This window comes from Nicotiana tomentosiformis, chromosome 6, assembly GCF_000390325.3.
Source record: "Nicotiana tomentosiformis chromosome 6, ASM39032v3, whole genome shotgun sequence".
NCBI classification, from domain to species: domain Eukaryota; kingdom Viridiplantae; phylum Streptophyta; class Magnoliopsida; order Solanales; family Solanaceae; genus Nicotiana; species Nicotiana tomentosiformis.
In genome coordinates, this window is record NC_090817.1 from 112,948,641 (window position 1) to 113,020,729 (window position 72,089).

General features: G+C 40.7%; 5 protein-coding genes across 10 annotated transcripts; all 5 read left to right on the forward strand.

Annotated features, from left to right (window-relative positions):
- Window positions 1-8,593: 8,593 nt before the first annotated feature.
- Window positions 8,594-11,302, forward strand: LOC104119274 (outer envelope pore protein 24, chloroplastic-like). The gene is made up of 3 exons (XM_009630726.4): window positions 8,594-8,924; window positions 9,428-9,787; window positions 11,069-11,302. Exons 1-3 carry the CDS (start codon window positions 8,724-8,726, stop codon window positions 11,162-11,164), a joined length of 657 nt encoding a protein of 218 aa, XP_009629021.1. The 5' UTR covers window positions 8,594-8,723; the 3' UTR covers window positions 11,165-11,302.
- Window positions 11,303-22,013: 10,711 nt separating this feature from the next.
- Window positions 22,014-31,937, forward strand: LOC104113194 (uncharacterized). 6 transcript variants are annotated; one of them, XR_011408800.1, is made up of 15 exons: window positions 22,018-22,497; window positions 22,591-22,659; window positions 22,786-22,893; window positions 23,445-23,519; window positions 24,019-24,183; window positions 24,627-24,662; window positions 24,929-25,035; window positions 25,189-25,260; window positions 25,720-25,768; window positions 25,903-26,495; window positions 27,339-27,545; window positions 27,626-27,746; window positions 30,595-30,710; window positions 30,791-30,923; window positions 31,519-31,937. XR_011408800.1 is itself a non-coding variant. In XM_009623300.4 (14 exons), the coding sequence occupies exons 1-13, from the start codon at window positions 22,123-22,125 to the stop codon at window positions 30,664-30,666; spliced, it is 2,049 nt and encodes a 682-aa protein (XP_009621595.2). In that variant the 5' UTR covers window positions 22,018-22,122; the 3' UTR covers window positions 30,667-30,710; window positions 31,519-31,937. The 6 variants fall into 6 exon arrangements, 2 of the variants coding, with proteins under 2 accessions (XP_033516417.2, XP_009621595.2); XR_690178.4 differs by having other exon boundaries at window positions 30,814-30,923; XR_690179.4 differs by having other exon boundaries at window positions 30,857-30,923.
- Window positions 31,938-32,431: 494 nt separating this feature from the next.
- Window positions 32,432-35,776, forward strand: LOC108948055 (uncharacterized). Its single transcript, XM_070179302.1, has 2 exons — window positions 32,432-32,717; window positions 35,109-35,776. Exons 1-2 carry the CDS (start codon window positions 32,432-32,434, stop codon window positions 35,774-35,776), a joined length of 954 nt encoding a protein of 317 aa, XP_070035403.1.
- A 30-nt stretch (window positions 35,777-35,806) lies between these two features.
- On the forward strand, window positions 35,807-36,418 carry LOC138894596 (uncharacterized). Its single transcript, XM_070179303.1, has one exon. It carries the CDS (start codon window positions 35,807-35,809, stop codon window positions 36,416-36,418), a length of 612 nt encoding a protein of 203 aa, XP_070035404.1.
- A 288-nt stretch (window positions 36,419-36,706) lies between these two features.
- Window positions 36,707-37,111, forward strand: LOC138894597 (secreted RxLR effector protein 78-like). The gene has a single exon (XM_070179304.1). The coding sequence runs from the start codon at window positions 36,707-36,709 to the stop codon at window positions 37,109-37,111; it is 405 nt and encodes a 134-aa protein (XP_070035405.1).
- Window positions 37,112-72,089: the final 34,978 nt, after the last annotated feature.

Below are 72,089 nucleotides of genomic sequence, written 5' to 3' on the forward strand. Positions count from 1 at the left end.
TTTTATGATTAAAATATATTTATTATTTTTATCTAGTTTAGATTATTTATTTGCTTAAAGACTAGTTTCCTTTTAATGTAGTAAAATGTAGAGCCTTTTAGCGTAGAATCCATGTAGTTTAAGTATCTTTTATATTGATAGATCAAGAACAAACTCTGTCCAATTTACAAAAATTAATTATTTAATTTACAAAACAAACATACAAAATTATGAAAATATTAAAATTGACACACATAAGAATTCAGGATAGCTTGGTGCTAGTAGTCCTCAAATATCGAGCCTGGAACCCATAGGTATATACTCTGTCCAATTAAATATGATAAAAATTAATTATTTAATTTACAAATCAAACATACAAAATTACGAAAATAATAAAATTGACACACATAAGAATTCAGGATAGCTTGGTGCTACTGGGTCTCAAATATGGAGCCTGAAACCCATAGGTATATACTCTGTCCAATTAAATATTATATAATTATAAAAAATAATTATTTAATTTACAGATCAAACATAAAATTAATATTGTTTAATTTACAGTAGACGACATGGACGTGCTGCCTATGCATCCCGGACCTGTCTCCGATGAGCTATTAGTGTTACAGGGCGATCATAGATCTGCCTACGCATGGGAGGGAGAGTTACTGGCCCAGACTCTCCGCGCCAGGAGAGTGGACGACATGTGGGATTTATGAAGGACAGAGATCTCCATCCCCGTGTAGTCCAGCGCCTGCGGGATACGGGCTTCTACAGGATTTTGGAGATCGGGCGGCTACATCTCGACTGGTCTTTGATCACGGCCCTGATAGAGCGGTGGTAACCGGAGACGCACACTTTCCACCTGCCCATTGGCGAGGCCACCATCACGCTGTAGGACGCGGAGGTTTTATATGGGATGCCTGTTGATGGACTGTCCGTTGCACTGTCTCAGGCCATGAGAGAGATGACGCGTGGGCAGTATTTGGACATGCTGTAGCAGCTCACTGGTTTCAGGCCACAGGATGAGACTGCACACTCAGGGGACAGTCGCATGAGTTTGACAGCTATTCGACAACATTTGGAGATATTGCACCCCGACATCACCGGCGAGAGAGATGATCTGCATATTCACCAGTATACGAGGTTGTTGTTCCTCCTTCTGATTGGGGGGGTCTTATTCCCCAACACTTCGGGGAACCTAGTCAGCTTGTGATTTCTTCATTATCTTCAGCTGCTAGGTGATTTACCCCAGTACAGCTGGGGTGCTGCTGTTCTCGCCTACTTGTACATGCATCTGTGCCGGGCGAGCATGGGCACCCAACATGACGTATGTGGATTTTTGTCGCTTCTACAAGTGACAACATATTCGAATACTCTGTTCATTCCTTCCAATTATATCTAGTCAAAATTTATCTTAAACTTTACGTCAACTTTGTATGTTAGGTTTGGGCCTGGGAGCGATTCCTGCAGTTGCAGCCACCTCTACCACCATTACCTCCGGATGTACCACCTCCATTTCTCCATCTAGCTAGGAGGTGGGTTCTTCGGCGTGGATATGTACGAGATTACGAGGCTCGGCATAATCTCCCCCTTTGCAGGGATGTGTTGGATATGCTGGAGGGCGCATAGGTAAATATGTACCTAAACTTACTTGGTATAGGTTCACATGTGTTGCGCATACTCACGTTTTCTGTTGTTATTTGATAGTTCATCTGGATGCCATACAATGACGACTTGATAGGTGGCATGCCCGATTATTGCTCGGCCGACCGACTGATTTGGAGCACTTCCGTCCTGCTGATGTGCCTCGATATTGTGGAGCATCATGCCACGGAGCGGGTACTTCGCCAGTTTGGTCGTCCGCAGTATATACCGAGGGGGCCTACATGGGAGGCCACACATTATCAGCGGGATGATCGTTCCAGGGCGGACGACGCATATGTAGCATGGCTAGAGGCGCATGTCCATACTTGGGACCGGCGAGCTGACCTGATTCCCCCCTCCCCTTCACATATCCAGACGGAGACTATTCAGCTCTATATGCCCTGGTACTGTCGCGTTACCCGACTTTTTGTCGGGAATCCCATTCATCAAGCTGGCGGTCGGTACGTTCCATACGCCGGGCGGCACGAGGCCCTGGTATGTTTTCTGTTATTATTAATTATATAACTGTAACTTAGTGTTCTGTAGTTTATATTTTATCCGTTGTGCAGGCTATTGGCCTACATATAGTCTACCAGATGGGACTACATATGCAGCAGTATACCAGCGAGGGAGCGGCCGTTTTGCACGATTACGGCCGGTAGGTTACAGAGGTGGCTGCCCGGACACTGCAGCGAGCTTGAGAGGATCAGCGCTTGGGACACGACCCTGCTTATGTGGCGCCAGAACAGTACCAGCGAGGTAGGGGTGTCACACGAGGTAGGGTTGTCCCTTGAGGTGGGGGTGCCCTACGAGGCAGGGCTGCCCCTCGAGGTAGGGGTGCCCCACGAGGCAGGGTTGCCGCACAGGGTCGTGGTGAGCGGAGAGGAGGTGGTCCCCGGCAAGGGGGCGTTGTGGCCCCTGTTGATGATGTTGATGTTGATCTGCTGGGTGACCTACATGAGCCGGACGAGCATCCCACCAGCATGTCGTCATACAACCTTGGGATGCAGCTCACTCCAGGGACTTCGCAGGTGACCCCGTCAGGTCCATTATTGATCACGGGCACGGACCTTACCGGAGAGGATGGGGAAGCATACTTCCCAGGCTCATCGACCGCTGCTGAGGATCAACCGACCCGAGATTTGGATAGTGGGCGTCGGCTGAGTTATAGCTCATCATCACAAGCGCATGTATGTTTTTATTCGTATTAAATTTAAATTTGTTTTTTCTTTTCTCATTTATTTTCCATAACTTTATTAATTTTCTTATTAAGGCTTCATCCCCGCCCGTCACGGAGGCCCATTTGTGCGATGCTGACATGGCTACGACGGATGATTATATTCAGGAGCCCGACGAGACCATGATAAGACAATTTAAATTGTTGTGACTTAATATATACTTTCCTATACTGAGCTGACTTATTCTTCTGTAGGTTTCTACTAGACCGAGGGCCCCTTCTACCGATCCTACCAGCACCACTGATGATCATGCTGCAACACATCCTGCTATAAAGAGGCATCGTGATGAGGATGATCCTGATAGCATAGCTGGGCGGGATGGGATGCGCCTCAGGCCAGCGACTGCATTGAAGCACACAGGTTGTGGGACACATTGATTTTTTTTTCGGAGTATTTTATGTAAGTATTATTTTATGTAAATAATAACAACAATTTTTTATGTTTACATAATATGCGCAATATGTTTTTATTTTCCCGTTCCTTCTTTATTTTAATACTACAACACAAACACAAAACATAACAACTTAACATAATTTAAATTCAGTACAACTAATGAAAATATATAAAACGGGAAACATAAAGATAAAGTAGTACACTCAACACATACATGTCATTATTTAGTCACTGCCGCCCATTATTCTCTGCTCTAACCACTTAAATTTCTCTTCCATCTTATTTTTTTCTAATTCTGCCTCTTTCAATTTCTCCTTCAACTACGCATTTTCTCGTTTATATTCTTTTTCATATTCACACTGTTTTAAGGTCAAATCATAAAGATACTGCAAAGATTTTTTGTAGCATTCGTGCTTACAGGGTTCATCAATCCATACCTCAATATTACAAAAAAGTTCGTCGGGAACCCTATAAAACTTGTTCACACACATCCAGTATCGGCGACCAACTTCACCATCATCCCAACAGTCATTCATCATATATTTTTTGCCGCACTGTCACCTTGGTACATAAAGACATTCAGACATTTGTAAAAACGTAAAAAACCTTGCTTTTATGGAAAGTTCTGCTATTGGTTATTGTTAAGCGCAGAAAATAACTAGAATGCACTCGTTATTTATTGACAAGGCAACACACATAACGTAGTATTTAACCGCTATATATATATATATATATATATATATATATATATATATATATATATATATATATATATATATATATATATATTCACATAACGTAGTAGTTAACCGAGCTATACTTTGCGTGTTAAAGATTCTTTCGGATACAAAATAACTTTTTCTCAGACGGACAACTTTTCAGTTCGACAAGACAATACACATAACGTAGTATTTAACCGCGCTATATTAACGTAGTATTTAACCGCGCTACATATATTCACATAACGTAGTATTTAACCGCGCTATGTGTATTCACATATTTATCAAAAATCTACCTTTAACTCAACTATTTTTTAACTATATTTATCAACTATATTTATCAAATATATTCACATATTTTTCTACTTTTTAATCCAATACTATTTTGATTATATGAACGGGAGGGAGAAATACATTAATTCACTTAATTGGAAAATGTTAATTATCAATAAGATTTAACAATAATGGAACATAATTTTATTTGATACATCTTGCAACATAAACAAAACAACTACTTATTAAAACATAAACTCATTGATAGTTGGGCACATTAGAAGAACACCCACCACGAGCTTGATTACCACCGCCAACCAAACCAGTCGAAGGACATTTTTGACGGTCGTATCCTGTTTGCGAGCATATACTACATTTGCGTGCATAAACGGTATAGCTAACATCCATTTGGTTCCGTATACGCGTTCTCTTCTGTACCTGTATTCGACGCAAATAGTCCTTGTTACACACTGTTTTAAATAGTTACGGCGGCCAATAATGCTCAGCACCCACTAGCTGCAACTGCCCACTATAGGTGTTTAAGTAAGCAACAACACTATATTATTTATCAACGTAGTTGGTTGGCCCTAAACCTGTATGTTGAAAGCACCTGATGGCATGTGAGCATGACATGTGGTAGATGGACCATTTCCCACAAGAGCATAACCTTCTAGATTTATTTATGGTATGTACATTATTCCCCCGGTTTTGATGGATAGTGGTGCAAACTTCAAAAATATTTCTGTCGTGATCATACTACAAAAATGAATTCCAATGTGCTCGCCACATGCATTTCTCAAATCTCTTCATCGGCAGTGGCATAAATTTAACACCCATTTCCATCAATGACGTTGCAGCTGCAGCCCTTTCAACAAACCTCTCCGCCATGTGCTTGAACGACATCTGCACCATGGCAGTGACATGCAATCCTCTTGCCGACTTCAACAACCCGTTGAAAGACTCTGACACATTTGTAGTCAGAATTCCCCATCTTCTTCCACCATTTGCATGCAAAGTCCATTTGTGAAGCTCATGTCGCATCAACCAATGATAGGCTCTCTCGTCTTCCTGCCTGATAGATTCCATGTGCCTTCGGAATTTATGCTCTTGGTGGTCTGTTGCTGCCATCCACATCAAATCATGCAGATCCTTGTTAGGATGTGCCTTTTGGAAATTGGTCTTAAAGTGCCTCACACAGTAACGGTGGTAGGCATAAGGTTCTTGCCATGCAGGCAAGTTCTCTACAAAATTTAAGATACCACCATACCGATTAGATATTAGACAAATGTCGGAATGCTGTTTGACAACGTGCTCTTTCAAATAGTTCAAAAACAGTATCTACGTCTTTTGGCTTTCATTGGCACAAATAGCAAAAGCTAGAGGGAATATTTGTCTATTAGCATCTACTACAACGGCTATCAACAGCTTGATATCATACTTTCCATAGACATGAGTGACGTCTATGGATATTACCGTCCGGCAATGCGGAAAATCATCAATTACTGGTTTAAATGCCCAGAACACATAATTGAATATATATTCTGGTTTTCCCAGACTCCGCTCAAGCTTTCATTCAACAACCGTCCTGGGGTTAAAGTGTTGCAGTGCGGCCATGTACTTGGGTAGAGCTGCAAACGACTTATCCCATTTACCATAAACAATTTCAAACGTACGTTTGTGCCCGAGAAATGCCTTTCTTTTGGTAATGGTATGGCCATATTCCTGATGGACTAATGTAATGTACTCTTTGATTTTATACCTTATGGATACTTCAAGGTGTGGAATAAGAACAAGAGAAATCAAGTCAATATCCAAGTTGTAGTGATTCCCATTGAATGTGTCCATTTCACATATGTGGGTGGGAATGTATTTACCCACTTTCCACAAACCTATTTTCTTCTTGCTCGCACGCAGCATCCAATGACAACCCGTAAACCATCTGCGGCAAACAACCTTGTATACCTCCGTAGTTGACTCCCATACCCTCATCTCACAACACTCTTTTACGTTGTGCATTTTTGCCGCCCTGCTTAGGCACACTTTATCAGGAAAAAGCATGCCCTTTGCCAGCACCATTGGTCTAGAATCATCCTACATTGCTGTCCGAATTTCATCAAAATCCCTTATGAGAGCATCCACATCCGGCATACTTGGCAAGTTATCAAGGTAGGGAATCTTCCTTGAATGAAACGGCACTTGGGACTCGTACACTCTTGGTCTAACGGGGGGGTGGAGCATACTCCTTCATCAAATCAGGTCCTTCATTCTCTTCCTCCTCATCACCATCCTCACGAGGGAAGGTTGTGTCGTCTCCGGAATCATCGGCATTGTTGTCATAATCACTGTTCTCTTCCTCACTTTGTGCATCTGCCAGATACCGATTTAATATGTCGTCTTCGGGCAATTGAGTGAGGACAGGTGGTTCAACTTGCTCGTTTTTACTGCACAAACAACAAAATAATAAGCTACTGAAATTAATAAATACTTTCCATATAGCTGTATCACTTCACTTACAAGTCTAACGTGTTGACATTCCTTGATGGACATTATCCTGTTGGTGATGACTCCCGGATGGACCACCATGATCCAACACACCAGAACTACGCATATTCCAACTGGGCGTGGGTTCATAACTTGTAAAAGTCATATCTGGCCGGTACCCCATGTAAAATATATGAGTGTTAATACAAATTCAATACAACAAAAATATACATCGTAACACTAAGGAAAGTTGAAGTTTACCACTCGTCTTGTAGATTATGTAAAGCAGGAGAGAAATTATTTTCTCGCTCCTCATTCGCCCGTGGTGATAAGTTTAAATCACGGCAAACTCTTTCATTCGGAACCTGTCCGGCAAAAACTGTTCCAGAATAACCACTCGATGACTGAGGATTATCCCTACTATGCGCAACCTCATTATTGCGAACGTCTTCGACCTTGGCGTACATTTCCAACATTTTTATCACAAGAAATTCCAGGTATTCATCCGGAGTCCTCAAAAAATCCCTCAAAGTTTCATCATCGTCGATGTTAAACTCAGCATAACAAGCAACCCCTTGCGGAGTGACGGAATACGGATATCTTCCGGTTACTTTAAGGTTCACCGAACATTTCCTCACACTCATTTTATTACATAACAACGATACCAATCTACCGTACTCCATTGTAAGTGGCAACTTAACATGACACTGTGGAGATAAACTATAGCTCACAGAGTTATTCGCCACCACAACCTCACCTCCCCCTCCCCCAATATAATGAAACCCTTACTTTTCGCTCTCCAGACATTATGAAAAAATGCTTGAGAATTTAACAAGAAGAAAAATTTGAACAAGAGTTAGGAATATTTTTGAATGGATTTTTGTAAAATCCTAACGCCTTTAAATAAGGCAATGCCTCGGGGGGCTGATTTTTTTTAGGTATAGCGCTCTTTTAAAGAGCGCTATACCCATTTGAATTATTGTTATGTCAGTTAAACGTATGTGACTTATTTGTGGGCTCACAAAACGGGTATAGCGCGGTTATATACCGCGCTATGCATAGCTGTCTTATCAGTCTTGTATAGCGCGGTTTACAGTGGCGTTATATATATATATATATAGCGCTCTTTTAAAGAGCGCTACACTTTAACGGCCAAAACTCCGTTAAAATATTGCGCTCTTTAAAAGAACACTATATATAGAAATGTTACTCTTTTTTTTAAACACACATTTCCGTCACACTTGTCCAAAAGAACCACAAATGGGTTATGGAATCTAGATTTGTGTCATATCAAAGAGGAATCTTGACAGACTTACCTTGATCAGTCTGAGTTTTGATTGGTTAAGTTCAACATTAACCATGAAATGAATGAACTTCACGTGTTCAGATTTTTTAAGAACAAAATATCTCTTTTATTATTAAAAATAATATTAATAATATAATTTTTGCTAAAGGCGACTTCTACTATGTCATGTCAAATCTGCGTGAAATAAAGAAATTTATCCTCTCTTATAAGGAAATTTAAAAAATAATCGTGAAATCTCATCTAATACTAATATTTAATCACTAACTAATCTAAAATCTAAAAATAAGTTATAAATTATGGTTCTATCTCAATGCAGAACAAAGGGAACATTTAAAAGATTAGTAGAACTATAAAGTACCAGATAAGAATATACAAGTCCCAAGGATTAATAGGATTAAATCACTTCTCAAATTATCTATAGTTTAAATACTCTAAGGTTGGAGCTTTATAATATTATCTAAAAGATTAATAAATCATAGTATTCAATTTCAAACGGAGTAATTTAGAATGTCGAGGCACAAAATCTATTTAATGAATAGAGTTTTTGGCCTTTCCCTCATTACTTCCACTAAAAATCCACTCAAAACCCTCGGCCTCAACGCTTCCCTGGCTCTCAGCCTTTTCCGCCGAGCTTCTGCCTTCCATTCTAGGCTATTTTAGGCTATTCTAGAATTCGTCGTCGGACGGAGGATGATTAGCGCTTCTCTTAGAGGACGTTATGACAGTGACGTCAGCGGCGCCATTGGCACTGTCACCGTTGACGGCGGCGCTGTCAAGCTTAAAGCTAACATGACCGATGCCACCTTCGTCAATGGTCCTTCCTTAGAAGGTCTTTCTCTCTCCCTTGAAAAACCTGGCTCTTTCCTTATCGACTATGACGTCCCCAAAAAGGTATAGCATTTCTCACCTACTTTCTCAGTTTCAATTTGTTTGCCAATTTTAGTGTATCCAAAGTCAATCAAACTAATTTTCTCCAAGTTTGCAGATTTGAAGTTTAGATAATTGGAAACTAAATATTAAATGATTAGAAACTATATGAAAAGTAGGGTAAGATGCAATTCTCCTCGTGTCAAAATAGTAAAAAGATACATATTAAGATGTTAATCGAATTTCACTTATTAGTCTGAAATCTCGAGAAATGAAAAGTACTACAGTCAAAGTTTTGGGCTTTTAACACATCTGCCTAGCCAAAAATATTTAAAGTCGCTAGCCAATATACATATATTATATACTAATTATATATAATATATACATTCTGTCGGCAATCTTTTTGAGCGCGCAGCTATGTAAGTTAATTTCTCAACAAAAAAAAGTAGGACAGAGAGTGTGCATAGCAAAATTAGTATCCAAATTTCCTACTAGAAAGTGATGAGATTTATTTTCTTTTTGTATAGGATGTGCATTTTCAATTTATGAATACTGTGAGGGTTTTAGAAAAACCATTGAACTTTACGTATAAACATTGGAGGGGAGATAACAGAACTGCATTGGATGGGACGCTGATGATTGACTCAGCTAACAAGTTATCGGCTAATTATGTATTTGATTCTGGTAACTGCAAGTTAAAGTATAGTTACGTGCATAGGGGATTGACTACTTTCGAGCCAAGCTATGATTTTGCCAAAAATTCGTGGGACGTCTCTGTGTCACAGCGGGTTTATGAGGACGATGTGGTCAAGGCTTCGTATCAAAGTTCAAGCAAGATTTTGGGGCTGGAATGGTCTAGGAATTCCAGTTTAAGTAGAGGGTTTAAGGTACTGTACTATTCCAGTTTTGACTTGCGCATTGTAGTGGTAATGAATGCGGTTCTGTCCTCTCATCGAACTAATGGAATTTTTTCTATTAAGATCCCTTTCGAGTTTAATTCTTAAGGCATGAGAATTGCTAACACCAAATGAAGATGAATAGTTTCTTGAAGTGGATTATTTCCCAGTATATCTTTTGGTTATGTTTTCGACTTGTTATGTGAATTCACATTTCTAGCTAACATCTTCTGTTTCTGAAATTGAAAGTCATTCAAGCTTAGCAGCTCAATTTTCATGTTGTGACTTGATCCTTTAATTAGTTTTGAAAATCTAATTGAATGTGGAACTAGATTTAAACTTAATAACTACCCTACAATTGGACTAGAATAAAAGCGTCCTTTAGCTCAATTCATTCCATCCTTCTCTATTGTTAAGTAGACTGATACACAATATTTCAACATTCCGTTAATGTTTTTTGTTTCCTGATTTATTGTGGCTAAATTCAAAGACCTAACTGACCATCACCTCCATAACGACCTGGCAGCTCAATGCAATTGGCTCCATGTGTTGTGTTTAACAATTTAGTATTATCTTATAATTGTAATTATTATGATAGAATTGTTGTGGGAGTTATAAATGAAAAATATGGTTGTTACAAAATTAATTTTGTGGTTACCACACCACACTTGAATAATTCCTACTGTATAACTAGGCTTCAGTGGTAGCGATTCTACAATAAGTCATATTGTTAGTTTCTTTTCTGTTTATTATTATTAAAATTTAATACTAGTTCCATACACAACACCATGCATGTACTTGAAACACGAGACATTTAGTTCTTTGTGTGATTTGGTCCATGATATTGTGCGCCTTCCCCCTCTCTTGTCAAACATGTAGCGTCTTTTGGTTTGGCTTATTTATCAAGTAGGGAAAGCAAAAGGCAAACAGGCCTCATGTTTTGCATGATACTACTTTTTTGCACCTTCTGGTTTTGACACTAAAAGTGATCTCCGAAATTATACCACCATTTGGTCTTGAGAAGTCAACTTTTTATAGTATTGATATTGCCTTATATCTTTCTCTTAGCTATATAATAATGTGGTTAACCTGCCTTATTATGTTGTGATATGCTGATGTTCTATTCACTATCTAATTGTGTGTGTGTGTATATGAAGTAGAATTTGCATACACTAGGACTCTTCTGCTTTAAAATATAGCTCTGTTCATTGCATGTTAAATTTCATTTTGGAAATCCGTTACTAATGTGTGGTTTCTCTTTTTGTTTACTAGATCTCTGCGTCTGTGAATCTGGCAGAAAACTCAAAGTTTCCAACATTAAGTGCTGAGAGTAGGTTGAATTTTGATATGCAGCTTGTAAACCTCTGAGAGATTATACTTCAGGTGCCACATTTGGGCCAGCTTGGTCACGCATACTGTTTTTGAAATGAATCGAAAAAGAAAGTAGTTGTCCTCTCATTTGAATATTTCTCCATTAACGAATAACAACCCTCATTTTTGCGTCTACATAGCTGAAATTACATGACTTAGCAGCATTCAAATTCCGCATATTGATACATTTCAATGAACTGGCGGGAGAGGGATATACTTTTATTAGTGCAACTAGATCACCTCCTTTCTTATTTGTTGGTACGACATCTTACTTGCCAGAGATATAGTTTCTTTAGAGCAGACAATCAATCTGAAGCATTGGTAACGCACCATACTTTTGCTTAACGCTGGACACGATCCTTTCACCGGCAGAATATCTGTGACTAGTTTATGAGGTCGAATGGCATGAGTATGAGCTTTTACCGGATCGTGTATCTGTTATATATATAGCTACCCCTTCTTGCTTTGATCGCCCTGTATCTGTTTAAAATGAGCGGGTACTCTTAGCAAGGCAGGAGGTTAAGCCATTAAGGTTATGCCAACTTGTGAGTATATCATTAGAATTCTTTGGACGGCTGATCTATAAACTCAAGTTGACTTGGAAGGTCTTTGGAATCAGCTTATAATTAGAACTCGCGAGCATCAGCTCATGCTCATCCGTACTGTTAGGACCCGATTCTTTGTCAATCGGACGTGGCGCGGCTATGGCAAGGATTGGGGCGTGATGGCCTTGCTGTTGGCCTATGCGGGAGCAAAACGATCATGCGGGACAATGGACGAGAAACATTGTCATGTGAACAAGTATTGGCCAAGGTCTTGAGACAGGCAAGATGGGCTTGGCAAAGGCTTGATGAGGCAGTGCGGGCAAGTTTGGGCGGCATGAAGCGGCATGCGCGCCAAAGGCAAAGGTACGGGCAGTTCAAGTTGTGGGAGCGCCAAGTACAAGCTAAGATAAATCGCGGAGGCACGGAATGATGGCAAAGGGTTTCAATAGCTAAGGCAAAGCTATGTGAGACAAAAGACAAGCAATGACACGGATGAAACAAGTGTTGACAAAGACAAGGCAGAAATGCGGCTAAGGCAATGTGCGGCCGACAGGCGTCGGGCGTGTGCGGTAAAATCATGGACAGCAGATTGCAGACGAGACATTGGCGCAGAGCAATGTCAGAATCAGCCAAGGCTGGGCGCAATGCCAGACTTGGGGCGTGCAATAGCTGACCAAGAAAAAGGGCACATGTAGTGCACATGCCAAAGCAGTGGGCCGTTGTATTTTTGTAATGACTTGTATCCATGTCTATTTAGTGCTTGTAGCTAATGTCATTTCGTGTAAGATAATGGCCTATGTAGTTGGGGGATGTGAACTACAAGATAGGATTAGATTTAGTAATGCTGTGTGTAAAGGCTTGGTTCAGTGGGAAGTGGGACCAGTGCTCCACCAGTGGGCTAAGTGCTCCACCAGAAGAGCTGAGTGTTCCACCATGAAGGCTGAGTGCTCCACAAACAGAAATAAGTGCTGGGGAGGGCCATTTCGTGGGTAAGTGCCCCATTAAATGGTTAAGTGCTTATCAGTGCTTTGACTTGGCAAAGCACAATGACGGAATTGCCCCTTTGTATGCTGTCCCTTAATATCTGCCAGTGGAAGCCCCTATATCTATATATATGGGGGCATTTCGTTGAAGAAAAGGCATCAAGACCATGAGGGTCTTACATCAGAGATGAAGACCATGAGGGTCTTGCATCAGAGATCTAGACCATGAGGGTCTTGCATCAAAGACGAAAATCAAGACTGTAAGAGTCTTGTGCAGAAGGAGAGGGTCTTCAACTGAAGAAGAGGGTCTCCAAGACGAAAATCAAGACTGTAAGAGTCTTGTGCAGAAGGAGAGGGTCTTCAAATGAAGAAGAGGGTCTCCGAGACGAAGACGAAGACGAAGTGGTGCTAAGGCTGGGCACGGGCAGGTCTTAGTGTGTCATGATCGGCTTGTGATCTTGACTAAGTGGGCTATGAACGACTTGTATTCATAGCAAAGAAACAGAAACATATTAGGAAGGTGATTCTTTCTAAGTGTTTCAAAATGGGGGCTAAGGCTAGGCTTTGGGCAGGTCTTAGTGTACAAAGATCGGCTTGTGATCTTTGCAAAGTGGGAAAATCAGAGAGAAACGTGAGGGTTTCTAAGTGTTTTCAAAAGTGGGCTAGGGCTTGGCATGGGCAGGTCTTAGTAGCTATGAACGACTTGTGTTCATAGCAAAATGGGAACCAAGAGGGAAACGTGAGGGTTTCTAAGTGTTTCCGAAAGTGGGCTAAGGCTGGAGCGTTGGCAGGTCTTAGTGACAAGATCTACTTGTGATCTTGGCCGGACGAAGTGGGCTGTGAACGGTTTATGTTCATGGCAAAGAGAGGTCCTTTGTATGTTTTGTTATTAATACAAAGGTTGGGTTTTTTCCGTAAGTGTTGGTGTTCTCTTTATGTTGCTGCCGAAGTTTGTGGGAAGCCAAACTTGATAAAAAGTTGGCTAAGTGTTGGAAAAGGCTGAGTAACTTGAGTGTCAGGTTGCTGCCGCGCGGTGTCAAGTTGGGCGCGAAAAATTGGCCCAAAATGGCCCCGTGACAATTGGTATCAGAGCAGAAACGGAATTATTCTGATACAACTGGTATCAGAGCTGAGACGGAATTACTTTGATACAACTAGTATTAAAGTGAAGCAGCGTGCTTAGCGGAACTGCTTTGATAGACGAGTATCGGAGCAGGGCAAGATTCATGGCAGTGGTAAGACGATCAGTAGCAGACGGAATGTTGCTGTTTTGAGAACATGGCTTGTGGCAAAAATGCTGAACTGCGCCAAGGGTGGAACAGTTCGTGAGGGCAAGAAGTGTCAAAGCGCGGGAAACTCTCTTGTGAAATGGAGCAACAAGGGCATTATCTGTCAACAACTCCTTGGGGCAGATCCATTAAGTCGGCTCGACGAGGACGTCGATTTCAAAGGGTGCGGGTGATTTGTTAGGACCCGATTCTTTGTCAATCGGACGTGGCGCGGCTATGGCAAGGATTGGGGCGTGATGGCCTTGCTGTTGGCCTATGCGGGAGCAAAACGATCATGCGGGACAATGGACGAGAAACATTGTCATGTGAACAAGTATTGGCCAAGGTCTTGAGACAGGCAAGATGGGCTTGGCAAAGGCTTGATGAGGCAGTGCGGGCAAGTTTGGGCGACATGAAGCGGCATGCGCGCCAAAGGCAAAGGTACGGGCAGTTCAAGTTGTGGGAGCGCCAAGTACAAGCTAAGCTAAATCGCGGAGGCACGGAATGATGGCAAAGGGTTTCAATAGCTAAGGCAAAGCTATGTGAGACAAAAGACAAGCAATGGCACGGATGAAACAAGTGTTGACAAAGACAAGGCAGAAATGCGGCTAAGGCAATATGCGGCCGACAGGCGTCGGGCGTGTGCGATAAAATCATGGACAACAGATTGCGGACGAGACATTGGCGCGGAGCAATGTCAGAATCAGCCAAGGCTGGGCGCAATGCCAGACTTGGGGCGTGCAATAGCTGACCAAGAAAAAGGGCACATGTAGTGCACATGCCAAAGCAGTGGGCCGTTGTATTTTTGTAATGACTTGTATCCATGTCTGTTTAGTGCTTGTAGCTAATGTCATTTCGTATAAGATAATGGCCTATGTAGTTGGGGGATGTCAACTACAAGATAGGATCATATTTAGTAATGCCGTGTGTAAAGGCTTGGTTCAGTGGGAAGTGGGACTAGTGCTCCACCAGTGGGCTAAGTGCTTCACCAGAAGAGCTGAGTGTTCCACCATGAAGGCTGAGTGCTCCACAAACAGAAATAAGTGCTGGGGAGGGCCATTTCGTGGGTAAGTGCCCCATTAAATGGTTAAGTGCTTATCAGTGCTTTGACTTGGCAAAGCACAATGACGGAATTGCCCCTTTGTATGCTGTCCCTTAATATCTGCCAGTGGAAGCCCCTATATCTATATATATGGGGGCATTTCGTTGAAGAAAAGGCATCAAGACCATGAGGGTCTTGCATCAGAGATGAAGACCATGAGGGTCTTGCATCAGAGATCTAGACCATGAGGGTCTTAGATCAAAGACTGTAAGAGTCTTGTGCAGAAGGAGAGGGTCTTCAACTGAAGAAGAGGGTCTCCAAGACGAAAATCAAGACTGTAAGAGTCTTGTGCAGAAGGAGAGGGTCTTCAACTGAAGAAGAGGGTCTCCAAGACGAAAATCAAGACTGTAAGAGTCTTGTGCAGAAGGAGAGGGTCTTCAAATGAAGAAGAGGGTCTCCGAGACGAAGACGAAGTGGTGCTAAGGCTGGGCACGGGCAGGTCTTAGTGTGTTATGATCGGCTTGTGATCTTGACTAAGTGGGCTATGAACGACTTGTATTCATAGCAAAGAAACAGAAACATATTAGGAAGGTGATTCTTTCTAAGTGTTTCAAAATGGGGGCTAAGGCTAGGCTTTGGGCAGGTCTTAGTGTACAAAGATCGGCTTGTGATCTTTGCAAAGTGGGAAAATCAGAGAGAAACGTGAGGGTTTCTAAGTATTTTCAAAAGTGGGCTAGGGCTTGGCATGGGCAGGTCTTAGTAGCTATGAACGACTTGTGTTCATAGCAAAATGGGAACCAAGAGGGAAACGTGAGGGTTTCTAAGTGTTTCCGAAAGTGGGCTAAGGCTGGAGCGTTGGCAGGTCTTAGTGACAAGATCTACTTGTGATCTTGGCCGGACGAAGTGGGTTGTGAACGGTTTATGTTCATGGCAAAGAGAGGTCATTTGTATGTTTTGTTATTAATACAAAGGTTGGGTTTTTCCCGTAAGTGTTGGTGTTCTCTTTATGTTGCTGCCGAAGTTTGTGGGAAGCCAAACTTGATGAAAAGTTGGCTAAGTATTGGAAAAGGCTGAGTAACTTGAGTGTCAGGTTGCTACCGCGCGGTGTCAAGTTGGGCGCGAAAAATTGGCCCAAAATGGCCCCGTGACACGTACCATCATTGAGCAATCTATAGCTCAAAGGAAAATGCCTAAAATGGTTAATGCACTGACTTCTCAAATTCATGAATATGTATATATTTTGGTTTAGGAGTCCCCTATTTGATTCAATCTATATTATGGATACAGGGGCGGATTTAGTGTTATGATCCCGGATTCATCTGAACCCATTACTTTTATGCGGAACATAAATCTATATGTAAAATTTCGAACAAATAGATATGAACCTATAACTTTAAAAATATAATAGGTTTAATCGTAAGAAACTTAAAAGTTGAACATATAGAATTTAAATTTTGGATCCGTCTATGTATGGATAACAATAACAAAATATCCGGTATATTCCAACATGTGGGAGGAAGCATGTCGCACAAAGCATTTTGCGTTCAAGCAGGGTACATGGATGAGTTGCACCTCAAGTGGTTTGATCTAGACCATCTACCCTAATGGAAGCATTAGTGGCTTCTTCCACGGCTTGAACTCGTGACCTATAGGTCACACAGAGTTTGTTGTTGCTCCAAGACTCCCTTCAAATGACTAATTTGAGTAGTTTTCAAAGTTTAATTAGACTTACAATTTTAGTTATTGTTTAAAAAGTATATAAAAACGTAGAAATTACACTAAAAGTTCGGATTGAAACTTTTCTTATTTCAGCATAGTGAAAACATATATTCCTTCCTCCCCCAACCACCCCGCCCCCACCCCCAAAAAAGAAAAAGAAAAGAAAAAGAAATATACTATCTCGTTTGCTTACTGTGCAAGTGATGAACTAGAGACCACTCATTCGTATTTTGAAATAATCCCCTCTAAATTAGACATGCATCCTTAAATTTGTGCGTTGAGAGCCCAAAGCTTTATAGGCATCAAATTAGACATGCATCATGTCATTGTTTTTATTAACAAAAAAATAAAAAAAATTCTTATGATATATGTGAGGCAGCTCCAGCATCCGATAACCGCTTTGTAATATGGCCATTATTTTGTCAAATGGAGTCCATCTCACGTAAGCATAAGCATCTTTGCAAAGTGTAGAGTTTGTTGGCAATATTCTTTGGGACCCAAAAATATTGCATTGTATGTGGACATCATTTGCACAAGTTGTATCTCTTCTTTTACACCTAAGAGGTCAAGACTTTTTTGGCCTATAAAAGGGAAGGCCATTAGTTCATTTTAGACACACCAACAAGACTTGAGTCTTCATTTCCTGTTTCTTTTTTTCTTCCTTTATTAAGAGTGTTTTGTATGAGAGTTAGTGTTGGGAACCACTTGTGTGAACCCTTTCTTTGGAGTGATCTTGTGAGGTTATTCTCTTAGGGTATTTGGGATTAATTAGAGTGTTTACTCTAATTTTGTACTCTCTTGTGTACTCTTATTGTTATAGTAAATTGCTTCTCTCCGCTTGTGTATGTAGGTCACTTTGACCGAACCACGTTAAATTTGTGTCTTCTTTATCTACTTTAATTGTCGTTGTTATCAACTTCCATTGTCTTTGTTATTGTCATTATACCGTTGTTTGGCTATATTCTGTACTACCCGGGTTCCCGATCCTAATAAATTGGTATCAAAGCCGGATCTAACCGGGTTAGTTTCAATATCCAAAATGATTCTAACAAAGACTTATGTTGAGAAATTTGACCGAAGTGTAAATTTCGGAATGTGGCAATTAAAGATGGAAGCTATCCTAATTCAGGATAGCTTAGACTTGGCGTTGCAAGGAAAGGAAAAGAAGCCGGATAAAATGACGGATGAGGAATTTGCCATCATAGACAAAAAGGCAAAAGCAGGTATCATTTTAAATCTCTCAAATGAGGTTTTACGTGAAGTTTCTGTAGAAACCACAGCTAAAGGTATGTGGGAAAAATTGAAAACATTATATATGAAGAGAACGATAGAAAATAGACTCTACCTAAAGCAGAAGTTTTATACAATTCGTATGAGTGAAGGTACCTCTATTCTCTCTCATCTTGACACCTTTGATTCCATTCTTATGGATTTGAGTAATATAGATGCTGAAATTAAAGATGAGGATCAAGCTGTGTTACTGCTTTGTTCTCTACCCCCATCTTTTAAGCATATAACAGATACTATGCTTTATGCAAACTGAAACTAGTTTCAGATTAGACAATGAGTGAATTTTAGATTCCGGTTGTTCATATCATATGTGTCCTAGCAGGGACTTGTTTTCTACATATGATTCAGTTGCAGGTGGAGTTGTCCAATTGGGTAACAATGTTACTTGTAACGTTATTGACAAAGGTACAATTCGGGTCAGAATGCACGATGATGTGGTGAGAACTCTCACCGATGTTAGATATGTTCCTGAGTTGAAGAAAAATCTCATCTCTCTAGGCACTTTAGAATCCCTTGGGTGCAAATTCACTGGTGAAGGTGTAGTTCTGAAAATTTTTCAAGGTGCTCGTTTGATCATGAAAGCACACAGATCTGGTTCGTTGTATACTTTATTGGGATCCACTGTTATAGGCCCTACTACAGTTTCGGTATCAGACAATTTGTCTGATTTTGATGGCATTAAATTTTGACATATGCCCATTAGGGCTTTTGGTGAGAAGGTGGAGCAAATTTACTATATCATCCAAAATTAGGCCAAGGTGGAGATTTGTAATATGGCCATTATTTTATCAAATGGAGTCCATCTCACATAAGTATAAGCATCTTTGCAAAGTGTAGAGTTTGTTGGCAATATTCTTTGGGACCCAAAAATATTGCATTGTGTGTTGGACATCATTTGCATAAGTTGTATCTCTTCTTTTACACCTAAGAGGTCAAGAATTTTTTGCTTATAAAAGGGAAGGCCATTAGTTCATTTTAGACACACCAACAAGACTTGAGTTTTCATTTCTTGTTTCTTCCTTTCTTCCTTTATTAAAAGTGTTTTGTATGAAAGTTAGTATTGGGAAGCACTTGTGTGAACCCTTTCTTTGGAGTGATCTTGTGAGGTTATTCTCTTGGGGTATTTGGGATTAATTAGAATATTTACTCTAATTTTGTACTCTCTTTTGTACTCTTGTTGGTATAGTGAAATTGTTTCTCTCCGCTTGTGGACGTAGGTCACCTTGACCGAACGACATTAAATTTGTGTCTTCTTTATCTTCTTTAATTGCCGTTATTATCAACTTTCATTGTCTTTGTTATTGTCATTATACTGTTGTTTGGCTAAATTTCGCACTACCGGGTTCCCGATCCTAACAGACACCATGCCGGTAGGATTAACAAGATAATTATTTCATAAAATAAGAAGTTTAAATCTGTTATGTGAAATGTATGTGAGATGTGTATGTTGTATGTGTGAGGAAGTCATGCTTCTATTAAGGGCAATACGATTTGGATTGCTACTTGTTTCCTTCTTTTGCTTAGTTTTAGTTATGGACAATGCAAACCACTAAAGATCCTGCCTTTAGGAACTAACAATGAAGGTTGATAATTTATTTTTTGATAAGGATTATTCAGTTGTACGTATAACGTGTTCTTGCATGATTAATTACCAAATAGATATAGTATTAAGAAGTGATAGATTTTCATGTAAATTTGCCCTCCAAATAGGACATATGTGTTCTTTATGCATTCTGGTTGTGTTTGAGATTACAAGAGTTTTTTTAATTCGAGTGTTAGGCCAATATCAGAGTCGCACGGGATTGGAAAGGTTCAAGGATACATGACTACCCCTTTAGTGTCTGAAATTCTTTTTAATTAGTCTATTTCTATTTCTGGCTTTGTAATAACTTTATAAAGATTTTGTAATAATAAAAGGAAGTACTGCGGGAGAGGGGAAACTGTTTGCTCTAGCTAACTACTATCTCATTTTGGTTGTTTATTTCCTGTCTTCTTCTTTATTCTAATAGCAATAGGCTTTAGCTTTAGTTTTTAATCTCAACCGTTAGATATCATGCCTATAGAGAGTTACTTAATTAAAAAAAAAAACAGGCTCCTATGTGTTATTTATATGGTAAGAGAATTGGCTAACATTTACAAGTATTATTTGGGCTCTATTCTGGTGTTGAAACTATTTTGCAAATACTTGAATCTTTTTAAATTATTTGGAAGGATTGGAACATAATTCTAGTTCTGAAATTATTTTTTTCCCTACAAGCATTTTAGCACGGATGTGCTATATTTTAAATCTGAAATTTCTTACAAATGCCTTGGTTCAAATATACCAATGACAAATCGAGATGAATTTTGCAAATATTTTGACCTGTTTGACTTTGTCGCTGGACTTAAGTTTCCTTTACAAATATACTTCTCTCATTTGGTATTATCGAATTATTGACCATTAGAAATCTAGTTATACTTAAATATTCTGGAGTGCGTACTTTTTAAACATGCCTTTTACCATACTGGTTCTCAAATTATATTTGCTTTAACTTATTTTATATTTTGAGTATTATATCAAATACTTAATATGTTGGAAGAGCCCAATTCACTGCTATTAGTTACTACTTGCTTAATTAATTTTGAGGCCAACATGAACCCTTACTTGTCTTATGTGTTATTTGTTTAAGTCTTAATGTGCTTCCTTTTATATGACGTTATTAAGAATAGAAATAGAAACCTGAGATTTTACTTAAGTCTAAAACTATCCCTTTAGAATAGTGTCCAAAGCCTCCTGGACTATAGGAAGGGGCGGGTAGTCTTAATTTTAGACACGGTTTAGAATTAATTAGTGCGCTCTTAGGTTAAAAACTTAAAGATAGTAATGAGGGTAGTTGGAGATGAAATATAAATTGCCTGAATAGTCATTGTACTTTAGCTATAAAAATCTTAACTGACTTTGCACGACAGTTGATCCTAAAAATTTAGGTTCTCTTTAACTATTTAACTGATCGTCCTTATATGTTTCACTTGTGTGGGGATAGCTAGATTTAATTTATTTTGTACGTTTCCGATGGTAATTTATGTAATAGTCGTTATATAATAGGAACAGTTTTAGTTTCAAATTCAATTAGTAAATTTGTTTCTCTGTTCCTTTGACGTCTTATTTATACGTTTGTTGTCTAAAGTTGCTTTTAAACAATCTACTGAATTACTATCATTCAATTTTCTTTCTTTTACGTTGTCACTTAGTACAGTTGATAATTAGTTGCACGTTAATCATTTAGCTATTAATAATAATTAATCATTTGGCATGCTTAAACCACTTAGTTTACTTAGTAACTCATATAATTCCACTTAGTTTAAAATTCGGCCAGGAACCACAGTTGTGGACCTCGAAGTGTGCCTAACACCTCCTATTCAAGGTAATTTGAACCCTTACCCGATTTTTGGTGACGTAGAGTAGTCAAATTGAGTTATTCACAAATAGATGCCTTAACGCACCTTAAAATCGTCAGGTGACGACTCTTCTCTTTTAATACCCGTTTTAAAAAGTTGTCACGTGTTGAAACCCTCCTTCGCGAGAAAATGGGAGGCGACACTATATATAATAAATTAAGATATCTTATATTAATGCAACAATAAATAAACTTATGAAATAAATATTTAACATATATATACACTAATTATTGTAAAAACTTTTACATTACTAATGTATGTTAATATGTTATCTATGTAATTGCCCTATATTTTATTTTACTAATCCACCAATTTATTAATAATTATAAGTACTTTTATACTATCAATATATGTTATTCTTAACCGGTTATAGTATGCACTTTGCCTTATATTTTAATTTACTAAATTCACTGATTTATGAATAGTCACATGTAATTATTGTTTAAGTAGTTTGATAATGTAAAAATTTTGGTATATATAATTTAAATTCATAAAATAAATATTTGACATTCCAAAATATTTTACAATGGCAAAAAACCAGGGAAAGAAGATTCTGATCAAACAATAAAAAGCGGTCCCCGCGCAGCTTCAATTAATAAAACCTAAACCCTTCCCTCACCTTTGATTACTTGCCGTACTTGCGTTGAAGTTCACTTTTCCGGCAGAGAACATGGCGGAGATGGATTTGGACTTCGACGGCCCAAGTAAAGCTCCGACTAGGCCATCCCGTTTTGCTCCCAAAAGCTCTAAATTGAAGCCCCAACCCCAACCAGTAACCAAACCCAAACCTGGAACACCGTCATCATCATCTGATCCTCCTATTCCGACTAAAAAGGAAGAATTAGTTTCAAAACCCTCAGTAAAAGACCATCCAGCCGAAAATGGAGCCGCAATGGGTAAAGATGACGTTCCATTGGATGAAAACACTACGGGAGACGACATGGCAGAAGAAGAACAAATCGCCATGGATACTGATAGCGTTGAAGATGAAGTTGTTCGTGAAATTGATGTGTGTTTTACCCCTTCCTCTGATCCTGACAATCAGGTATATTTATCTTTTATTTATTTAGCTGTTGTTTATTTGTTGAATTTGCAAAATTTTCTATTTGCTAAGTATTAATTTCTCTTTTCTGGTCAGCTATATGTGTTCCAGTATCCATTGAGGCCCGTATGGCGTCCCTATGAATTGGAGGAAAGATGTCAAGAGGTGAGTTACAAAAAATGCTTTTAATGTTTCTTACGCGAAATAAATCAGTAGTATCAAACATTTGATTGAAATGCTGGTTTTAAATGACCAGTTTGGACGTCTGAATCAGATTTTCTCTATTTGCAGGTGAGATTGAGACCTTCAACTGCACAAATGGAGGTTGATTTGGCAATAGATTTTGATTCTAAAAATTTTGACCGAGACTCTGTTCATGCAGTAAAGATGGAAAAGCAGGTTCCTTCGATTTATCCTCTAACTTAAAAGAGTAAATCTTTGAGCTAATTTCCTGCGTTATTTGCTTCCATGCATCTGTTAATCTTGAGCCGAGGGTCTATTGGAAACAACCTCTCTACCTGCACAAGGTAGAGGTAAGGTCTTCATACACACTACCCTTCCCAGACCCTACTTGTGGGATTATAATGGGTCTGTTGTTGCTGTTGTTGTTGCATCTATTAACCTTCAATGTTGGTCTCGATATATTTTTTGCTTTCCATGTTGACGAAGGTGCTCGATTTCCACTGATATCTGATCTTCCTTATTATGTGTCTATCCATTGCTCCACCTTATATTCCGTTTATAATACCATTTGTTTTGGACATACTCCTTGCTATTCATGGACATGTATTATATATCTTCCAGCTTCATGGTTGTATCTCTGCTGTTAGGTGTAGGATAAGGAGGTTGACATTTAGATTCTGGAAACTCTGCACTTGATATTTGTTCCCTTAGCAGGAATTGCAGTTCTAATTGTTTTACCAATAATCTGATTGTTTCTCTTTTTTCAGACTCTTTCTACATCATGGATGCCATTATCAACTTGCACCTCTGGATATGCTGTTGGGGTCCTCATTGGTGATGAGGTAAACCATTTGTTGTTGATGTACATCTCCAACTTCTAGTTTTATAGAGCTCTGATTGACAGAAAATTAGTTTTCCGCAGGTTGTGTATGTGCTTATACATCTCCAGCTTTTGCCCTTTTCTTTTTCAAAAACTAATTTGGACAATAACAATGTTACTCTTTCAACTTCAAGTTTAATCACGTTAATTCTGTGTCAGCTTCAAGTTGAAGCAAATTATCCACTGTCAAATCTGACTCTTACCTTACGTATGCAGTGGGAACTGCCGTAATGCTTCTGGCTCTCATATTTACCCAAGCTCTGCTACTTAGTATTAGAAAATTGTCAAGTCCTTTTGGTTATATTCTTCCGTTTCTTATACACGTCAGCATGAGAAACTTCTACTAAAATTTCTTAGTTTGCTGGTAGCAATTTGAAGCTCATTTCTGTGTTGAAAGGAAAAAAATTAACGCTTATTAATGTTCTCCATAGTTACGCTCTTGCTTCCTGTTTGTTATGCAGTTACACCTCAATCCTATTCATGCAGTTGTACAGCTCCGACCATCACAGCAGCATCTTAAGGAAAGTGAGTTGAAGAAGAAGAACATTGCCACCAGCAGTGATGGAAAAACTGTTGAAAAGAAAGATGTCGAGGAAAAAAAGCCTGCGGGTCCATCAAAGAAGCAGGTTCATTTCATGATTTGCTCTTTGATGCCAGCTCCTAAGCAATTTGAATGGACCTTGTTTATGACTAATCTTCATGTGATATTATTGTAAAAATTAGTGGCCACTTAAGATATTTTATGTGGAGGACTATTTGGTTCCGGACTAGGTTTGCCACATTTCCAGGTAAATATGATAAGGCAATGCCTAAATATTGATCTTCTTTTGTTAACCATTCTGCTACGTTCAACACTAATCTTTTTCCTAGTATTGTGAGCTCCACACCCAAACCCCTTACCCAGGAGCCCAATACCTGCTTTTCCATTTTACTCACTTGGTGACTTAAGTCAACCCCAACCTTATTGTTGGAGGTGGAGGATCTTTGCCACTAGGCTATCCCTCCCTTAATGCTGCTTAAAGCTTTACCATTCTTCGATTTATTCTTATAACATATACCTTTTGTGCAGAACAAACCACCTGGGAATGACAAGGATATTGAAGAGGTATGATAAACACCTGTGACCATGTACTGACAAAATTTCCGGTTTTCGATATTAGCTAATAACTCTCCATAGTTCTTTAGCTTGAGTGGCTGCTGATTTTGCATCTTCTATGATTTGGATTGACATTTCTGTTTTTAGTGTTTCTATTTATATCTGTTCAAGAGCAGTTAGCTTTTTCCATGCAGTCGCAAATATCATTTCAAACAGTTTCATTAATTCAGATCCTTGTGAGAAGTTATTGGTATCTTCTTCATTTCCTGTTTTAGCATTGGGTACATCTAAAATACCATGGAGCTAGGAGTGACATTTCAGCCAGATATTTACAGGAAATGGCCATGGAGGAAGGCTCTCCAGTACCATTTTCAATGAGCCCGTATGTGTCTCTTAATATGGTTGATTTTTTCCGCTTGAGAAACTGCTTCTGTTCAGGACAATTAATAAGAAGCATTTTTTCTCAAAGCATACATTCATCCACTGTCTTTTTTATTCTAATACCAGTTTTCTATTCTGTTTACTTGATACACAGGGTTGATTATCTGAATGCTGTATGTCCTGGCAGACCAACTGACACTGACAGATTAAAAATTCTTCGAACAAGGTACTGCAGCCTCTCTAATTGATCCTTCTCCTCATCGATTCTTCTGACATCGGAAGGTTTTGGAGGTGCTGCTAAGGACAACAACAATTTTTATTTGCATTTATGATCATAGAGCTGTCTTCTTTGCTGTGAGGTGTTATTGTCTTCTCATGTATTGCCACTCCATTCTTTAGCAAATACCTAAGGTTGAAATTGCAAATTAATCACCTTGTTGGGGGCTTGACAATGTAGTTTGACATAAATATGCAGCTCATGACTTGAATTGCTTCCATTTGTGATTCTTCTATTATCTTTCTCTAGCCAGAAATTTACTGTATTTCTTTTTATCAATATCCCGGCCATGTGAATAGTAGATAGCTGTTCTTGAAATGCCAAATTTCTCAACTATCTTAAATTAAACATTTTACCCAGTCATTTAATGCCTCCTAACTTCTAAATTGTCAAATGTTTGGTTTTCAGGTTGTCTCAATTACCTCTTGAAGAACGCATTAGAACTTGGCTTCTTGAGGTTTATACCCGCTATTTGAATTATGCGCTACTTGTATATTTTTATGCCTGCAACAAAGTTTGTTTACAAGGTCTCATGATCCTGATAACTCATAAAGGCAGCATATTTCTAAATCTGGGTTCTTTTGGCAACAGGGACCTCCAATTCATCGTTTTGATGCTCTAAAGCACCTGGCGCTGGATGATCCTGTTGATGAAATTTTGAGAGTCCTCCAAAGATACGCACAATTAGTTCAAGGATTATGGGTTCCAAAAAGTTCATTAATCTATGGAAAGAATGATGGACTTGAAGTTTTAGCAAGGAATTTTATTCTCTTTGAGTTTAGCAAGAGTACCATTATTAAGCTGAAAGTTTTTGCCAGGAGGTTGGATTTCCTTAAAGCTGCGAAACCAACACTAAAATCATTAGCTGTTGAGAGGCCTGACCTGATTGATTGGAAGCTCAAAGAGCATCCTGACAAGAAATTTGAAGTTCTTTATGGTGATGTTGTGAAAGAGCAGCAAGCTACCTGGGAATGCATGGGGAAACAGATCAATGGTATTTTGTCTGGAGGAAGAAACAGGCCTGCTCTGAAGAATCCTTTAAATTCAAATGACAACATTCCTGCACTGCCCGGTGGTGGTACACCCGCTCCTGGGTCACTTTTGCGAACATCTATGTCAGAAAAAACTCGAGAAGCTTTACCAAAGGCGCTTCAAAAAGTTTTTAGAATCTATAAGGCTTGCAGGTGAGATCTCTGATTGTGAACTTTTCTGCCCTTTGTTGCTTACCATTCAGTGATTTTGGGTATTCATCTTAGTCACACAAATTGTTACAGCCTGAGAAAAAATGCAGAAACCTTTGTAAATAGGTGGTTTATTGACCTTGGTTTGATTGCTCTGCAACTTTACAATCATGTCCGTGCTTGGCTTTTTTTTGAACTGCTTGATGCTCCTTGCTCCAACTTCTGCCACCTGTTGGAGTTCCTTTGTGTTTGGTTCAAGAACTCTCTTTCTCTCTCACTCACTCTCTCCCTTTCTCTCTCTCTCTCTCTCTCATAATCTTGTTCCGCTAGCTGTTGCACCTTTTATGGCTTTTGATATTATCTTTCGGATCTTAAGGATTGTGTAAATAGGTGATTGTTTCATCCTGAATATGACTTCTAAAAGGATGAAATGGTCTAGTTATAGGACATTTTTCTTTGCTTTGGCATCATCTCAGAACCTTATTTTGAGCAGTGGTTATCCATTGTCCCTCAAAGTCCTGTTTATGTTGACTTGTTAGTTGAGGTGAGTTGTGCAAGTACTTAGGTCGAATTGTCCATCACAAAATTTATGCTGTCTTCCTGTTATGTTATACTACTTTACTTTTCTAGAATGGTAATGGATCATAACATAGAAGAAAACTCGTATTTTCCATTGTCTTTTCTCCAGTGCGCCTCGCCTGTCTGATATTTAGATTTAATAGAGTTGTTTGCTGTTCAAGGAAAAACTGTACATGAATTTCTTAAATTAAAAACAAAAAAACTGATTTCCTCCATCTAAATTTGTGACCCCTGACAGATCGGAAATCCATTGTTTAATTTTTCCAGTTTCCAGCAAATCCGCCAACGTCTGCGAGATGTGGCAGTTTCTGAGTCTCAAAAGGGAGATGCAAAGAAGGCTATAACTGCAGCCAATTCTGTGAATGATGCACCTCCAGAGGAGATACAGGCAGTGATTAATCAGGTTGCTGTAAACATCCATGGTGTCTATGTTTTGAAGTCATCGCCAGATAATCCTCAATATGACGCATTGAGGTTAGTAAGTATTGCTATTATAACTAAAACTACGTTATAAATACCTAGGCCCGCGGCTAATACATAGTTTTGGTTCTCAGGAAAGTTGTAATTGACCTTCTTATGGCTGAAGGGCCGAGTGCAAAGCTAAAGAAAGCGTCTGTAGTTGAAGCTGCCAAGTTGCAACTGAATAGGGATATTACCGATATTGAGTTTAAAAAGGTGAGTAGTTATTTTCTTACTTGTCAAGAGAATTAAGGAATGTCTTCTTTGACTTTATTGTATGGAGTTTCACATGGCGGCTGAAGTCGATATCAGAACAGTTATTATCATAGTTGATGTAGTGTCAATTTGTCAACCTATTGAAAATAGTAAGATGTGCAAGTGTCTAGGTTTATATGTCTTTTTAGTTACCCTAGGTGCATGTTTTTTTATATTATCTAAGTATGGCTTTATGTTATTGTGGTTAAGTACATAGTGTGTGAGATATCATTTATTAGGTATGAGTCTAGAAGTTTCCCTTGTCACCTATAAAAGCACCCCTTGTATCTCCCTCTTCCTTCCTCTTTGTGCCTTGTGACATTATCAAGGGTCCATCTTTATATTCCAACAAGTAGTATCAGAGCGGTTGTTCAATCCTGGTAGGTGTAAAGGCGAAATTCAGCAATTCAACAGAAGGTGCTTCTCCATATTTGAGGACCTGTTGAGGGGCCGGCAATTTTTAAAGAGAAAAGTGAATACTTTGGGTTTTTGAAGAATAGAGCAGCTCATCGAGAAGGTGTAAGTCTTGAAGAACTTAACAAGACTGGAAAAAAAGACGAGAAAAGTCTTCCATGAGTGTATTTGCAATAGCCAAAAGTTAGGAGATTGAATGAATTCCCTATACAGGGTTGTAAATAGCGCTCGCCTCAGTGCTAATAGCGTGAGGCGATGCGAGGCTGCAGCGCCATTTTCCTATGTTGTGTGGCGAATTTAAAAAGGCGAGCGCCTCTACCTGTGTAGCGAGGGGTGCAGAGTAGCGATGCCTTTTTTGAAAAAAAGAGAAGAAAAAGGCATCAGACTTCAGCGATTAAAAGAAAAATTAGGGCTTGAGTTTGTTTTCGTCTTTCTCCTAAATGCTCGTCGACCCAGCCCTGCTGCAAAGAAGCAAACCAAATTTCTTCTTTCTTCTTCAAGTTACTTCGATGAGGTATGCTTCTCTTCATCTCTTTTCTTCTTTATTCTTCTCCTTTCTTCTTCTCGAGCAATGTCCATTTTTTCCCTTCCTTCTTCTTCTCCTCCTGCTTCCTGCTTCCTGCTTCCTGCTTCCTGCTTCTTCCTGCTGCTTCCTCCTGCTTCCTGCTGCTTCCTCCTGCTTCCTGCTTCCTGCTTCTTGCTTCCTGCTTCTTTCTTCTTTCTTTCTTCCTTTTTCTTCTTCTCTTCTTCTTTTTCTCTATGTTGTCTGTTGTTTTCGAGCGCTGTCCAGCAGCTGTTTTTTTTGGCATAGATATTTTTTTCTTTCTTCCTTTTTCTTCTTCTCTCTTTTTTTTGCTCTGTTTTTTTCGAGCAGTTGTGTCCAGCAGATGCTCTGTTTTTTAAATTGATATATTTATCAATATGTTATTGCTATTGAGTTTTTAGTTATATATATATATGCAAATTTAATATTTTATTTTTTTGTATTAATTGTCGCTTCACATCAAAAAGGCGAGCGTTTCGCTCCTTGCCTCAGTGAAGCGGGCCCTCATCGCTATTTGTCGCCTCACGCTATCCAAAACACTGTCGCTATAGTTGAAACTTCTCTGCTGATGGAAAATTTGAAATTATGAGAAAAGTTTTATCCAGATGACCTACCTAGATGTGTGCAAGGATAATGTTTGAAGGCGAATTTAGAAGGCATAAACAAAGAGGATGTTGAAAATGATGCTGAATTTATCAAGAGTAAGGGTGTGTTTGGCACCCCTAAATGAAGAATAGGTAAAGACAATTTAAGTTTAAGGGGATGTTGAAAATAGTAAACTTAAATGTTTAAGCTCTAGATTCGTGTGTTTTTAGTTATCCTAGGTGCATGACCTTTAAAATTATCTAGGTATGACTTTACGTTATTGTGGTTAAGTTCATAGTGTTTGTGAAATCATTTATTAGGTATGAGTCTTAGAATGTCTCTTGACACCAATAAAAGCACCCCTTGTAATGTTGTTATGTAAGAGTGGAGTCTTTGAGAAAATTACTATTGTGTTTCATGTGTATCTCCCTCTTCCATTCTCTTTATGCTTTATGATATGATCAAGAGTTTGCCCTTATATACCAACACTATCAATCAAATGCATCTAAAACCTGTTTGTATGAATCATCTAGATGTTTCACTCTAAAGGTGAATTAAGGGTTCTGTAAAAGTAGTTTTTCTGTAAATTTCACAATTATCCATACAGAAGAAACAAAAACAACAAAAGAATATTGGTGCAGAAGAAACAATAATTGCAAAGCTAACATTAACATTTGTCAGGATCCATTTTTGTTCTCTTCTATGATGTGGGAAAGTTTGTATCTTGGGCTTTAGGTTTTTCTACTGTACTGCTGTCAGGGTTCTTATTTTGCACTTCTTTTATGTAATTTGGATCTTAGCAATACTGTGGTGATGCTTGCATGATCTGTGACAGTTATTGGGCTTTAAATGAGCTTGAACCTACATTCTATTACACGAAGTCAATGTATTCCAGCACAAGCAGATGTACGAAAGATGTTTACAGTATCCTGTTTCTGATCCTCTTTCCCCATTTCTTTCCATTTTCCCTCCTTTTGGTATTTCTCCTTCTCTTCTTAGTCTTAACACTCAACATCAGTGATAAAATATAAAATGTAACAGTTACTACATTCCATGTTAAGTGATACTATAGAGATACTGCATTGTTGTGGTCTAGGATCCTTCAAGTTGCTTTGAATTTTTTATTGTGAATGAGCTACTTCGATGGTAGTGTGAAATGTTGTCAGTCCGTCAGATTGCAATACAAGCTTTTGTCCTACGTGTTAGATTATAGAAAAGCTTTTGTTAACTTACAGGGATGCTAAATATTTTTCTGTGCTTCTGCAGGTTATGCAGGAATTATGTGAATCAAAAAATTCCGCATGGGTTTTGAGAAGTGGTGATGGCAGTTCATCATAGTCTGCGGTTTTTAATCCAAGTTGTACAGGTCACCCGAAATACATGTTAGTAGTTGGAAATTCTCAATGATGAGAAGCTGAAAATTGGACTTTTCCCTTTACTCTTGAGAAGTATAATTGTTTAGTTTTGTGTTATACGATGTCTCAGAGTATATGATTGAGCTGTTGGTGGGAACCGCTTTGCATTGCAGCTATATGTAGCTCCTCTTCGAGAAGGTTTAGGAGATATCACCATATCAGAAAGATGTTGGCCAGGATGTAGGTCTTCCATTTAATCAAACTCTCTCACTGTATTCGAAGTTGGTACTAGTTTTATGATCGCCTACCACATTTATACAATGATACATAGCAACCACGCTACAGGGCATTTGTGCCGCTTTTGTGTTGAGAATAGGATCTTTCATTATGCCTGCTTCAGATGTTTCTACTTGTTTTCTTATCACTCACCACTACTAGGGGTCTGTGCAGTTGTCAAAAATCTGCTGGCTAAAAGGTAGTCAACAGGACTAGTAGATAAAAGAGATGCACGTAGATCTATGAGCATCCAAGTTTGTATGTTACTTGAGCTTCTCTTAAGGGGTAACTTATGAAAAACAAAAGATAAACAGTCACTTATTTTGAATAGTAGGACTGTCAATTTATCCTGACTGCTAATTTTGTGCGTGGTTGATGTGGCTCTTTTTATTTGTTTATCGTCGTGAAGAACAGGAATATTTTAGAACCTATAATATGGAATAGCAAGCGCGTGTAAACAAAAGTTATGGGTTTGCTTTTGCAGCTACATAGCCTTTGCTGGTGATATTCAGTCCTGTTCTTGTACCTGCTGTGATAACTGTTGGGTTGATCCTTGCAGGTTTCTTGGCTACTGGTGGTTTTGGAGCCACTGCTTCCTTTGTTTTCTACTGGATGTACTGATACGTCACAGGGAAGCATCCGATCGGCGCTTCCAAGATTGATTACGCGAGGGATAAAATTGCACATGCAGCACATGATGTGAAGGAGAAGGCGGAGTAATTGGGACATCAAGCAGGGCAACAGATTAAGGGTTGAGAGAGGGGCTTAGATGAGTTTTCTCATGCATGCATGTGCACCTTTTAATTGTTTGTTAATCGGTTTTGTGTGAGAATGTGAGCCGTGCTTATTGGATTTTGCGGTAGCTGTTACTGGTTCTGTAGCAAGATTTAGTCACTTAACGAGTCTGTTTTTGGTTTTACCCAAATCTTGTTGAGTCTGTTTTTTGTTAATCCCTAATCTTTTTAGTTCCGTGGTGCATTTGGTATTTCCCCCTCAGAACACAAACGCAAAGTTGTATTTTTGTAACAAAACCTTGACAGGTGGAGGTTAATGCTTAGACAAAACAAGTAAAACTGCAAGGTCCGGCTCGATTTACTTTGCTCTCTGAACGGAAAAATCAACATGCACCGGTCGATAAATATTAGTAGCAACACAAATTATCTTTTTAAGATTTGTTGATAAATTAAAGTAATAACACAAATCATCTTTTAAGATTTTGCGTGATGGTAATGGACCATTTCCTCGCCAATTTCCGCTTTACTTTAAACTTCTAGGTAAGAACCAAATATGTGATCTATGACCAACCTAAAATAAAAGCCATCTGGCAGTGAGCAGAAAAATTATTGACGAAACATGCGCCGGAGTCGGAGTTATTCGCCAGTAGTGGAAATACTAGTTTCTCAGAAGTAACCTGATTGCACGTATATGCATCACCAACAAGAAAGAATACTATAGTAATTCAAAGTTTGATAATGTTAAAGCTAAATTCCTTGAGGTTTCATCATTTTTTTGATGATGACGCCGAAAACCATTCTGTCTCTGAAGAAAACAGAGTTCAGACTTGGAATAATTATCAGTACCATAGTGGTAAACCAGTAGTAGTTGTAGCTAATGAAAACTCTGTTGATCTTGAAAAACACAGAGGTATAGTTGGTTCAAGAATTGATGAAAAGCCATTGCTTTTGCCAATTCGGAGTTTGAAATCTACTTTTCCCGAGTCTATCTCAACTACTTCACCAAAATCTCTTTCACCTTCATGTTAGGGATATATTAGATATGCCATATATCCAATCTCATATTTGATGATTTGAACATATTTTTATGAATGTTATTTGATATAAAAAATATATGACATTTGATATTCGTTTATCATAGTTATTATTAATTGCTTGATTAATTTAATAAGGTCCTTGATTAAATTTTGAGACTTATCATCATGATGGAGATCATGATAATGAGAGTAAAGTCTCTTACAATTTAATCTAAATTTTGTTCTTGATCGTAGGATTATTAATTTGGACATTAGTAATCCGGTTAAATCAATATTTATGTGATCGTCTTTATGGGATAAAGATTAGTTGATCTCATTAACTAAATCACATAAATAGATGACTCATATCGAAATATGATCACTGAACCGATTCATTGGATAATTCCTAATGGTTAGAATTACCATAAACTGTCAATAGGATATTGTCTTGAAGAATGTGATGTAAGAGTTTCCTTTGACCTGATATCATCATAGTAATTGACAAGTTATTTATTGTGCTCTGATACCACGGTAGGATTGCATATAAGTGTTCATAACACGCAGCGGAAGACAATAACAATCATATGCAGAACTTATCGTGTTTAAAATTTATTTACATGTCAAATATCAGATCTAAGACGTACCTGGTGAAGAGAGCCTTGTTTCATAATTTTCTTCGATAGTGCGAAGACTCTATGCGTATCTACACCGAGACCGATCTTTGCTATCAACTCTTTGGTCAATAAAAATCACGAACAAATTGAACGAAAAATATAGTGTTGAAATTTTCCCAAAAATCTCAATTCAAAGGTAGAAGAACAAGAAACAATTTTCTCGTAATAATATTTTCTCTTGATTTTGTGGGGCACACATACACCTTATAGGTTTTCATATGTTCTTCAAGTTCACGAATATATCTGTATATATACCTGAGTTTGCAATACTTTTCCAATGGGAAAAGGAAGAATTAAAATGGTGGCTTAATTCCTTTCTAAGTCAAAGTTGAACTTTAGAAAAATAATTCCATTGGAGATGGAATCCCATTCCAAAATGGGAAACACGTTTGCCGACTAAGTCTCTTTTTTGGACTTCATACTTGAATCCAATTCTTAATTAGATTTCACTAATTAGTCTCCTTTAAAGAAAGAAAAACGTGTAACCCATTTCTTATGGGATTACTAGTGCGGTAAGTAGTGATTTGTGGACTTTGAATTAGTCTCCTTATTAATATTTAATATATATTCCATATATAAATAAATATTAATTATAAGTACCAAATATATATATCACACACATATGTATTTCAACCAAGAGATATAATTTAATTTTCTATTCCAAATAGAAAGCTTCAATTTGTTCACAATATTAATTATATCCTCCGTGCTAGCAAAGAATATAACAATATTTCATTTGGACTAATAACTAAATTTATTTGACTAAATTAAATTCTTTAATTTAATTATCAAATAATAAAGTAATTCATCCTTTAGCAAAGATCTATCTATAACGTTCTAATTCCCCCTACGGTAACCCCAGTAGCCCCAGTAGCTACACTCCGGCATCTGCTGCTTCGCCGTCGCCTTCGCCGCCGTAGGTGCTGTCGCAGGTAATTTCACTTCTCTCTTTCCGTCCCTCTCTCTTTATCTTTCTCTCTCTTTTTCTTCTTTCTCTTCTTTTCCGATAGCTTCTGGTTTTCCGACAACCCATCTCGTCTTGCTCCATCTTCTTCTCCCCCCCCCCCCCCTCTTTCCCTTTCTCTCCCCCCTCTTTGTGTGTGTGGGGGTGCGTTTCTGTTTCTTTGGACATATGCAGTATTTTCTTGGTGAGGACGGATTATTTCTCGGCTTGTGTACAGATTCCCGACAAGTATCATTAATTCCGGCGACTTCCGAACAGCTTTCTGGCGGGACGCAGCAGGACTGTCGGTGCTTTTGAGCAGATCCGACACACTTCAGGAAAACTTGCTCCAGGTTCTTTTGTTCTATCTCCGGTATTTGTGGTATCGATATTTTTATTTTTATTTATTTATCTATTTATTTTTAGTTTTTTGCTTGCCTGTATATTTGGCATCTACAGTATCTTGTTTTAAATTATTTTTAGTTAGACTTGTCTGCTTATATCTATCTCTATCCATTACTTTAGTGTTTTAGCTATTACATTAATTGTCTCTACTTAGTTGTATCCCTTATTAGCACCTTGTGTACCTTTAGATTTCTGTTTAGTCTATTCATTTTTAGTGTATTCTTTTTGTAGCTTTGTGCTGATCTAGTGACCGCGCCGAGCTATGATAGAGTGAGGGCATGTCCTTGGGGGGAGCGTTGGGGAGCGGGGGGTAGAGGGGAAGGGTGGTAGAGGGGGTAAGGCACCTTCTAGGTTGAGAGTGGGGTCATGGAACATAGGGACTCTGACGGGGAAGTCTATAGAGTTAGCAAAGATTCTCCATAAGAGGAAGATTAACATAGCATGCGTCCAGGAGACTAGAGCTGATGGGTTTAAGTTGTGGTATTCAGAGAGGGTGAGAGGGAAGAACAGGGTAGGCATTTTAGTTGATAAGGATCTAAGGGAGCTAGTGATTGAGGTTAAGAGGGTAAATGACATGTTGATGGCCATTAAGATAGTCGTGGGAGGGTATACTCTGAACATAGTTAGCGCTTACGCTCCTCACGTGGGTTTGGATGAGGAGGTTAAAAGATACTTCTGGGAAGATTTGGATGGGTTAGTGTGGGGTATACCGTCCACCGAGAAGCTTATTATAGGAGGTGATTTTAACGGCCACATTGGGATGTTGCCTGGGGGATATGACGGTGTGCATGGTGGCTTCGGTTTTGGAGATAGAAACGGAGGAGGTACTTCGCTGCTGGAGTATGCTAAAGCTTTTGAGCTGGTGATCGTTAACTCGTGTTACCCGAAAAAGGCAGAGCACCTGATAACTTTTCAGAGTACAGTGGCCGAGACCCAAATTGATTATCTACTTCTCCGAAAATGTGATAGAGGTTTATGCACGGATTGCAAGGTCATCCCGAGTGAGAATCTTACGACCCGACATATGCTTTTGGTTATGGACTAAGAGATCAGGTGGATAAAGAAGAAGAGGGCTATGTCTGGTATTCCTAGGGTCAGGTGGGGTGCATTGACCAAGGAGAAGTCCCGAGAGTTAGGGGAGAAGTTACTGGCTATGAGGGCTTGGAGGAGTTGCGGGGACGCGAGTTGTATGTGGGCTATGACAGCAAATTGTCTTAGAGAGGCGGCAAAAGAGGTGTTAGGGGTTTTGAAGGGTTTTTCTGGTGGCAATAAAGGGGACATGTGGTGGAACGAAGAGGTTCAAGGGAAAGTGGAAGCTAAGAAGGCGACATATTTGAAGCTAATAAAGAGTATAAACGAGGGACAAAAGAGTGCTAATAGGGAGGGGTATAAAAAGGCTAGGAAGGAGGCGAAGTTGGCGGTTACTGGGGCTAAGACCGCAATGTTTAGTCGTCTATACAAAGAAATTAGGGATAAAGGCGGGGACAAGAAGTTGTACATGCTGGCGAAGGTGAGGGTGCGGAAGGCCCGAGATCTGGACCAAGTGAAGTGCATAAAAGACAAGGAGGGTAGAGTTTTAGTGGAGAGGGCACGAATTAGGCAGAGATGTCAGTCTTACTTCCATAAACTCTTGAATGAAAAGGGATATATGAGCAATGTTCTGGGGGAGTTAGAGTACTCAGAGTGACATCGCGATTTTGGGTACTGTAAATGCATATGAGTGGGGGAGGTTGTAGGGGCTATGCGCAGGATGAGTAGGGGTAGATCGACTGGGCTGGATGAGATCCCGGTGGAATTATGGAAGAGCGTGGGTAAGGAGGGTGTTGAATGGCTTGCTAGGTTGTTTAACGTCATTTTTAGGACGAAGAAGATGCCGTAAGAGTGGAGGCAGAGTATGATGATTATGTTGTATAAGAACAAGGGGGATGTCCAAAACTGCAACAACTATAGGGGTATCAAGTTGTTAAGCCACACGATGAAAGTGTGGGAGAGGGTGATTGAAGGGAGGTTGAGGAGGAGTGTGCCCATTTTCGAGAACCAGTTTGGTTTCATGCCTGGACGATTGACTACTGAGGCCATTCACATTGTGAGGAGATTGGTGGAGCAGTATAGGGCGATGAAGAAGGATTTGCATATGGTTTTCATTGACCTGGAGAAAGCCTATGACAAAGTCCCAAGAGAGGTTCTATGTAGATGTTTGGAGTATAATGGAGTGACTGTAGCGTATATTAGAGTGATTCAGGACATATATGATAGAGCTAAGATACGAGTTAGGACAGCAGGAAGAGACTCTAATTATTTTCCTGTTGTGATGGGGTTGCATCAGGGATCATCACTTAGCCCGTTTTTGTTTTCCCTGGTGATGGATTCATTGACGTGACACATTCAAGGGGAGGTGCCTTGGTGCTTGTTATTTACGGATGATATAGTCCTGATTGATGAGATGCGAGGTGGCGTTAACGAGAGGCTATAGGCCTGGAGACATACTCTAGAGTCTAAGGGTATCAAGTTGAGCAAGATCAAGACAGAATACGTGGAGTGCAAGTTCAGGGGTGTTACCCAGGAGGCTGACTGGGATGTGAGGCTCGATACGCAAGTCATTCCCAGGAAAGAGAGAGTTTCAAGTATCTGGGGTCTATAATTCAGAAGGATGGGGAGATAGATGAGGATGTCACACACCGTATCAGAGCAGGGTGGATGAAGTGGAGGCTCGCTTCTGGTGTCTTGTGTGATAAGAATGTTCCGTTGAGACTTAAGGGTAAGTTCTACAAGGTAGTGGTTAGACCGACTATGTTGTATGGGGCAGAGTGTTGGCCAGTCAAAATCTCCCATGTCCGGCAGATGAAAGTAGATGAGATGAGGATGTTGAAATGGATGTGTGGGAATACTAAGTTGGATAGAATTAGGAATGAAGTTATTCGGGACAAGGTGGGAGTGGCCCATGTGGAGACTAAGATGCGTGAGGCGAGGTTGAGATGGTTCGGGCATGTTAAGAGGAGAAGCAAAGATACCCCAGTCAAGAGATGTGAGAGGTTGGCCTTCAGAGGTAAGAGGAGGGGTATAGGTAGGCCAAAGAAGTCTTAGGGAAAGGTGATCAGGCGGGACATTGCGCAACTTAAGCTAACCGAGGACATGACCCTAGATAGAAGGGTGTGGAGGTTGAAGATTAAGGTAGAAGGTTAGTAGGTAGTCATGCATTTCTCTTTGACTTCTATAGTTCGATAGTATTAGTGCTAGTACGGTACCCTTTTTTCCTTAGTGTGCTATATTCACATGGCTTATTATATTATTGCTAGTCATCAGTAATTCCGTAGTTTACTGGCAGTACTTCGTTCATATTCTCGTTTGCTGCCTTGGATTTAGTTTTCTAAATATATTGTCTTGCTATTACTTGTTATCGGTACCTCTTTCATATTCTCTGTTGCTATCTTTGCTTTAGTTTTCTAATTATTGTTCTTGCTATTACTTGCTATCGGGGCTTCTTTCATCTTCTTTAGCCGAGGGTCTATCGGAAATAGTCTCTCTGCCCTTCCAGGGTAGGGGTAAGGCTACGTACATCATACCCTCCCCTGACCCCACTTGTGGGATTATACTGGGTTGTTATTGTTGTTGTTGTTGGTATCCTTTAACAAAGATCAGAACACTCGTTAGTGTGCGACCCCATAGGTTCGATACTAAATTGAACACATCAATATACTAATCAAGGGTGGCATCTAGAAACACTCCTCAATGATCGGATAGAATGAAGTATACAATTTACTCTCAAGAACCCGTAGAAGAATAATGCATTAATTCCTTCTGTCCTTATAGCTCTGGGTCACCCTAGGATATGGTTCAACTGTCAAATCTTAATAGGCGACCAACTATGTGTTCATGTCAAATATAATCGACCATTGAATGACCTAAGAAACTCTTTTCTTCTTTCATTCAATCGCCCTGGCCAAGGTCTTAATTTGGTCGGCTATAATACATGACAACATGGAGCTTAAACTCATTACCAAGTGCTCTGATACCAACTGTCACGACCCCAATTTCCCTCCGTAGGATGTCGTAATGGCACCTAGTCTCTAAGACTAGGTAATCCTAATAATTTGCTGAATAACTGAATAATAAACTGAACTCCAATCTCAACACATGATATATAAATAAAAACTGCGATTTAATAATTACAACTCCCAAAATCCGGTAGAAATAAGTCACAAGCTTCTAAGAGAAAATACTAAGCGTCTCTATACATCAAGTCTAAAGAGAATAAGGGAAACAACATAATAAGGATAAAGGGGGACTCCGAGGTCTGTGGATGCTGGAAGATATACCTTGAAGTGTCCACGTGCGGTCCAACTCACGGGTATCTAGTATGGCGGGAAGAACCTGGATGTGCACAAAAAGATATGTAGAAGTGTAGTGTGAGTACACCACAATGGTACCCAGTAAGTGCCAAGCCTAACCTCGATAGAGTAGTGACGAGATCAGGTCATGTCACGACCTAAAATATATTAAAAGTCGTGATGGCGCCGGACACCGCTGTCAGGCAAGCCAACAATAAATACTCAATTTGGTTCTCGTTTTAATATTTTGAAATCATATTTTTCCTTCCATTAAATAGTAGAATATGGAATTTACAGAGTAAATGATAATATTTTTAAAAATTTCATTACAGAGCAACTCGTAATCACTCCAAAACCCGGTGTCACAAGTGCATGAGCATCAACTAGGAATGTAAAATAAAATACAGCATCTGTTCGGAATAAAAATTTGGACAGGAGAAATATAAATACTCTGAAGGAGACTCTGCCGGCTGCGGGTTGTAATGTGGAATGCAGCTCACATAAGTCCCCGCATGCATACACACCTCTGCTCTCACAAGGCCACTAGTCATATATGTACTTGTACAAAAGTGTGCAGCAAGTGTAGCATGAGTACGTAACCAACATGTACCCAGTAAGAATCTAGCCTAACCCCGGAGGAGCAGTGACGAGGGGTTGACATAGACACTCACTAGTGGTCTAATAACATCAGGTACAGTAAATAGATAAGTAAATATGAGGCAAAGTAAATAAATGAGGTAAACAACTAATAAATCACGCGGTACAAATTCCCCTTATCCACGAGGAACCCAAGCTCTCCATTAGAAATTCCCTCCTTAACCGGAGCGCATATATATATATATATATATATATATATAGATCTCATAAGATAGATCGTCATAACTCAAATCAGGAAAACTCATAGATATACTGGCTTTTTTCCAAATATTACGCATGAATCCATGATGCTATGATATAGGAAATGCCGAGGCGTACGACCCGATCCAACATAAGAATTTAAACTATGCACTGCCGAGGGTAGAACAACCCGAACCATAGATATATTTATTAAACTGCAGAGGAGAACGACGCTCCCATGAGAGTGTGGTACATAAATACTGCCGAGGCGATCGACCCGATCCCATAAGAATGAAATACATAATCCTGCTGAGGCAAACGACCCAATCCCATAAGAGTGAATTACATAATCCTGCCGAGGCGAACGTCCCGATCTTATTAGAATAAGAAGCTTGGACGGGTCCTGTCACGACCCGAAATTTCCCACCGACGAAACCGTGATGGCGCCTAACATTTCACTTGCTAGGCAAGCCAATGTTAGAAAATCGTTAAACCAATTCCTTATTTCCATTCAGTAAATAACAATAATTAACTAAGATAAAATATAATAAGTAAGGAATATTATAAAACTGTATTAATTACTACCACCCGGATCTGGAGTCACAATTCACAAGCATTCTAGAATTTACTACAAGTAATAGTCTGAAAGAAATACAACTGTCTGAATGAAAGAAAATAGTAGGGCATAAAAGATAGATGGGGACTTCAAGGTTTGTGAACGCCGACAGATGTACCTTGAGTCTCCGGACAGCGGACCAATAACAAAATCTCGATCAACCTGAGCTGGTATCAAAATCTGCAGAGAGAGTGTAGAGTGCATCATCAGTACAACCGACCCCTTGTACTGGTAAGTGTCGAGCCTAACCTCGGCGAAGTAGTGACGAGGCTAGGATAAAATACCCACATATAACCTGAACAGTATAATCATGTTAGTGGCAACAACAATAAATAAAGAAATAATGCAGAAATAATGGGAAGGGGACATACAGTGGGGGAATACAACATAAAGAGTGAGAATTATGAAAAGACAGAATTAAACCGAAAATCCTTAAACGAATTGAGCAATTAAAACAGCAAGGAAAACTGCATGGCATCACCCTTCGTGCTTTTACTTTCAACCTCACCAATTAAATAAATAGAACGGCACGACATCACCCTTCGTGCATTTACTCTCAACCTCACCAAATAAATAAATAGAACGACACGACATCACCCTTCGTGCATTAAACCTCTCATAATATACATGACATCACCTTTCGCGCTTTAAACCTCTCATAATATACACGGCATCACCCTTCGTGCTTTACACTCTTCCTCACAATATAAATAATGCATGCACATCATCACCCTTTGTGCTTTATACTCCTCCTCACCAATCACAGAATCAATAACAACGGATAGATAAGAGTATCACAAAGAAACCAGTATTTTACCCATAATCAATAACACAAAGTAATCTCAACCTTGAATCAATATTCTAAAGTTACCAAATCTCAGTGAAACCATATATGAGTCACCCAACATTTCAAATAATCCGCTAAGCATGGATAGTAGAATTTAAGGCTACAGAATAGACAAGAATAGAATTTCACTCACATGCTATGACTCGACAACGATGCATAGATGCTCGTCACCTCACCTATACATCGTATTTAATAACCAAACACATAGAAAATGAACACATAATACTTATTCCTTCAAGCCAAAGTTAGACACGACACTTACCTTGCTCCGAAGACCACTTAATTCTTAATCACAGCTTTTCTTTTGGAATTCACCTCCAAACCACTCGTATCTATTCAAAAATGACTCAATAATATCAAATATTGCTAAAGGAATAATTTATATTTCATAAATTAAATTTCCCAAATTTTCCTTCAAAAAGTCGAAAAAATCGACCCCGGGAACGCTTGGTTAAAACCCGAGGTTCGGACCAAAATCCATTTACCCATTCATCCCCGAGCCTGAATATATAATTGGTTTTGGAATCTAGCCTCAAATTGAGGTCTAAATCCCCAAATTCCCAAAATCCCTAGTTTCTACCCTAACCCCTAATTCTACCATAAAAACTCTAGATTTTAGGTTGAAAATTCAAGAAATGTAATGGGTAATTGAAAGAAAATGGTTTAGAATCACTTACCAACACTTTGGAGAAGAAATGACTCTTGAAAAATTGCCTCACAACTTTTGGTTTCTGAGAAAAATGAATTTTTGGCTAAATCCCGTGTTTGGATTCTATTAAGTGCTAGGCGACAGTGTTCATTGCGTTCGCGAGAGCAGTGTCGCATTCGCGAAGAGTATAGGCTGCCAAGCCTTCACGTTCGCGAGACAGTGCTCGCGTTTGCGTAGGCTACCCTTCCCTGGTCTTCGCGTTCGCGAGACAGTGTTTGCGATGAAGAAAAGGCTGACTCCCCCCCAGTGCCTAACACTACGCGTTCGCGATGTGCTTGTCGCGTTCGCGAAGGGTAACGCCCCCATCGCTTTGCGTTCGCGACCAAGCCTTCGCGTTCGCGAAGAAGAAATCCTTGCCTCATCAGTTAACTCTTCGCGTTCGCGAGAGGACTTTCGCGAACGCGGAGAAGGATATGCCAGACACCAGACTCTGCAGAAAAACCAAATTTCCAAAGTCCAAAACATCCCGTAGCCTATCTGAAACTCACCCGAGCCCTCGAGGCTCGAAACAAAACGTGCACAAAAGTCTAAAATCATCATACAGACCTGCTCGCGCGATCAAATCGCCAAAATAACACCTAGAACTCTAAATTTAGCACCAAATCAAATAAAATTCTCAAGAACACTTTAAAATTTTTATTTTCTCAACTGGACGTCCGAATCACATCAAATCAACTCCTTTCTCACCAAATTTCATAGACAGGTCTTAAATATCATAATGAACCTGTACCGGGCTCCGGAACCAAAATACGTACCCGATACTAACAATGCCAAATATCAATCAATTCTTAAAAACAAATAATTTCCAAACATTTAATTTTCATAAAAAAATCATAACTCAAGCTAGGGACCTCCGAATTCGATTCCGAGCATACGCCCAGGTCCCATAATTCGATACAGACCTACCAGGACCGTCAAAGCACGGATCCGGGACCGTTTAACAAATATGTTGACCAAGGTCAACTAAAATTAAATTTTAAGGCAAAAATTCTTATTTTTATTAGTTTTAAACATAAAAGCTTTCCGGAAACCTGCCCGGATTGCGCACGCAAATCGAGGAGGGTAAAAATGATATTTTTAAGGCTTAAGAGCGCAGATTTGAGTTCTAAAACATAAGATGGTGTTTTGGGTCATCACATTCTCCACCATTAAAACCACTGTTCATCCTCGAACAGACATATAAAAGTACCTGGGCTGGTGAAAAAGTGGGGATATCTACTCCGCATATCGGACTCGGACTCCCAAGTAGCTGCCTTAATAGGCTGACCTCCCCACTGCACTCGAACTGAAGGGTAATTCTTTGATCTCAACTGGCGAACTTGCCGGGCTAGAATTGCCACCGGCTCCTCCTCGTAAGTCAAATTCTTGTCCAACTAGACAGAGCTGAAATCTAAAACATGGGACGGATCGCCGTGATACTTTTGAAGCATGGACACATGGAATACTGGATGAACAACTGCTAAACTGGGTGGCAACGCAAGACTGTAAGCCACCTCTCCCACTCTCTCCAGAATCTCAAAAGGTCCAATATACCTAGGGCTCAACTTGCCCTTATTTCCGAACCTCATTACAACCTTCATGGGTGATACCCGAAGTAACACTCTCTCTCCGACCATGAATGAAACATCACGAACTCTACGATCGGCATAACTCTTCTGTCTGGACTGAGCTGTGCAAAGTCGATCCTGAATAGTCTTGACCTTATCAAAGGCATCCTGTACTAATTCTGTGCCCAACAACCGAGCCTCTCCCAGCTCGAACCACCCAACTGGCGACCGACACTACCTACCATATAATGCCTCATAGGGAGCCATCTGAATGCTCGACTGGTAGCTGTTGTTGTAGGCTAACTCTTCAAGGGGCAAGAACTGATCCCACGATCCTCCGAAGTCTATAACACAAGCGCAGAGCATATCCTCCAAGATCTGAATAGTATGCTCGAATTGCCCGTCCATCTAAGGATGAAATGCTGTGCTCAACTCAACCCGCGCACCCAACTCACGCTGAACGACCCTCTAAAAGTGCGAGGTAAACAACGTACCTCGATCAAAAATGATAGACACGGGCACCCCATGAAGACGGACGATCTCACAAATATAAATCTCTGCTAACCGCTCCGAGGAATAGGTAACTACCACAGGAATGAAGTGCGCTGACTTAGTCAGCCTATCCACAATAACCCACATGGCGTAGAACTTCCTCTGAGTCCGTGGGAGTCCAATAACAAAGTCTATAGTGATATGCTCCCACTTCCACTCAGGAATCTCCATCTGCTGAAGCAAACCACCGGGTCTCTGATGCTCATATTTCACCTGCTTACAATTTAGGCACCGAGCTACATAGGTAACTATGTCCTTCTTCATTCGCCTCCTCCAATAATGCTGCCTCAAGTCCTGATACATCTTGGCGGCGCCCGGATGAATAGAATACTGGGAACTATGGGACTCCTCAAGGATCAACTCACGAAGTCCATCCACATTAAGCACACAAATACGACCCTGCATTCTCAAAACTCTGTCATCTCTAACCGTAACCTGCTTGGCACCACGATGCCGCACTATGTCTCTAAGGATAAGTAAATGAGGATCGTCATCCTGCCGATCTCTGATGCGCTCAAACAAGGAAGACTGAGCAACTGTACAAGCTAAAACACGGCTGTGCTCAGAAACATCTAACCTCACGAACTGGTTGGCTAGGGCCTGAACATCCAATGCTAGTGGTCTCTCACCAACTGGAATATAAGCAAGGTTGCCCATACTGGCTGACTTTCTGCTCAAAGCATCGGCCACCACACTGGCCTTCCCAGGATGATACAATATGGTGATATCATAGTCCTTCAATAGCTCCAGCCACCTTCTCTGCCTCAAATTGAGTTCCTTCTACTTGAACAAATACTGTAAGCTCTGATGATCAGTGAATACCTCACATGGCACGCCGTAAAGATAGTGCCTCCAAATCTTTAGCGCGTGAACAATGGCTGCCAGCTCTAGACCATGAACAGGGTAATTCTTCTCGTGAACCTTCAGCTGCCGTGAAGGATATGCAATAACCTTGCCACCCTGCATCAACACCACACCCAGACCAATACGAGATGTATCACAATATACTGTATAAGATCCTGAACCTGTGGGTAACACCAATACCGATGCCGTATCAACACAGTCTTGAGCTTCTGAAAGCTCGCTTCACACTCGTCTGACCACCTGAACGGGGCACCCTTCTGGGTCAATCTAGTCAACATGGCTGCTATGGATGAAAACCCCTCCACAAATCGACAACAATAACCCGCCAAACCCAGGAAACTACGAATCTCTATAGATGATGCAGGTCTAGGCCAGTTATGAACTGCCTCAATCTTCTTAGGATCCACCTGAATACCCTCTGCTAATACAACGTGACCCAAGAAAGCAACTAAACTCAACCAAAACTCATATTTTGAGAACTTAGCATATAACTGGCTATCTTTAAGAGTCTGAAGAATGATCCGAAGGTGCTGCTCATGCTCCTCTCGACTGTGGGAGTAGATCAAGATATCATCAATAAACACAACCACAAAGGAATCCAATTAGGGTTTGAACACCCGGTTCATCAAATCCATGAATGCTGCTGGGGCATTTGTCAGCCCAAATAACATTACTAGAAACTTATAATGCCCATACCGAGTCCGAAAAGCTGTATTAGGAACATCAGATGCCCTAATCCTCAACTGATGGTAGCCATATCTCAAATCAATCTTTGAAAACACCTGGGCACCCTGAAGCTGATCAAATAAATCACTAATCCTCGGCAATGGATACTTGTTTTTGATAGTGACTTTGTTCAGCTGCTGATAATCTATACACATCCTCATCGATCCATCTTTCTTCTTCACAAACAACATAGGTGCACCCTAGGGCGAGACACTAGGTCTAATGAGACCCTTATCAAGCAAATTTTGCAACTGCTTCTTCAATTCTTTCAACTCTTACGGGGCCATGCGGTATGGCAGAATGCAAATGGGCTGAGTGCCAGGAGTCAAATCAATGCAAAAATCAATATCCCTGTTGGGTGGCATCCCCGGTAGGTCTACAGGAAACACCTCTGGAAACTCACGAACAACCGGTACCAAATCTATGGAAGGAACCTTCGCACTAGAATCGCGGACATAGGCCAAATAAGCTAGACACCCATTCTCGACCATATGCCGAGCCTTCACATAAGAGATAACCCTGCTGGCAAAATGGCCAAGATTCCCTCTCCACTCTAATCGAGGCAACCCCTACAAGGCTAAGGCCACTGTCTTGGCATGACAATCTAATATAGCATGATAAGATGACAGCCAATCTATACCCAGTATGACATCAAAATCAACCATGTCGAGAAGTAGAAGATCTACATGAGTCTCAAGACTCCCAATGGTGACCTCACACGAACGATAAACATGATCTACAACAATAGCATCTCCTACTGGTGTGGACACATACAAAGGAGCACTCAAAGAATCACGGGGCATAATCAAATAGAAAAGCAAAATAGGATGACACATAGGAGTAAGTAGATCCCAGATCAAATAGAACTGAAGCATCTTTACTACAAACTGAAACAGTACCTGTGATAACAACGCCAGATGACTCAGCCTTAGGCCTGGCTGGGAAAGCATAACACCGTGGCTGGGCACTACCACCCTGAACTACGTCCCTGGGATAGCCTCTAGCTGGCTGGTCTCCACATCTAATGGCCTGACCTCCACCTTTAACTGTCTGGCCCTTACCTCTGGCTGCCTGACCCCTGCCTTTGGCTGGCTGAGTAGGTGGTGCAGCAACTGGTGCCGGAACCATGGCACGAGAAATCTAATGCTGTGAGCTGCCCGTTGCCGAGGAAAAAATCTAGCAATGTACCTCGGATTACCACAAGTATAATATAACCTCGGTTGCTGTGACTGCTGACCCTGAAACTGACCCTGTCTACCTGAATAACCACCTTGATAACTCTAGAGTGGAGGTGCACTAATAGGAGCTGGTGGTGCACTGTAGGCTAGCTGGTCGGAATAATGCATCTAAGGGCCACGACCACCTGAGGCACCGTGGGATGCCTGGAGCGCTGAATGAAACGACCTGGGAGGATGGCCTCTACCAAAAGTACTCCTACCTCTAGATGAGGCACCGCTGAACTTACCGGAATGACTAGGTCTCTTGTCAGACCCCTGACCTCCCTGAGTAAGAACCATTTCGACTCGCCTGGCGATATTAGTAGCCGCCTGAAAAGAAATCTCACTCCCAATCTCCTTAGCTATCTGCAATCTGATAGGCTGAGCAAGTTCATCAATAAACCTCCTCACCCTCTCTCTCTCTATGGGAAGCAGAAGAATGGCATGACGAACCAAATCCACAAAATGGGTCTCATACTGAGTAACAGTCATACTGCCTTGCTGGAGACGCTCAAACTGATGGCGATGCTCCTCTCTCAATGTGATAGGCAGAAACTTCTCTATGAAGAGCTGAGAGAACTGGTCCCAAGTAAGATCAGGCGACCCAACTGGTATGGTCAACAAGTAATCTCTCCACCATTTCTTGGCGGAACCAATCATCTGAAATGCAGCAAAATCAACCCCATTGGTCTCCACTATACCCATGTTCCGTAGAACCTCGTGACAACTGTCAAGATACTCCTGGGGATCCTCTGAAGGAGAACCACTGAAGTGAACAGGAAAGAGCTTGATAAACCTGTCAAATCTCCATAAAGCCTTAGAAGACATAGCTGGCTCATCTCCGACCTGTGCCGCAATAACCAGCTGAACTAATCCGCCAGTCTGGGCCACACTCTCCATAAGGCCCACAAAAGGACCAAAGCGTCCTGAAGTATTGGGGTGGCAATGAACCCCTCCGGAACCTGAGCTGGTCTGGTAGAAACAATCTGGGATGGAACCTCCTCATCAAGCTCTATCTGAGGCTCCACTGCTGGGGCTACTGCTCGGGCTCTAGGCTGAGCAATTCCCCTGCCTCGACCTCTGGCACGGCCTCGGCCTCTGCCCCGCGTAGGAGCTGCCACTGGAGGCTCTGGCTGCTGCTCAGTTGAGGAAGCGGTACGTGTTCTCGCCATCTGCGAGAGAATATGAGTAGAAAAGTTCAATCAGTATTGAGAAAGCAAAATCGCACGATGGAGAAGAATAAAAGTTAAACTTGTTCCTAAACTTCATAGCCTCTGGAAGATAAGCACATACGTCTTCGTACCGATCCTCCAGACTCTACTAAGCTTGCTCGTGAATCTTGAGACCTAGGCAACCTAGTGCTCTGATACCAAATGTCACGACCCAAAATTTCCCACCGACGGGACCGTGATGGCGCCCAACATTTTACTTGCTAGGCAAGCCAACGTTAGAAAATCATTAAACCAATTCCTTATTTCCATTCAGTAAATAACAATAATTAACTAAGATAAAATATAATAAGTACGGAATATTATAAAACTATATTAATTACTACCACCCGGATCTGGAGTCACAATTCTCAAGCATTCTAGAATTTACTACAAGTAATAGTCTCAAAGAAATACAACTGTCTGAATGAAAGAAAACAGTAGGGAATAAAAGATAGACGGGGACTTCAAGGTCTGTGAACGCCGACATATCTACCTTGAGTCTCCGGACAGCGGACCAATAACAAAATCTCGATCAACCTGAGCCGATATCAAAATCTGCACAGAAAGTACAGAGTGCAGCATCAATACAACCGATCCCATGTACTGGTAAGTGTCGAGCCTAACCTCGGCGAAGTAGTGAGGAGGCTAGGACAAGACACCCATATATAACCTGAACAGTATAATCATGCTAGTGGCAACAACAGTAAATAAAGAAATAACGAAGAAATAATGGGAAGGGGACATACAGTGGGGGAATACAACATAAAGAGTGAGAATAATGAAAAGACAGAATTAAACCGAAAAACCTTAAACGAATTGAGCAATTAAAATAGTAAGGAAAACTGCACGACATCACCCTTCGTGCTTTTACTCTTAACCTCACCAATTAAACAAATAGAACGACATGACATCACCCTTCGTGCATTTACTGTCAACCTCACCAAATAAATAAATAGAACAGCACGACATCACCCTTCGTGCAAATAACCTCTCATAATATACACAACATCACCCTTCGTGCTTTAAATATCTCATAATATACACGGCATCATCCTTCGTGCTTTACACTCTTCCTCACAATATAAATAATGCATGCACGACATCACCCTTCGTGCTTTACACTCCTCCTCACCAATCACAGAATCAATAACAACGGATAGATAAGAGTATCACAAAGAAACCAGTATTTTACCCATAATCAATAGCACAATGTACTCTCAACCATGAATCAATATTCGAAAGTTACCAAATCTCAATGAAATCAGATATGAGTCACCCAACATTTCAAATAACCCGCTAAGCATGGATAGTAGAATTTAAGGCTACAGAATAGACAAGAATAGAATTTCACTCGCATGCTATGACTTGACAACGACGTATAGATGCTCGTCACCTCACCTATACATCGTATTTAACAACCAAACATGTAGCAAATGAACACATAATACCTATTCCCTCAAGCCAAAGTTAGACACGACACTTACCTTGCTCCGAAGGCCACTTAATTCTCAATCACAACTTTTCCTTTGGAATTTACCTCCAAACCACTCGTATCTATTGAAAAATGACTCAATAATATCAAATATTGCTAATGTAACTAATTATATTTCATAAATTAAATTTCCCAAATTTTCCTTCAAAAAGTCAAAAAAATCGACCCTGGGCCCGCTTGGTCAAAACTCGAGGTTCGAACCAAAATCAATTTACCCATTCATCCCCGAGCCTGAATATATAATTGGTTTCAGAATCCGACCTCAAATTGAGGTCTAAATCTCTAAATTCCCGAAATCCCTAGTTTCTACCCTAACCCCTAATTCTACCATGAAAACTCTAGATTTTAGGTTGAAAATTCAAGAAATATAATGGGTAATTGAAAGAAAATGGTTTATAATCACTTGCCAACACTTTGGGGATGAAATGACTCTTGAAAAATCGCCTCACACCATTTGGTTTTTTAGAAAAATGAATTTTTGGCTAAATCCCGTGTTTGGATTCTGTTAAGTGCTGGACGACAGTGTTCATCGCGTTTGCGAGAGCATTGCCGCGTTCGCGAAGAGTATAGGCTGCCAAGCCTTCGCGTTCATGTAGGATACCCTTCCTTGGTCTTCGCGTTCGCGTGACAGTGTTCGCGTTCGCGATGAAGAAAAGGCTGCCTTCCCCCCCAGTGCCTAACACTACGCGTTCGCGATGTGCTTGTCGCGTTTGCGAAGGGTAACGCCCCCATTGCTTCGCGTTCGCAACCAAGCCTTCGTGTTCGCGAAGAAGAAATACCTGCCTCATCAGTTTACTCTTCGCGTTCGCGAGAGGACCTTTGCAAACGCGAAGAAGGATATGCTAGACACCAAACTCTGCAGAAAAACCAGATTTCCAAAGTCCAAAACATCCCGTGGCCTATCCGAAACTCACTCGAACCCTCGGTGCTCCAAACAAAACATGCACACAAGTCTAAAAATATCATACGAACCTGATCGCGCGATCAAATCGCCAAAATAACACCTAGAACTCTAAATTTAGCACCAAATCAAATGAAATTCTCAAGAACACTTTAAAATTTCTATTTTCCCAACTGGACGTCCGAATCACGTCAAATCAACTCCGTTTCTCACCAAATTTCACACACAGGTCGTAAATATCATAATGAACATGTACCGGGATCCGGAACCAAAATACGAACCCGATACTAACAATGCCAAATATCAATCAATTCTTAAAAATAAATAATTTCCAAACTTTTAATTTTCATCAAAAAATCATAACTCAAGCTAGGGACCTCCGAATTCGATTCCGAGCATACGCCCAGGTCCCATAATTTGATACGGACCTATCGGGACCATCAAAGCACGGATCCGGGCCCGTTTACCAAACCTATTGACCGAAGTCAACAAAAATTAAATTTTAAGGCAAAAATTCTCATTTTTATTAGTTTTTAACATAAAAGCTTTCCGAAAACTTGCCCGGACAATGCACGCAAATAAAGGAGGGTAAAAATGAGATTTTTAAGGCTTAAGAGCGCAGATTCAAGTTCTAAAACATAAGATGAATTTTTGGATCATCACATTCTCCACCTCTAAAACCATCGTTCATCCTCGAACGAACATAGAATAGTACCTGGGTTGGTGAAAAGGTGGGGATATCTACTCCGCATATCGGACTCAGACTCCTAAGTAGCTGCCTCAATAGGCTGACCTCTCCACTACACTCGAACTGAAGGGTAATTCTTTAATCTCAAATGGCGAACTTGCCGGGCTAAAATTGCCACCGGCTCCTCCTCGTAAGTCAAATTCTTGTCCAACTGGACAGAGCTGAAATCTAACACATGGGACGGATCGCCGTGATACTTTCGAAGCATGGACACATGGAATACTGGATGAACAACTGCTAAACTGGGTGGCAACCCAAGACTGTAAGCCACCTCTCCCACTCTCTCCAGAATCTCAAAAGGTCCGATATACCTAGGGCTCAACTTGCCCTTCTTTCCGAACCTCATTACACCCTTCATGGGTGATACCCGAAGTGACACTCTCTCTCCGACCATGAATGCAACATCACGAACTCTACGGTCGGCATAACTCTTCTGTCTGGACTGAGCTGGGCGAAGTCGATCCTGAATAATCTTGACCTTATCCAAGGCATCCTATACTAATTCTGTGCCCAACAACCGAGCCTCTCCTGGCTCGAACCACCCAACTGGCAACCGATACCGCCTACCATATAATGCCTCATAGGGAGCCATCTGAATGCTTGACTGGTAGCTATTGTTGTAGGCGAACTCTGCAAGGGGCAAGAACTAATCCCACGATCCTCCGAAGTCTATAACACAAGCGCATAGCATATCCTCCAAAATCTGAATAGTACGCTCAGACTACCCGTCCATCTAAGGATGAAATGCTGTGCTCAACTCAACCCGCGTACCCAACTCACACTGAACTGCCTCCAAAAGTGCGAGGTAAACAGCGTACCTCGATCAGAAATGATAGACACGGGCACCCTGTGAAGATGGACGATCTCACGAATATAAATCTCTGCTAACCGCTCTGAGGAATAGGTAACTGCCATAGGAATGAAGTGCGCTGACTTAGTCAGCCTATCCACAATAACCCATATGACGTCGAACTTCCTCTGAGTCCGTGGGAGTCAAATAACAAAGTGTATAGTGATACGCTCCCACTTCCACTCAGGAATCTCCATCTGCTGAAGCAAACCACCGGGTCTCTGATGCTCATATTTCATCTGCTGACAATTTAGGCACCGAGCTACATAGGCAACTATGTCCTTCTTCATTCACCTCAACCAATAATGCTGCTTCAAGCCCTAATACATCTTGGCAGCGCCCGGATGAATAGAATATCGGGAACTGTGGGACTACTCAAGGATCAACTCACGAAGTCCATCCACATTAGACACACAAATACGACCCTGCATCATCAAAACTCTGTCATCTCCAACAGTAACCTCCTTGGCACCACCGTGCCGCACTGTGTCTCTAAGGACAAGTAAATGAGGATCGTCATCTTGCCGATCTCTGATGCGCTAAAACAAGGAAGACCAAGCAACTGTACAAGCTAAAACATGGCTGGGCTCAGAAATATCTAACCTCACAAACTGGTTGGCCAGGTCCTGAACATCCAATTCTAGTGGTCTCTCACCAACTGGAATATAAGCAAGGTTGCCCATACTGGCTGACTTTCTGCTCAAAGCATCGGCCACCACATTGGCCTTCCCGGGATGATACAATATGGTGATATCATAGTCCTTCAATAGCTTCAGCCACCTTCTCTACCTCAAATTGAGTTCCTTCTACTTGAACAAATACTGCAAGCTCTGATGATCAGTGAATACCTCACATGGCACGCTGTAAAGATAGTACCTCCAAATCTTTAGTGCATGAACAATGGCTACCAGCTCTAAATCATGAACATGGTAATTCTTCCCGTGAACCTTCAGCTTCCGCGAAGCATATGCAATAAAGTTGCCACCCTGCATCAACACCGCACCCAGACTAATACGAGATGCGTCACAATATACTGTATAAGATCCTGAACCTGTGGGTAACACCAAATCGGTGCCGTAGTCAAAGCAGTCTTGAGCTTCTAAAAGCTCGCTTTACACTCGTCTTACCACCTGAACGGGGCACCCTTCTAGGTCAATCTGGTCAACATGGCTGCTATGGATGAAAACCCCTTCACAAATCGACGGCAATAGCCCGCCAAACCCAGGAAACTACGAATCTCTGTAGATGATGCAAGTCTAGGCTAGTTATGAACTGCCTCAATCTTCTTAGGATCCACTTGAATACCCTCTGCTGATACAACGTGATCGGAGAAAGCAACTGAACTCAACCAAAACTCGCATTTTGAGAACTTAGCATATAACTGGCTGTCTTTCAGAGTGTGAAGAACGATCCGAAGTGCTGCTCATGCTCCTATCGACTGTGGGAGTAGATCAAGATATCATCAATAAACACAACCACAAAGGAATCCAAGTAGGGTTTGAACACCCGGTTCATCAAATCCATGAATGCTGCTGGGGCATTTGTCAGACCAAATGACATCACTAGAAACTCATAATGCCCATACCGAGTCCGAAAAGCTGTCTTAGGAACATTGGATGACCTAATCCTCAAATGATGGTAGCCAGATCTCAAATCAATCTTTGAAAACACCTGGGCACCCTGAAGCTGATCAAATAAATCATCAATCCTCGGCAATGGATACTTGTTTTTGATTGTGACAAGGTATAATAAACCCAACGCAAGTCGAGGTCGAATACTCAGGGAGTTAGAATTGGGATTAGGTATATGCTTAGTGTAACTATACGATATGCCTTAGATTACACTTCCACATTCTTGTTTGTTGTTTCTACTTCTACTTTAAACTATTGATTGCAATTATAAAACTAGAAGATAATATTTTTGGTTTTGGTTATTTTCCAAATGATAAAAGATCTAGAGTCGTGACGTTCACCTAGGTGGTTACCTAATGGGTTGTAAACTCTAGGGCAAGTTTGATTGGTCGGGGTTGTAATATAGCAATCACACGCAATTGCCCACTCTATACCTCTTGGTAGTTTGAGTGATTTTTTCCAATTTGGCTTTCTCAACTCCAAATGGGTATTTCACAAAACAAGTGATAAATGCTCAAGTCGGGTCTTACTATCTTTAGATTGAACCCGTTAATTGGGGCTATCAATTTCTTGAGTTTGCCTCAATTTCTTATTAGCCAAGTTTTCCAAGACTTCGTCTCTCTTTCTCAAGTAGAGACTAAGTCAATTAGGCATGAATCAATGTTTGCAACCATTAATTCTTGAATTCAAGCAAGAACTAGGCTAAATATCACTAACCCAATCACAAACAAGTCCTAAATCAAACACCCATTAAGTACCCACACTAGGGTTGGGCCACAACCCTAGCTAGAAATTTAGTTACTCATGAAAAATGAAGAAATACAAGAAGAAATTAAGATAGAATGCATAATAATTGATTAGGGAAAGAAAATGTAACGTTTAGAAGCTAATCTAGTACAATATTACTCAAAACAGTAAAGAAAAACGGTCCAGGTGCTCTCCCAAAACAAAACTTACCCTAAAAATAACAAAAGTTTTATTTATACTAAGCTGAAAATATCTGACACAAATTCCCCTGCGGAGGTTGTGCGGCCACATAATTATGTGTGCGGTCCTCACAACGAGACTTGGCTTGACAGGTTCCAGTTCTGCGACGGCACAATTCTGGATTACAGCCGCACTCCTTCAACTACTGCGGACCGCACATTTGTGAGTGCGGCCGCACTCTTGCTTCTGCGGTCGCACAATTATAGTGCTGTCCGCACTCCTTGATCTTAGGCTCTGGCTATGTGAGACTTCTGCGGACCGCATAAAAATGAGTGCGACCGCGCTCTTGATTATGCGGCCGCCCAAAATGGTGCGGTCCGCATTTCTTCTTGAACTTGAAATCCTATCTCTCTGATCTTTGTCTTCTGCGGCCACACCAGAATTGTGCGTTCCGCACTTTACATGTCATTTCTTGTCAGAGGTTTTCTTCATTATCTGCGGCCGCACTCAATATTGTGCGGTCCGCACAGTGCCCTTTTAGCCTTGTTTTTGTCCTTCTCCAATATTACTCCTTCTTGAGTTGATTTTCATTTCTTTAGCTCATATTCTAACACTCCTGCAAGCAAGCATATTTTGTTAGATTTCGGGAATACCTTTAAGCAGTTTTGAGCTAAAACGCAAGTAAAAGAGTGCAAATAAGTAGTCAAAATCCCTACTTATCAACTCCCCTAAACTTAAGCTTTTGCTTGTCCTCAAGAAATTAAGGCAATTCCCACCTCCACTAGAAAAAGGGCTATTTCGGATGGCCTAAGGTGAATCAATCACACATCAATTGGGACCAATAATTACCCAAAACACGAATGAATTATCAACAATGCAATGATTTGACTTTTTGAGTACTATAGTTCTAATGTGACACTAGAGCATTAAGGGTTGGCTTTATTTATCAAGGAAGCTAGCTCTTTCATGTAGGTCATTGTGGATCCCAAACTCCTCTTCCTTTACTCTCCGTTAGCAAATCTCTCTTTAGAATGCAACACTCAATTCAAGGATAGTGAAAAGTTCGCTCATCTCTCTCAAAAGAATGTCACAAGTATGACTTTAAGTACCATATGCTTGCCCCTCATGTAAATCACCACTAATGCAAGCTCACTCAACTTGAAATCACGTAGGGCTTTTTCGGGATGTTAAAGGCTTTTTGGATCAAGGTAGGACTTGATGGACTAGAATGGGTTCATCTTCCCTTAAGCACTCCATTTTCTCTTTTTGGCTCATACTTTGTCGACTCTTTCAGTCAATTTCTTTTTCCTCGAGGGAACTAGAGAGACGTAACGTCACTCTTTCTTGATCATGACACTCATTTTCTCCTTTTATATTTACTCCATGCCTTTAATTCTTGCTTTTCTTTGAATCCCTTCAACTTTTTACTTTATTCACTTTATTTTTGGCATTTTATTTTTTGTTCTTTCTTTCTTTTCTTTGCCTTCCCTTTTATTCATTTTTTTCTCTTATTTTGTACCTTTAATCAATTTCAAACTCCTAGTCTCTCCCCCCAAACTTATGTTTTTGCCAATTGTTTCTCAAGAATGCTAAGGAAAGATCGGGTGCCAAGGGAGGGTCATTACCAAACGGATAAAGGCTTGTAACATGGTTATTTAAAGAAAAAGGGCTTAGGCTCAAATGGGTTGACTAGGGATATCACATTGGTAGGCTATGGAAGATTTCAAATTTCAAATTGGACCAAGGAGAGCCTACAATCATTTCTCAAGCCAAGATACACTTAGAATTTTGCCTAGGAAAACATTCGGGGAAAGTTCTAGACTATTAGCACGAGTACTTGGACTTGCAATTCAATACCTCACCTCTCACGCTGTTGGATTGCTAAAGAGAATGGAGTCGAGGGCCCACAATAACCCTAGTTGAGATTGAGAATCACGAATGGCTCGACTGAATCACTCGATGACTGCTTAAGTCAACACAAGAGTCAAAAGATCACAACTAGAGCTAATTTCTTCCAACAACTTGTTTTTTACCATAAGGTCGTGGGTAAATGTGTTGGTACCAAGTGAAGCATATTAGAGACCCTTTTATTCATTACTACTATTTTTTTCCTAAACTTAAAAGAAAACGGACTCAATCCCTTAGAAAGTTGTCACGCCATCTATCATTGGGAAGAGCCATCCGGTTCACACAAAATCCACCTTTGGAAAGAACCGTGGCATTAAGAAAAATAAAGTTTTATTGTTCACTCAAACGTAAAAAAGAAGCTAACAAATCAAAAAGAAGTTACTAAAATAAATAAGAAGTTATACTACTAAGAAAGACAAACTAAAGAAGCTAAACTACGGAAAGTAAGGCAAACGAATATACAAACCGAGGGGGAAATGAATATAAATATCAAGGGAAAGGGAAGAATATATACATAAACAAAGAGAAAATAAAGATAAAAGAAAAACAGTATAAGAGTTATTACAGACCAAATGTCAATGTCAAATCAATCAAAATAGACCACCCCCAAATAAAAATGAGCATTGTCCCCAATGCGTATCAAAATTAAGAACACGAAGGGGTAGAGAGTTAAGAGAACTCCCTATGTGGTCTCAGTCTGCATGGCATCCTCAGTACCCTCGGTCTCCTCTAGCTGTATCTCATCATCACCTGGCTGAGGGACAATAGGGTTGCTGAGCATCTATATCATCTCCTCAGCAGTGTGGGCAGTCGCGGATAAAGGCTTGTAACGTGGTTATTGAAAGAAAAAGGGCTTAGGCTCAATTGGGTTGACTAGGGATATCACATAGGTAGACTATGGAAGATTTCAAATTTCAAATTGAACCAGGGAGAGCCTACAATCATTTCTCAAGCCAAGCTACACTTAGAATTTCGCCTAGAAAAATATTCGGGGCAAGTTCTAGACTATTAGCTTGGGTACTTGGACTTGCAATTATTCAGGGGAGGGGTGGTCTATTTTGATTTCAACTTGCCCCAAAACATCCGTAACCGGGAATTGAACAATAGCACAAGATCACCCTCTTTAAATTCCTTGTTGTGGATGTACTTGTCATGGAGGTACTTCATCTTTTCCTTGTAAAGGGACGAGCTTGTGTAGGCATGATACCGGAATTCATCAAGCTCATTCAATTGTGACACCCTTAGATTTTTCGCGATATCCCATTCAAGGTTCAACTTCTTCAAAGCCCACATGGCCTTATGCTCAAGTTCTACCGGAAGATGGCATGCCTTTTCGAACACTAACCGGTATGGAGACATCCCGATCGGTGTTTTGTAGGCCGTTCTATAAGCCCAAAGAGCATCATCAAGTTTTCTTGACCAATCCGTTCGGTTGGCATTGACTGTCTTTGACAAAATACTCTTTATCTCCCAGTTGGAGACTTCAACTTGTCCGCTTGCTTGAGGATGGTAGGGGGTTGATACTTTGTGAGTAACACCATACTTTGTGAGTAAGGTATCAAAAGCCTTGTTGCAAAAATGCGAACCCCCATCACTAATAATGTCTCTTGGGGTACCAAACCTCGTGAAGATGTTCTTTTTCAAGAATTCCACCACACTCCTTGCTTCATTGTTGGGCAAAGCAATGGCTTCAACCCATTTAGATACATAAGCCACCGCAACTAGAATGTAGGTGTTCCTACAAGATCTAACAAATGGACCCATAAAATCAATACCCCACACATCGAAAATATCTATTTCCAAAATGGTAGTAAGAGGCATTTCATTCTTCTTTGAGATCCCACATGCCCTTTGGCATTCATCACACCGCTTGACAAGCTCACTAGCATCCATGTAGAGAGTAGGCCAATAGAATCCACAACTCAAAACTTTTGCCGCCATTCTTTCTCCACCATGGTGACCACCATACGGTGAATAGTGGCAAGCCTAAAGAATACCCATTTGTTCTTCCTCCGTCACACATCGTCGGATCACACCATCGGTACATATACGGAAAAGATACGGCTCATCCCAATAATAGTCAATGCAACCCCGTTTGAGCTTCTTCCTTTGGGTTGAAGAGAACTCATTCGGTACAATGCCACTCACAAGATAATTGGCAAAGTCGGCGAACCATGGCATCCCGGTCAGAGAAATGGCTAGGAGTTGCTCGTCGGGAAATGAATCATTTATCTCAAGGCCATCAAGTGGCCTCCCCTACTCCTCCAATCGGGACAAGTGGTCCGCCACTTGATTCTCACTACCCTTGCGGTCTTGAATCTCTAGATCAAACTCTTGCAATAGAAGCAGCCACCGCATAAACCTTGCCTTAGAATCCTTCTTGCTTATCAAATACCGAAGCGCCGCATAGTTGGTGTGAACAATCACCTTTGTACCCATCAAGTACGGGCGGAACGTCTCCATAGCAAAGACAATAGCAAGGAGCTCTTTTTTGGTCACTGTGTAGTTGACTTGAGCATCATTCATGGTCTTGTTTGCATAATAGACAGGATGGAAGATTTCGTTGATACGTTGACCCAACACCGCTCCAACCGCCATATCACTTGCATCACACATGAGCTCAAAAGGCAAGCTCCAATTCAGTGCAGTAATAATAGGAGTAGTAGTCAACTTTAACTTAAGAAACTCAAATGCCTTCATGCAATCTTCATTGAAATGGAACTTGGCATCCTTCTCCAAAAGCTTACACAAAGGGTTCACCACCTTAGAAAAATCCTTGATGAATCTGCGATAGAACCCCATATGACCCAAAAAGCTCCTTACCCCCTTCACGGATGTAAGGGGAGTGAGTTTGGAGATCACTTCAACTTTGGCCTTATCAACCTCAATACCATACTTTGAAATCTTGTGACCGAGGATAATGCCTTCCTCGACCATGAAGTGACATTTCTCCAAATTCAAAACCAAGTTAGTTTCCTCATATCTTTCCAATACCTTGTCCAATTTGTTCAAGCAATCATCAAAAGAATTCCCAATGACGGAGAAATCGTCCATGAAGACCTTAAGAATATCTTCCACCATATCACTGAAAATAGCCATCATACACCGTTGAAAAGTCACCGGTGCATTACATAACCCAAATGGCATCCTCGAGAATGCAAAGGTACCATATGGACAAGTGAAAGTGGTCTTCTCTTGGTCCTCAGGAGCAATATGAATCTGATTGTAGCCGGAGTATCCATCCAGGAAGCAATAAAAAGCACGTCCAGCCAGCCTATCCAATATTTGATCAAGAAATGGAAGCGGAAAATGATCTTTCCGAGTGACTTTATTGAGCTTCCTATAGTCCATGCACACTCTCTACCCGGTGACAGTTCTTGTGGGGATCAATTCATTCTTGTCATTAGTTATCACAGCCATGCCCCCTTTCTTTGGGACATATTGCACCTGAGAAGTCCATGACCTATCAGAAATGGGGTAAACAACCCCAATATCCAACCACTTTATGATCTCCCTCTTCACTACCTATTGCATTGATTCATTAAATCTTCTTTGATGCTTCACAAAGGGTTAGACATCCTCTTCCAAAATAATCTTGTGCATGCAAAAGGCGGGGCTTATACCCAGAATATCCGCCAATGTCCATTCTATAGCTTTCTTCCTCTTTTGGAGCACCGCCAAAGTAAAATCTACCTGCACGTTAGTCAAGCAAGAGGAAAGAATAACAGGTAAAGTGGAACAAGTGCCAAGAAACTCATACTTGAGATGTGAAGGCTCCTCGATTGAGGGCTTTGTTGGAGGAGTCTTTCGATTCTCAAGATCTAAGGATAATTTTTGGGGTTCATAAGTATATGACCCCATTCCTTGCAAAGCATTGACACATTCCACAAAGCCTTCCTTCTCATCGTCATCATGATTGAGCAACATAGCTTCCAAGGTATCCTCAACATTCATCATAACACTAGCATCATTAACAATTACTCCGGTCACTAAATGCACGAATGAACATACTTTGTTGCTATTTGGTTGCCTCATTGATTTGCACACATGGAAAACCACCTTTTTGTCACCCACCCGGAAAGTGAGCTCACCGGATTCCACATCAATAAGATCCTTCCCCGTAGCAAGGAAAGGTCTACCCAAGATAATAGGCACCTCGTAGTCAACCTCACAATCTAGGATCACAAAGTCCGCTGGAGGGATGAACTTATCATCTCGGACTAACACATCATTAATAATTCCCAATGGCCTCTTCATAGCCCGATACGCCATTTTCAACCTCATAGATGTGGGACTTGGTTGCCCAATTCCCAAAGTTTTGAACAAAGAGTAGGGCATCAAGTTGATGCTTGCCCCCAAATCACATAAAGCTTTGGCAAAGTCGGCGCTCCCAATAGTGCAAGGGATTGTGAAAGCACCCGGATCTTCCAATTTCGGAGCCATTGAGTGCATAGTAGCACTCACTTGATGTGTCATCTTGATAGTTTCACAATTCGTCAACCTCTTCTTGGCGACCAAGTCATTCATGAACTTTGCATAACCCAACATTTATTCCAACGCCTCAACCAATGGTACATTGATAGACAAACTCTTCATCATGTCAATAAACGTTTTGAATTGGTTCTCACTATTTTGCTTTGGAAGCCTTTGAGGGTATGGAGGAGGAGGCCTGGGCATTGGTGCCTTAGCCTTTGGCACTATCAGTTCCGGTATGTCAATCATGTGCTCCCTAGACGGGTTCACCTCTTCTTGCGTCTCCTCCACATTTTCATCAATATCAATTCTCACTTCATCATTAGCTTGAACCACATTGCTTGGAATTTCATCTTCTTGAACTACAACATCATCATCCACAATTCTTCTTTGATTTGAGGTGGTTGCATCTCCACCTTTTCCACTTCTCGTAGTCACGATCATAGCATGTCCCGTATTTCCTTGGTGGCCTTGGTTGTTCCAATTTCCTTGGTTTTCTTGTGATCTCCATTGTTGTTGATTTTGAGCATTGTTTCTTTGACCTTGATAATTGTTGACGTATTACACTTCTTCTTCTTGCTCATTATACGAATCACCTTGGTCATACCCACTATCATGTTGCATGAATTATTTCAGATGGCTTTGCCCTTGTTAACCTTTTTGCCATCTCTTGTTCATCATCATATTTACACCTTCCATCGCATTCACTTGTTTCGGCCCTTGAATTTATTACATCTGAGCTTTGACCAATTGGTTCATTGTGGTTGTTAACTCTACGATAGCTTGCCTATGATTATGTAGTTCCTTGTGTAGGTGAATGACATTGGGGTCACCTTGTGGAACATTGGCCCTACGTTGCCTTGCCGATGAGGTATCCGCCATCTCATCCAAAATTTCACAAGCTTTGGCATAAGGTGTGTTCATGAAGTTCCCGCTAGCGAGTTGATTTACCACACATTGATTTGTTGTGTTGATCACCCTGTAGAAGGTTTGTTGGATCATGGCCTCAGTCATATCATTATTCTGGCGCTCTTTAACCATGGTACGATATCTTTCCCAAATCTCATGTAATGGCTCATTGAGCTCTTGCTTGAACGCTAGAATTTCATCCCGTAGTGCAACTATGTGCCCCAGAGAGAAGAATTTGGCAATGAATTTTTCGGCCAACTCATCCCATGTATGGATGGAATGATTGGTCAATCTCTCTAGCCAGTCCAATGCTTTTCCCCATAAAGAGAAAGAAAATAGCCTCAACCTCAGCGCGCCCTCAGAAACATTGGTTTGCTGGCTCCCCCAACAAGTATCGACGAATCCCTTGAGATGCTTGTAAGCATTTTGATTTGGAGCCCCGGTGAAGAATCCCCATTGCTCAAGTAGTGTAAGCATCACGTTGGTGATTTGAAAGTTGCCCGCCCTAATGCGGGGCGGGACTATAGCACTTACATAACCCTCGTTCGGCTACACCTGGTGCGCTGCCGCTCTTGGTGGAGGTGGGGGAGGGACGGGAACATTATCATGAGGCGGTCGACCTCGCCTATTTGCTTGAGGTTCGAGAAGAACCTCATCTCCTTGATCATAGTCTACCCCTCCCCCCCCCCCAAAATGGAAAATTACCAATGGGCTCATTGTTGAGAGCCATTCTCGTACATATAAGCAATTCAAAAACAAAATTCGTGACTCAGAAGGAAAATAAGACAAATCACACAAAAACCTAGATATATAGCTAAATCCGTTTAACTCCCCGGCAATGGCGCAAAAAATTGATATCACCCAAACTCACACCACAAATATAGGTAATAAGGTGGTCAAAGCAATAATAAAACCCAACGAGAGTCGGGGTCGAATCCTCAGGGAGTTAGAATTGGGATTAGGTATATGCTTAGTGTAATTGTACGATATGCCTTAGATTATACTTCCACATTATTGTTTGTTGTTTCTACTTCTACTTTAAACTATTGATTGCAATTATAAGACTAGAAGACAATATTTTTGGTTTTGGTTATTTTCCAAATGATAAAAGATCTAGGGTCGTGACTTCCACCTAGGTGGTTACCTAATGGGTTGTAAACTCTAGGGAAAGTTTGATTGGTCGGGGTTGTAATATAGCAATCACACGCAATTGGCCACTCTATACCTCTTGGTAGTTTGAGTGATTTTGCCCAATTTGACTTTCTCAAGTCCAAATGGGTATTGCACAAAACAAGTGATAAATGCTCAAGTCGGGTCTTACTATCTTTAGATTTAACCCTTTAATTGGGGCTATTAATTTCTTGAGTTCGTCCCAATTTCTTGTTAGCCAAGTTTTCCTAGACTTAGTCTCTCTATCTCAAGTAGAGACTAAGTCAATTAGGCATGAATCAATGTTTGCAACCATTAATTCTTGAATTCAAGCAAGAACTAGGCTAAATATCACTGACCCAATCACAAACAAGTCCTAAATAAAACACCCATTAAGTACCCACACTAAGGTTGGGCCACAACCCTAGCTAGAAATTTAGCTACTCATGAAAAAAAGAAGAAATACAAGAAGAAATTAAGATATAATGCATAATAATTGATTAAGGAAAGAAAATCTAATGTTTAGAAGCTAATCTAATACAATATTACTCAAAACAGTAAAGAAAAACGACCCAGGTGCTCTCCCAAAACAAAACTTACCCTAAAAATGACAAAAGTTCTATTTATACTAAGATAAAAATATCTGACAAAAATGCCCCTGCGGAGGTTGTGCGGCCGCATAATTATGTGTGTGGTCCGCACAAGAAGACTTGGCTTGACAGGTTCCAGTTCTACGGCTGCACAATTCTTGATTGCAGCCGCACTCCTTCAATTACTGCGGACCGCACATTTGTGTGTGCGGACGCACTCTTGCTTCTGCGGCCGCACAATTATAGTGCGGTCCGCACTCTATGATCTTAGGCTCTGGCTGTGTGAGACTTCTGCAGACCACATAAATATGAGTGCGGCCACGCTCTTGATTATGCGGCCGCACAAAAATGGTGCGGTCCGCATTTCTTCTTGAACTTGAAATCCAATCTCTCTGATCTTTTTCTTCTGCGGCCGCACCAGAATTGTGCGGTCCGCATTTTGCATGTCATTTCTTGTCAGTGATTTTCTTCATTATCTGCGGCCGCACTCAATATTGTGCGGTCCGCACAGTGCCCTTTTAGCCTTGTTTTTGTCCTTCTCCAATATTACTCCTTCTTGAGTTGTTTTTCATTTCTTTAGCTCATATTCTAACACTCCTACAAGCAAGCATATTTCGTTAGATTTAGGGAATACATTTAAGCAATTTTGAGCTAAAACGCAAGTAAAAGAGTGCAAATAAGCAGTCAAAATCCCTACTTATCACTTACCTCACTTCGACGTTCCAAAACTGGCTCCAACACCGCCCTATTACCTCGAACCAGTGACCGCCGATCCAAAACTAGTCAAATAGGATGCAACCCAATCAAAATATACTCTAATGCTCATAATTAATCAATTTATAACAATTTTCAACTCCGCTCGAAAAATCGATAAAGCAACCCTCGGGCCCACGTGCCCAGATTCCAAAATATTTCAAAGACAAACACTACCCATAGCACTACGAACTTAAATATATAATTTATTCTCAATTTCATGCCCAATTTCGTGATCAAAATCCAAGAATACCAATTTCTAGGTTTTTCTTCAAAATCCCAAATTTCTACTAATTTTCATGTTTAAATCTATATATAAACCATGTATTTAACTCACAATATGTGGGAATTACTTACCTCATGAAGGATGACAAAATGGCACTTCCAAATTGCACCCAAGACTGGCTCATACAAGAGAAAAGAGGTGAAATGAGCCAAAACCCGATTTGGCTAACTTATACATTCTGCCCAGGCGACTTTCGCACCTGCGAAGCCAAAGGCCGCTTCTGCGGCACCAAGACTGCTTATGCGGAAAACACTGGAGGCCGCCCCTTTGCACCTGCGGACAATATCCCGCTCTTGCGACATCGCAGGTGCGAAAATGCACCTCGCTCCTGCGCTCCACTCCGCTTCTGCGCTCCAAGAGGCCGCATCTGCGCCATCGCAGATGCGAAAGAAGTCTCGCACCTGCGGGCATTGCCCATCTTATCCAAAACTGCTTCTGCGACCCTCCTGGCCACTTCTGCGGCTCCGCACCTACGGTCAAAATCTCGCAGGTGCGGTTACACCAGATACCAGCTGCCTTAGCATTTTCCTTAGTCCAAAAATCAATCTGTTAAGCATCCGAAACTCACCCGAGGCCCCCGGGACCCCGTCCAATCACACCAACCAGTCCAATAACATAACCCAGACCTGCTCAAGGCCTCAAATCACATCAAACAACATTGAAATCATGAATCGCACCCCAATTCAATCTTAATGAACTTTAGAACTTCAAACTTCTATATTCGATGCCGAAACCTATCAAATCATGTCTGATTGACCTCAAATTTTGGACACAAGTCACATTCGACATTATGGACCTATTCCAACTTTTGGAATCGGAATCCAACCCCGATATCAAAAAGTACACTCCCGGTCAAACTTCCTAAAATTATCCAAATTTCCAACTTTCGCCCAAATGACCCCAAAATGACCTACGGATCTCCAAATCCACTTTCAGACGCGCTCCAAAGACCGGAATCATCATACAGGGCTATTCCCAGACTCAAAATCCCAAAGGGACATCGATATCATTGAAATGCACTTCAACTCAAATTTATGAAATTCTTCCAAAATGCCAACTTCCATAATAGGCGCTGAAACGCTCCCGGGTCATCCAAAAACCGCTCCGGACATACTCCCAAGTCCAAAATCGTCATACAAACTTGTTGGAACCTTCAAATCCCGATTCCGAGATCGTTTACTCAAAAATCAACCCTGAGCCAACTCCTCCAACTTAAAGCTTCTGAAATTAGAATTTTCTCTCCAAATCAACTTCGAACTTCCCGAATTTTAATTTCGACCACACGTACAAGTCATAATACTCGAAGTGAAGCTACTCAAGGCCTCAAACCACCGAATGACGTGCTAGATCTCAAAACAACCGATCGGGTCGTTACAGGTCAGGGCCCCACTGGTTTAAAATATATAAGCAAGGCAGAAGATATAATAATATTTTGAAATGACTAAGAATTTAACAATGAGAAGTTTCAAAAAATAACAGTACATCAAATAGAGGTAAACAACATGGGAGCTCCCGAGGTATCACCTCGTAACCCAAATATAAATGCTCAACATGGGAATCTCCCGAGGTACCGCCTCATAGTCCCAAAAGTAAATATGCAAGACAGGGGGGATCTCCCGAGGTACCACCTCGTAGTATCAAAGTAAATATGCAAGACAGGGGGGATGTCCCGAGAAACCATCTCGTAGTCCAAAAGTAAATATGCAAGACAGGGGGAATCTCCCGAGGTACCGCCTCGTAGTTCCAAAGTAAATATACAAGACGAGGGGGGAAGGGGTCTCCCGAGGAACTGCCTCATAGTCCAAAAGTAAATATGCAAGACAGGGGGATCTCCCGAGGTACTGCCTCGTAGTCCCAAAGTAAATATGCAGCAGATAATCGAAGGAAAGACGAATTTACAGCAAGAATATTACATTTAAAGAATTCATTCAATTCAAGGGAAGCAGGTAATTCAACTAAGCATGTTGCACAAATTGCAAGTAAGAGTTAAGGCACGCAGACATGCGATACTAGGCTAAATATGATCACTATATATGCTAAGGCAACTCAGTTAAGGAATTTAAAAAAAGACAACTCGGCAAGAACCAAAATTTCCACGTTTAGCACGTGTAAGAACTTGTCACCTCGCGTACACGTCGCTCACATATCCCAAATTGTTACAACAGTACCAAATCCTAAGGGGACCTCCCCCTCCCCCCACAAAGTTAGACAAGTCACTTACCTCAAATCTCGCTAAATCAATCGGTAAGAATGCCTTTCCCTTGACTTTCCAACTCTGATCGGCTCGAATCTAGCCAAAATAATTTCATACTATAAATATAACTACAAGAAACTAATTTAAATAATGAAAATACGACTTAAGCAAAGAGTTGAAAATTCAGCCCAAAAAGTCAACCCGGGGCCATGTCTCGAAATCAGGTAAAAGTCACAAATTACAAACACCCATTGCACGACGAGTCCAACCATACCATTTTTACCAAAATTCGACACAAAATCGCCACTCAAAACCTCAAATTAAATTCTCCAAATCCCCAGCCTCAAACTCCCAATTTTCACCTTAAATACACACTAACTAGGTGGGAAAAATCAATGGGGAAATAAGATTATTGATAAAAAATAAGCACAAGGGACTTACATCAAGAAATCCCCCAAAACTGCTCTCACAAATTGCCAAATCCGAGCTCAAAATGTTTGAAATGAAGCCATAATCGCGAACCCTTGTATTTAACTTTCTGTCCAGCACTTCTGCTTCTACGGACACTTATCCGCATCTACGGTGTCGCAGAAGCGACCAAAATTCCACTTCTTCGATGAGTCACTAGAGCTGGGCCTCCGCTTCTGTGGTCTTTACCCTCGCATTTTCGCAACCGCAGGTGCAGAACTGCCCATCGCACCTGCGTACCCTTCGCATATGCGCCCCCTCTTCTCACTTCTGCGAGGCCATGACCGCATCTGCGGGATCAGCTAGAAAGTCCCAATTCCACTTTTGTGGCTCGAAGGCCGCTTCTGCGGTGCTGCACCTATGGCCCAAATTGCACAGGTGCGATTATACCAGACACAACAAAGCTCAGCTATGCTCCAAGTCCAATTTTGTCCGTTAACCACCTGGAATCCACCCAAGTCCCCCGGGACCTCAAACCAAAAATACAAACCAGTCCTAAAACATCATACGGACTTAGTCGAGCCTTTACATCACATCAAATAATGCTAAAAATATGAATTGCACATCGATTGAAGCCTAATGAACTTTAAAACTTCAAACTTCTACATCTGATGCCGAAACATATCAAATCAAGTCCGGTTGACCTCAAATTTTGCACACAAGTCAAAATTGACATTACAGACCTACTCTAACTTCCAGAATCAGAATCCGACCCCGATATTAAAAAGTCCACTCCCGGTCAAACTTTCCAAAAATCATCCAATTTTCTAACTTTTGCCATTTGACGCTAAAATGACCTACGGACCTCCAATTCAACATCCGAACACGTTCCTAAGACCAAACTTACCCTACAGAGCTATTGGAACCATCAAAACTCCATTCTGGAGTCGTCTTCACACTATTCAAACTACGATCGTATAACGACCTGACCGGTTATTTTAAGCCCTAGCACGTCGTTCGGTATTTTGTGGCCCTGAGAAACTTCACTTCAGGTATTATGACTTGTACGCATAGTTGGAATTTAATTGTGGGAAGTTCGAAGTTGATTTGGAAAGAAAATTCTAATTTCGGAAGCCTTAAGTTGGAGGAATTGACTAAAGTGTGATTTTTGAATAAACGACCTCAGAATTTGGATTGGAAGGTTCCAATAGGTTTGTATAATGATTTTGGACTTGGACGTATGTCCGGATCGAGTTTTGGATGACCCGGGAGCGTTTCGGGCGCCTATTATGGAAGTTGGCATTTTGGAAGAATTTCCTAAATTTGGGTTGAAGTGCATTTCAATTTTATTGATGTCCATTTGGGATTCCAAGCCTGGGAATAGCTTCGTATGGTTATTCTAGTATTGGGAGAGCGTCCGAATGTGGATTTGGAGGTCCGTAGGTCATTTTGAGGTCATTTGGCGAAAGATGGAATTTGAAGGTTTTTGAAGAGTTTGACCGGGAGTGGACTTTTTGATATCGGGGTCGGATTCTAATTCCAGAAGTTAGAGTAGGTCCGTAATGTCAATTATGATTTGTGTGCAAAATTTGAGGTCAATCGGACGTGATTTGATAGGTTCCGGCATTGAATGTAGAAGTTTGAAGTTCTAAAGTTCATTAAGCTTGGAATGGGGTGCGATTTATGAATTCGACGTTGTTTGATGTTATTTTAGGCCTCCATCAAGTTCGTGTTATGTTTTTAGACTTGTGTAGGTGTTTAGTTTGGAGCCTCGGGGGCTCAGGTGAGTTTTAGAGTGTTTTGTTAAGAAGTTGGATTGCCGGTTCTGGTATGATCGCAATTGCGATGTTTTGGTCGCAAATGCAACCATCGCATTTGCGGGGCAGTGTTCGCATTTGCGAACCCGGGCTGCTGAGGGAATGGATCCTATTTGCGACAATATGGCCGCTTTTGTGAAGCCTGAAGAGTTCGCATTTGCGATGAAGGCTAACTCTGTCAGGGGTCGCATTTGCAATGCTTTGTTCGCATTTGCGAAGGTCGCATTTGTGAACCCCCCTATTGCAAATACGACATCTACGACTCGAGCCAAGGCCTTTTATTCCGAGACTTAGCTCATTTCCCTCATTTCCCACTTGGACTTAGGCAATTTTTGAGAGCATTTTGAGAGGGGGTTCCATCATCATCAAGAGGTAAGTGATTTCTTCTAGTTGTGAATTAAATACAAGGTTTATACATGGATTAGGACATCAAAATTTGTAGAAATTTGGGATTTTGAATAAAAACCTAGAAATTGGTATTTTTGGATTTTTGACCACGAATTTGGGCATGGAATTGAGAATAAATTATATATTGGAGTTCGTAATGCTATGGGTAGTGTTTATCTTCGAAAAGTTTTGGAATCCGGGCACGTGGGCCCGAGGGTTGCTTTATCGATTTTTCGAGCGGAGTTAGAAATTGTTATAAATTGATTAATTATGAGTATTAGAGTATATTTTGATTGTCTTGCATCTTATTTGACTAGTTTTGGATCGGCGGTCATTGGTTTGAGGTGTTAGAGCGGCGTTGGAGCCGGTTATGGAGCTTCCGAGCGAGGTAAGTCTCCTTCTAACTCTATGAGGGGGAAAACTATCCCTAGGTGATGTGTTTAATGGGTGCAACTTGTTGCGGGGACTACGTATGCACGAGGTGATGAGAGTCCATACATAGTTAGATTCATGTTATTGTCCGGGTAGACTTAGGTTCACACCATGTTGTACTTGTACTATAGGGATTTTCCTTGCTTGTTTAATTCCTTATTTTACATTTTTACTTGAGACTAGACTTGCTATTATAGAGACTTCACGATTTCACGATTTGTCACCGAATAACTTCACTCCTCCTAAGGCATGTTTCCGTGATATATATATATATATATATATATATATATATATATATATATATATATATATACATACTTCATTGAAAGGGTTTTGTTAAAGAAACTACAACTCACACGTTTATTCGTGAGTGGGGTCAAGGACCCATCAAAGCTTCTTATTCTTATGGGATCGGGTCGTTCGCCTCGACAGGATTTATGTACCACACTCTCATGGGAGCGGGCCGTTCTCCTTGGCAGGTTAATTGATTTATCATATGGTTCGGGTTGTTCGACCCTCGGCAGTGCACAATTTGATTGTTATGTTGGATCGGGCCGTACGCCTCGGCATTTCCTATATCATATCTCTATGAAATCGTGCGTAAGACTTGGTAAGAAGCCAGTGTATCAGTAAATTCTCGGATTTGAATTATGGTAAGATACTTGATGAGATCCATTATATCTATATATATGCTCCGATTAAGGAGGGAATTTCTAATGAAGAGCTTGAGTTCCTCGTAAAGAGGGGGATTTGTATCATGTGTTTTATACTTGTTTATTTCATTTATTTACCCTGCCTCATATTTTCTACCCCTTTAGTGTACCTTATGTTGTTGGACCACTAGTGAGTGTCGCTGTCGACCCCTCGTCACTACTTCTCTGGGGTTAGGCTAGATACTTACTGGGTACACGTTGCTTACGTACTCATGCTACACTTGCTGCACATTTTTTTGTGCAGGTACATATGTGACTAGTGTCCCTGAGAGAGTAGAGGCGTGTATGCATACGGGGACTTACATGAGCTACATTCCACATTACGACCCAGAGCCGACAAAGTCTCCTTCAGAGTATTTATATTTCTCCTGTCTAAATTTGTATTCCGGACATATGCTGTATTTTATTTTATATTCCTAGTTGATGCTCACGCACTTGTGACACCGGGTTTTGTGGTGACTATGAGTTGTTTTGTATTGAAATTTGTTAAAAATATTATTATTTACTCTGTAAATTTCATCTTCTACTGTTTAATGGAAGGAAAAATATGGTTTCAAAATATTAAAACGAGAACCAAAGTAAGTATTTAGTGTTGGCTACCTGACAGCGATGTCCGGTGCCATCATGACCTTTAATGGCTTTTGGGTCGTGACAACATGGTATCAGAGTGTTAGGTTCAATTAGGTCTCACGAGTCATGAGAGAGTCTAGTAGAGTCTTGCGGATCGGTACAAAGACATCTGTACTTATCTTCGCGAGGCTACAAGGATGTTAGGAGCGCTTCCCTTCTTGATTCCTCATCGTGCGAATTGATTCTTTTGAGGCTTATGCCTTCATTTCCTTCCCATTCAATCTTATGTGAGGTGAAGCGCTTGTTACAAATTTGGAATCGAGGGATTTTTATGGCACTACTGAGTTAGAGCAGGATATTTCTCCCTGCGTATTCGATTGGGCTGATGTCGTCGCCTGGTGGAAGGATGTTCTGTCATCTCAGCTCACTAGCTGTATTTCTGATGGTTTTGGGGCTATGCACCGATTGCTATGATGTTCGCGAGTTATTATCGCACAATATTAAAGCAATGGTAGGATACTTGTCTACGTATAGGGGCAATGAATGAATTGAAAGGAGGTTTTTCTCAGTGCATGATTCAGATGTTCAACATTTTATTTCCAGTGGAGGGAAAGGCAATCAGACTAAGAATGTTCAGGTTGGATTGCTGGAGTAAAGAGACTTGGTATTTGCGAGTGTGGTGGAGTCTTCATCCGCGATGTGGTGTTGTCGTCCTTGATTGAATGTGTTAAGTTCATCGGTGTTATGGCCTTATTCAAATCGCCTT

Bases quoted from the DNA above. Each gene is read 5' to 3' on its own strand.
- LOC104113194 (XM_009623300.4), top strand. From the start codon at position 22,123: ATGGCGGAGATGGATTTGGACTTCGACGGCCCAAGTAAAGCTCCGACT. The intron at 24,184-24,626 runs GTTCATTTCATG...CCTTTTGTGCAG, and splicing joins CGGGTCCATCAAAGAAGCAG to AACAAACCACCTGGGAATGA. The intron at 25,036-25,188 runs GTATGTGTCTCT...CTTGATACACAG, and splicing joins GTACCATTTTCAATGAGCCC to GGTTGATTATCTGAATGCTG.
- LOC108948055 (XM_070179302.1), top strand. From the start codon at position 32,432: ATGTTAAAGCTAAATTCCTTGAGGTTTCATCATTTTTTTGATGATGAC. The intron at 32,718-35,108 runs GTTAGGGATATA...CATGGAACATAG, and splicing joins AAAATCTCTTTCACCTTCAT to GGACTCTGACGGGGAAGTCT.
- LOC104119274 (XM_009630726.4), top strand. From the start codon at position 8,724: ATGATTAGCGCTTCTCTTAGAGGACGTTATGACAGTGACGTCAGCGGC. The intron at 8,925-9,427 runs GTATAGCATTTC...CTTTTTGTATAG, and splicing joins ACTATGACGTCCCCAAAAAG to GATGTGCATTTTCAATTTAT. The intron at 9,788-11,068 runs GTACTGTACTAT...TTTGTTTACTAG, and splicing joins GTTTAAGTAGAGGGTTTAAG to ATCTCTGCGTCTGTGAATCT.
- LOC138894596 (XM_070179303.1), top strand. From the start codon at position 35,807: ATGTCTGGTATTCCTAGGGTCAGGTGGGGTGCATTGACCAAGGAGAAG.
- LOC138894597 (XM_070179304.1), top strand. From the start codon at position 36,707: ATGAAAGTGTGGGAGAGGGTGATTGAAGGGAGGTTGAGGAGGAGTGTG.